Source organism: Macadamia integrifolia, chromosome 8 (assembly GCF_013358625.1).
Source record: "Macadamia integrifolia cultivar HAES 741 chromosome 8, SCU_Mint_v3, whole genome shotgun sequence".
Lineage (NCBI taxonomy): Eukaryota > Viridiplantae > Streptophyta > Magnoliopsida > Proteales > Proteaceae > Macadamia > Macadamia integrifolia.
In genome coordinates, this window is record NC_056564.1 from 28036897 (window position 1) to 28099632 (window position 62736).

General features: G+C 42.3%; 1 protein-coding gene across 1 annotated transcript; it reads left to right on the plus strand.

Moving 5' to 3' along the window:
* Nucleotides 1-8547: 8547 nt before the first annotated feature.
* On the plus strand, nucleotides 8548-58678 carry LOC122086860 (FK506-binding protein 3-like). The gene is made up of 4 exons (XM_042655796.1): nucleotides 8548-8719; nucleotides 13178-13333; nucleotides 58098-58321; nucleotides 58388-58678. The coding sequence occupies exons 1-4, from the start codon at nucleotides 8548-8550 to the stop codon at nucleotides 58676-58678; spliced, it is 843 nt and encodes a 280-aa protein (XP_042511730.1).
* Nucleotides 58679-62736: the final 4058 nt, after the last annotated feature.

The window sequence follows — 62736 nt, forward strand, 5'->3', positions numbered from 1 at the left end:
CCGTAACCTCAATTTTTGTCAAATTTTCATTATTATAAATCATTGTAAGCAAGATGTTTGATAAAATGCCTAAGTGTTAGTTGTAGTCTATTTGGAAGAAATTTGCATGTATGAGTACTTCACTATAGGGCATTGTTATAAGCCCAACTTTATTTTTAATTGGTGTTTAATGGGTGTTGGACACAGGGGCTATGTGTTCCTTGGTAGTTACTACTACCTTAACCTATTTACTGTGGGTGCGGCCTCTCAGATCATTCTGGGAAAACTAGGGTGAAGGCCTAGCCATTGTATGTCATTAGCAGAAACTGGGAATGTGTTCCCTTGCTATGGGTGCAGTCATAATTAGTATTGAGTAAATGCTGAGCCCGACAGTGGACATTACTCCCTGCATGTAGACAACTGGACGAAACATGTATTTCTTGTGATGTGGATGTGTATGCTCATATTTGTATAGTGGATTGGAGTGCTTGGCTGTAGAATGGGTGTGTACATCTGGTAGACCTGACCACTTGGTGGTGCAGTGTGGATGTGCATACGACTGTGTATGTATGTGACAATGATTACCGTGTGAGGTTTATGAGATAGCTCTGGGTAGCAATACAATTTATGTGAGTAAGTCCCATGCAATAGTAAGAATGGTCAGTAGTATAAATAGCAGTTCTGGGCAGCATCTGTAGACTGTGCATGTATCTATTAAAGTGTAAATAGTAATTACCCCATCAGGGGTACAACTATAAAATGAAAAAAGATTTGGCACACTGATTCACCCCCCACTCAGTGTCAACCAGGACCCAACAATTGTTATCAAAGCCAGGGCTCTAGAGGCAGCTTAAACCTCTTAAAGTGGTCCGGTTGGTTGACGATGACATCAGGTGTTTGGTTTAGTAAGTTTACTTCTATAGCTTCTATTTTTAATAGATCAGATTTTATCTTTTGGAGGAAGTTGATGAAGTCATATATTGGTTCATTGGAGTATGACCTATGGAGTTCAGTGGCTAATGGGAGTGTAGACTCTAATATTGACTCTAGGGTTAGAGAGATCATTTTAGAGAGATTAACAGACAGTGTGAGTGTCAAAGTTAGTTCATGCATATCAGCTAAGGTGGTGTGGGAGAGATTACACAAGTTATATGGAGATGAGTTAGCTATGTCAGAGTCCACATCAGAGGTTGATAGCAGATGTTCAGATGAGTGCTACACTAATGGATCTGAGTGTGTTGAGGCACATGTTTCTACAACTTAGGATGAGATCAGTGTTTATTTGAGAACACATCTGAAGGAGTGCAACTTTATTATTGCAGCGTTAGAAATATAAGTCATCAATAGAGATGAGAGATGTAGAATCCTTAAAGTGGCAATCACTATGTTGAGAGCACAACTATTAGAGCTTGATGCTTCTTGTATCTCACAGATGATGGAGTCCAGAAATGACCCTCAAGTTATAAAATCTCTTGAAAATCAACTGAGAAAGCAAAGTGAGGTGTGTACCAGGCTTAAGTCAGAGAACTTAGCCTTAAGAGAGAAAATAGATGTGCAATCTCGAGTGATTAGAAGAGGTAGTGAAATTTGAGATGATTTTAAGAAGTTAAACAAATAATTAGAAGCAGAGTTCATTTCACTACAAACATAGTTGGCTGAGCTATAGAGGAGACATTTAACCACTCCACTTGTGGTTGTAGAGATGGATAGACATTTAACTCAGTCTATAGAATATCAAAGACTACCCATCATTAGCTTTGGTTTTATAACTGAGCAGGGTGAGTCATTATGGAAAGCTACAGAGACAATTGAGATCAGACCATAGAGATAGACTACAAGAATGACACAAAAGAGAGCTCAGAGGAGACGAAGGAGTAGACAGCAGAGGCATGGTAGTGAGATGAGATCTCATACACATCAGACACAGTGTGGAGATAGTCCACAAGATATGGAGAGCAGAGGTAGAGGCCAATAAATAGGGAATAAAGACAGAGTGTAGGGTGGCAAAGTTGGTGTTATGGCAGTTTTGGCAGAACTTATCAAAAGAGACCTATTGAGCAAGGGAAGTTTAGCATGTTCAGTCATCAGAGGCCTATACAAATGATTCCAAGGTAGAGTCAGATGGCTCCCACCAACAGACATGATGCTTCACCCAACTTGCATAGGTAGTTACCAATGATGCAATCATATTTTTATGAGTATTGCCATAGGTGCAGTGGGTATGGGCATAGGAGAGCAAAGTGCTCATCTAGAGCAGTTCCCAGCTATGGAGGAAAGATTCCTATAGCACCACTGAGCAAACAACCAGTGGAGTGTCTTAGATGTCATCAACTTGGACATTGGGCCAAGCATTGCAAGGAAGTACTCTCCTCTCAGCAATTACAAGAGGAGATGGACTATCAAATCTCTAGAATCAAAAATTCAAGAAGAGATTCTAGAAAGAAAGTTAATGAGAGGCAGTTCAAGAAGCATCAACTACAGTCTAGTGACCAGTCTCAAGTGGCTTTGTGTAGTGTATGGAAAATAAAGAACACATAAAAGATATATGCATTAGTTAAACAGACCAAGCAAAAGGGTAAGGTAGCAGTGAACAGAATTTGGAAAGCAAAGGTAGATGTCAGTTCTACAGTTATGTAGGCAAGGTTTAGAAAGTGAAGATCATCTTTTAGGAAGGAAACAGAGAGGTCTATAATTTTTTTGGTTGAACAAAGACAGAGACTGAAAAAGATAATGACTAACAGAGAGGTAGACAAGGTGGGAGAGCTTCTAAGAAGAGGCACATGCAGAGGACCAAGGCAGTTGGTCAATTGAGATGGAGAGAGAGACACACAAAGGAGTATGCAGTTACACTTGCCACCCTCACATCACCTAGATAAGTTGTGGGAGTGGGCACACCTCCCAAGCACTAGGCGCACATGTGTACATAAGAAGAGAGGGAGCTCACTAAAGGATTATTAGTGCCCCTTGGAGGACTTAGATGATGGAAGCAGAGTTCATGTAGTAGTACTTAGATTAGAGACATCAGTTGATGCACAGTTCCTTTGAATGGTTTCATCTTGATAGAGTAGTCATTAGATGGGAAATTCAGTGTTGGTCTGAGGAGAAAGTAATTGAGGATATCAATGATGGTTAGAGAAATGCAACTATAAGTATGGTAAACAACAATCAGCTTTTGTATGCATCAGTATGAGTCAAAGATTCAGCTATATCAATCTCAGTGGTAGTTGTTAGAGTGCAGTTTTGTGTGATCATGGTGATTGTTTGACTTTACCATAGTTAAATATTTTAGCACTAGTGATAGAGAGAATGATATGTTATGTTGACTGGATGCAGAAATTTATGACAGAAAGCTAGTGAGTAGAGCAGTTATGTACTATAATTTGTTGTTGAGGATGTATATCCAGTCGAGGCAACACTTGTCTAATGAGCAGTGTTGAAGCGGATATGAGGTTAGTTGAGTAATTGAAATTTCAACTCATAAGATAGGGAAGATGCGTATGGGCACTCCTATGTAATTTGAACTCTCACATCGAGTAATTGAGATTTCAATTCTTATGTTACTCATAAGATAGGGAAGATGCGTATGGGCACTCCTATGGTAATTTGAACTCTCACATCTATAAGATTGGAAAGATGCGTATGGGCGATGCTTGTATCCCACACTGGGAGAGATTGCTTTAGAGAGAGATGTTATAGTTCTTTGATACTAAAGTCAAAGAGGGAGATGTTGAAGAGATTCACCATGGAGGATTGCAAGCCGATTAGCACACCTATAATGACTGGGTGTAAGTTAAGCAAAGAAGACGACTCTCCATCAGTTGACGACACCTCATACAGGTCAATGATTGATAACTTGTTATATTTGACAACTAGTAGGGTTGACATCTTAGAAGCTGTGTGCATGGTAGCTAGATTCCAAGTAGGACCAAAGGAGATACACATGGCAACAGTGAAGAGAATTTTCAGATATCTGAAGGGGACAAATGAATTTGGGTCAGATGCAGATTGTGCCAAATGTGTGGGTGACAGAAAGAGCACCAGCGATGGTGCATTCTATTTGGGGAGCATCTTGGTGGCATAGCACAGTAAAAAGCAAGAGTGAGTCTCTCTGCCAACTGCAGAGGCAAGTACATTGTAGCTACATCTTATTGTACACAAGTGTTTTGGATGAAGCAGATGTTGAAGGATTTGAGTGTGGAGGTTAAGCAGGCAGTGCCACTATATTGTGACAATACTAGTGCTATCAATATCTCTAAGAATCTGGTAATGCATTCTAGAACGAAGCACATTGCCATCCTGTATCATTTTTTGAGAGACAAGGTGATGGAAGGTGAAGTAAGGATGGAGTTTGTTCCCATAGCAGAGCTGGTCTAAACCGCTTCCCAAGCATCAGTTTGAGTTCCTTAAACAGAAACTAGTAGTGGTGGTTCTTCCAAAGCACTAGGGGCATTGGGAGAGGGGGAGCAAGTTGTTGGATGTTACTACCCCCATATTAGACTTAGGGGGAGTCCATTGGTTCCACTCTTTGTACTTTTTGTCAAAGGGGAGAGAGTTACTTATCAGAGCTTTGAAGTGTATTGGTGATGAGGTGGTTGCCAATAACGCCAAAGGGGGAGATTGTTATTGTATGGCTATCCTTGTTGGTAACCCAACCACGTGGCAATGCTAACGTGGCTAGTTTGGGTGACATGGCCAAAAGTGATGACATGATAGCATTGAGTGTCATCGATGAGATAACATAGCCACATTGTGTTAATGGAGTGGTTTGATTCATCAATGGTAGGTGGTGCAGGTTTCTAGATCAAAACTGGTAAAATTGGCCTATTTACGCTTGGGGACATTTTTGGTAACGAAAATGACAGTTTTGGAAGACCGTTTCTTAATGAAAAAGATATATTGTAATTTATCTAGTCCAGTGCATCTGATTTTGTCGCATTTCGATACCGTATAAAGAAGTTATGGTATTTATGGCAATCAGGGATAATTTCAGCATTGATGATGAATTTTTTAAAAGAAGTTTTCTCTATGTAATGATACGACCAAAATCTGATCTTTCCAACGGTTCGGATTTCATCATGTTCTGATTCCGCATGAGAAAGATGCATCATTGAAAAGGACTAGGGACAATTTGGTCTTTTATATGGCTAAGTTAGATGATCGAGTCTTCTGAAAAGTTGTAGAGTGTTCAGTCATGGGTTTAACGCACTTCATTTCGTATTGATCGGAAATCATATGAAAAAGTTACATGTGTTTCCGTGAAGCCGATTCGAAAATCCGATCCAAAATGGCGAAATACCTCTCAGCTAGTTCATGTGGTTCTTGGATATATAACTTTGAGCTAAGGGGGCATTGTACAACTTTCACAAGGTCAGGGCCTTGGATGTTACTAGAAAAAGGTGGGTCAACTTTGGTACTTTGTACACGCATCATACCGTCTTCAAAGATTCTATTTTAAGAGATCTCATCAATGTAGATTTGATCCAAAGATCAAGACACGAATCAGACGGTTTGCATCTATCTCACCTTTTTCTGAGTGGGAGACAGGCTCCCTTAAAATCCAGAAGAAAAAGCCAATGGAAAAGCGACAACAAAAACTAGCCTGACAGCTTACGTCAGCATGACATCAACAGTCAACTCTACTTTAATCAATTGATTCTGATATAATGACTAAGATTCAAGATCCGTTATATGGATCCAAGGGCCTATATTAAAGGCACATTTTTTATTAAATGAATGGCCCAGATCACGCCATTGCTTCCTACTTAGCCAGCATACACCAAGCCATCCTTCGAAGATTCTATTTCTAGCTTTCTATTTAACCCAACTTCAAAGGGCCATATCTCCCTCATCCCAACTCCGATTTGGGTGATTCAAGTTGGAGATTCTTCACCATTCCGAGATCTACACATTAGAAGGAAGAGATCAGGTAGAGGAGTTATATAGGTGGTTGAAAAAATGAGTTGAAGCTCATGGAAGGCTTAGGGTTTGAAGGAAAGACTTCCATCCTCTTGCACTTGATCCATAGCCCCCATTAGAGGCTTAGAAAGCTGTTAGAAGCCAAGACAGCAAGCTCTATTAGTTGTTTCCAAGAGAAAGAAAAAGAAAACAGAAAGAGAAGAGACAAAAGGAAAATAGAGAAGAAGTTTTCCCCTCTCTTTGTGTGTGTCTTGAATGCCTCTCAAGAAAGATTTTTTCAAGCCAAATTAATGGAGTTTGATGGTTCTCATTGAGAATAGTATTTCTCCATTAAAGCTTTATTTACAAGGAAGACTAAAAGAGGAGAAGTAGATAGAGAGAGAGAGAAGGAGTGTGTGTGAGTGTGAATGCTATTGTTGCTCCATTGAAAGTAAAGACAAGGAGAAAAGAAAGAAGAAGAAGAAGAACTAAGAATTGGTTCTTGTGAGTTGCTTCAAGAAACCCAAGTGCCAACTAGGGTTGAAGCATTGGCGGCACCGAGACAATGTGGTTGTGATCCGCATCAAGTGGAGATCGATATTATTGCATCTCCAGCGGTTATTCCTTGTCAGGGTGACCTCACTTTTGTCAAATTTTTATTATTATAAATCATTGTAGGTAAGATGTATGATAAAATGCCTAAGTTATAGTTGTAGTCTATTTGGGAGAAATTTGCATGTATGAGTGCTTCACTACAGGGCATTGTTATAAGCCCAACTTTATTTTTAATTGGTGTTCAGTGGGTGCTAGACACAGGGGTTGTGTGTTCCTTAGTAGTTACTACTATCTAAACCTATTTGTCGTGGGTGCGGCCTCTCAGATCATTTTGAGAAAACTGGGGTGGAGACCTAGCCATTATATGTCATTGATAGAAACTGGGAATGTGTTCCCTTGGCTTGAAGACCTAGCCATATATACACAGAGTAAAGCTGGGGTGCAGTCATAATTAGTATTCAGTAAATGTTGAACCCGATAGTGGGCATTACTCTGTGTATATATGAAACTGGCCGAAGCTCATATTTTTTGTGTTGTGGATGTGTATGCTCATATTTGTATTGTGGATTGGAGTGCTTGGCTACAAAATGGGTGTGTACATCTAGTAGACCTGACCACTTGGTGGTGTAGTGTGTGTAGTGTGGGTGTGCATACGATTGTATATGTATGTGATAGTGATTGTATATGTATGAGGTTTATGAGACAGTTCTGGGCAACAATATAGGTTTATGTGAGTAAGTTCTGTGCAATAGTAAGAATGATCAGTAGTTTACATAGTAGCTCTGGGCAACATCTGTAGACTGTGCATGTATCTATTGAAGTGCAAATAGTTATTGCCACATCAGGGTTATAGCTAAAAGATGAAAAAAGATTTGGCACACTGATTCACCCCCACTCTCAGTCTCAGTTGGGTTAAGTATGCTTGTCAAAAGGAGTGCGACTCCTTCTGAAGGGCTATTCACATGTATCAGTTCGATAAGCACTTTTGTCGTCCCATATTCTATGATCATGTGAACAACCTTGACGAAGAGGCAACAGAGAGTGATCCCACTCAGTTGATCACACCCTGAACCCCAAAGAATCACATGAATGCTTGCACTTGCAGGAAGGCCATGAGTCAAAGGGCAAAGGCTATGAAGACTCCCAAAAGAGAAGAATCCTCAAAAGAAGAACTAGAAGATTAGATATCTACTATCCCTTCTTCATCATCAACCAGAGGATCTACAGTACCATATCTTCAACCTCTGCCATACTACCAATTTGTACCACACCATCAACATTTGCCATACCACCAACCTCCTCTATATCACCAACCTCCATCATATCATCAAGGAGAAGGAACCTCCTCATCTTATCACCCCCTGTCTTCATCACAATACCCTATCTCTAATATCACATCACCTATCACCCCGCCTCATATCCCTCATCACCCTCATACCAATCCCATTCTCAAGGTTCAGTGGATAATCTGAGAGAAGAATGGATAGGCAGATACAACTGGAAGGACATGCTTGCGTTACCTGACTCTCTAAAAATAACCTCATCAACAGGTTTAGTGAATATCTTAGGAGAAAATCGAGATGTTGATCCCACTTGTCTAATTCATACAACCTTACCTTAGGATGACAACCCAGAGAACATTGAAGAGATTACAGATGATCTTCTCAGAGCAGTAATAGCATTGGCAATAGGGGAGCAAATCAAAGAGCATACCTCCCTAATCCACATAGGGAGGGATACAGCAGATAATGAGTCCGGTATGATCCAACTTCGAGCCAAAGAGGTCAAATCTGGCCCTATGGAAATCTTTTGATCCATAAGCTCTAAATACTATGAGTGTCTGGATGCAGGGGAGTTCGATGTTCGGGAGGAATCTGATGAAGAACCAAGTGAGGGAGACATCAGTGAAGAAGAGGATGATGACAATGATGATGAGAATAAAAGTGAGGATGGGGATGATGATAATGACTCTAATTCTCGAAGTGATGATGAGTACCAAGACTAGGATGATGTGACTATCAGGGACCTTGGGATAATGACGAAGATAATGAGTATGGATATTATGCACTAAGAGATCCAGGAGGATATTTAGTATTTGCTTTTGGGGGAGATGACCCCATGATTGACCCAATAGATGCTACCCAATCAGCACTTACAATCCAAATGGAGGAAGATGGGTCTACCTCAGAACCTGAACATAGTGAGGACTTCGGGGATCACAAAAATGTCTTTGAATGTCACGTGAATTCTGTGACGGATCTTGAAGAGCAGTTGTGTGATATTTATGGACGTCTAGATGTCATAAAACTCCGAGTGGAAGAGATTTATTAAATGTTGAGAGAAATGACAATCAATGAGCGTTACTATGCCGAACAATTGAAAAATCGTGAAAAAATAGGGGGAGAAGATACCTTTGCAGAAGCGGTGGATGTAGGTGTAGACACCCAATTTTTTCACCCTCCTCTACCTATGATTGGACCTGACTTCCGACTTTCAACCAATAGAGATGATGATTGACTAAGAAAACTTAAAAACATCCCCTACCTAAAAACCCTAAAAACCCTATGCAGGAAAGAAGAGGGTCAAATTTTTACTTTTTATATACAAAGCAATCTGGTTAAGATGACCATACAGATGGATAGTACTCAAAAATATGATTCCAACCATATATGGCACATCAAAATTGGATTGTCGATATCTCCTGCAATCATCACTAGAAAATTTCATATTCACGTGTGCATTGGCCAGTAGGCCTACCCTCATGCATGCTGTGTGTGCTGGCCAGCAGGCCTTCACACATCTGGGCACACTAACCAGCAAGCCAACCCGCATGCATGCTGTACGCACTGGATTCCAACTAGCAGCCCCATGCACAGCCTTGTGCGTGCCCCCGCCTACTGCTGCATGCACCCCTGCTTGCTGCTACATATGCCCTTACCTACTATTGCATGCGCCCCTGCCCTGGTGCATTGAGCCTACCTAGCCTGTGCACCTTGCCTGCCCATCCTTGCACCATACTTGCCCACCCGTGCATCCATGCTAGTCATGCCCCGTGCACTTCAACCCAACCTTGTGCGCTACTGTCAATGGCCGAGATTTGTGTTCCACTGGCCTGGTGGGTGAAGAGATTTCCTCTTTACCCACTTTTGTGTATGCACTACTCTGCTAGCATATCCTATGCCGTAACCTCTTATTTGTAAAACCCCTCCCTCATGGAAGAGAAAGAGAGGAGGGAGGACAGAATCAATGCAAGCCTTCCCCCCCACCCCACAGGGGAGGAACGCATTACGCATCTTTTGGCCACTACCCTCACAATGGTGACTCTACTAGGGATAAATATCAAGCTTCTGACTCTAGATGCTACCATTGAATGCAAGAACATTTTCCACCACATTTGTTTGAAAACGTGTTTGGCTAACCCCATGTTTGTAATTATATTTTCTAACCACATCATGCATCGTGCTTGAAGTGAAATCATTTGGCGAGAGACTCCTTGTCATACCTGCACCTTTAGGGAGGACAGCGCATGTCATGGAGAGTACTCTGAGAGCAAATGATACCTGCTTCCTATACAAGGGTGAGAAGTATTATTAAATGACGAGGATGTTCGTAGTTGTGCCAACACCCTCAGGGAGGTTCGTGCACTTTATGACATTCTAAGATCGGATAATGGTATTCCTGCATTACACTTTTACACACAATCACTCATGGTTCCACCACCTCGTGGCCCGTTGCTTAACCAAGGAAGTCACCCCCTTGATCTCGTAATCAAAAGGATCACGTACCTTGAGTATATAGATCCTGTCAAGGAAACCTTGTCGGTCCTATTGCATCCATTGTATACTTAGCATCATGTAGAAAATAGATAAAAAAGCTTGGAGCACCACAAGCTAACTATAGAACTTGTTTGCAGTCTCGAAAAGGAATTTTCATACATTACATTCCCATCATAAAGAATTGCTTTCCTAAGTGGGTTTCGGATAAAAGGTGTCCCTCCTCCTTAGGAAAAATGTCCAAATACGTGACTCAAGGTTAATCTTGTTAGAGTCACGTGAAGTCCCGAGAAGTTCCGAGAAAATCAGGAGGAAGGACATCTAGTAGGAAAAAGAGCAAGAAAAGCATGACTTTGTTATATGGAATGTCTTATGGGAATATTCTCAACAAGCCATTTGTATGAATCTCAACAAGCCATTTGCATTACACTAGGGGCATCAACCCTTATCCACTTCCTATCATTAAGTGGACTAACTTTGGATTGATCATTAGTTGTTAATCTAGTGGATGTGTGAACAAGGGGTTGGGAATTCAAGAATTCTAAAATAAAACACTTTTGGTTCAGGCACAATTTCACACCTCGAGTATTCTCCGTGGTCCATTTGGACACATCAGGGTAATCGGTTGACTCGTCTAAGTCTAGTATCACCTTCGTCATCTCTCCAAGATTATCTACCACTAAGTGATTACAGCCCAATTAGCATGGATCCACACGACCCCAAATCATCCGAGCAAGCATGGGTCCATCCTGTAGAGACTTTACAGATAGAGATGGCCGAAGTCAAGATAGGAATAGCCCAGAGATATTACATGCACTTCAGAACTCTCCTAGGACTGAACCAACACAAGCTACTGGAGAGTTGGGTCAGAATAGACCTAATGGTCATCACGAGGACTATTCCTGAGTTGACTCAGGAGAACAAAGGCAAGTTAGGCCAACTGGTCAGAGAGGAGTCTCACCTACCAGTCCAAATGGTCAACGAGGAACCTATGCCAAGGTCCTTCCTCCCACTGTAGTGATTGAAGATGAGGAAGAGGAATATGCAGCACATGTCAGGATGGAACTTCCAGAAATAGAGAAAGAAAAATCAGAGAGTAGTTAGAAAAATTGGAAAATATGCTTCGAACTAGGAAGAGTTCAGAAAACCAAACAGTTAATTAAGATGAAATGAGTTTCTTTTCTGGGGCTAGGATCCCCGAGAAATTCAAGTTGTAGACTGATAGGTTTGATGGGTCAGGAGACCCCAAGGCTCACCTCAAAGTTTTTCTTAGCATCGTCAAGTCATGAAAACTCGTGGACAACTAGATGGGGCAAGCCTTCATGTTAACCCTATCAGGACTGGCATTAAGGTGGCTCACCCAGTTGGAGTCATCCCAAACTCAGAATTGGACAACAGTGGTGAAAACCTTCACCAAGCAGTACTCATATAATATCGAGGTGGATGTGAAACGTCGGGAGCTTGAGATGTTGAGACAGCAGCCTAGAGACGGATTCACTGCATTCTTGATGAGTTTTAGGGATAAAGCCGCCAAGATGGTAGATTGGCCTTTAGAAGCAGAGCAAGTGGAGATGTTGACAAAGAACTTGTCAAAGCCTTATTATGATGTCCTCTACTATCAACATTTACAAAATTTTGATGCCCCAATAGCCATCGGCACACATGTGGAAAACAGAATGCTAAGGGAAGCTCAAAATCAAGGATCCTCCAAAGATGCAAGGAAGAACACCAGAGTCAAATGTGGAAAGGGTCCAAAAACTAATGTGGTAGGTACAGTTTAGCATTCAGTCTCACTAGCCACTACTTCACAACCATTTGTAATACATAGATACCCTCCCAAAAGGCCCCTCATCCAAGAAGGCAGTTTTTTGATTTGGAATGTCTATGACCGTGGTGTATGAGAAGTTAAAGAAATAAGGATTGCTAAGGACAGTGACTCCAAAAGTTATCAGCAACCCTCCTCTAGCTTGATATAGGGACCACGAATATTGTGCTTACTACACCCAGAAGGGGCACAAAACTAAAAGATGCTTGAGTTTGCAACATGCAATTCAAGACTTAGTAGACAACGGAACCATTGAGGTCAACGTGAAGTAACCTCCCAATGTCAACACCAATCCACTTCCTGAACTTGTGAACAATCTAGATGAAGAAGCAACAGAGAGTGATCCCACTCAGCCCATTGTACCCAGAGCTCAGAAGAATCACATGAATGCCCATACTTAGAGGAAAATCATGAATAAAAGGGCCAGAACCATGAGGACCCCTAAAAGAAGAGAGACATCAAAAGAAGAATCAAAAGATCAGATTCCCACCATTCATCCTTCCTCATCAACAAAAGAATCCATCTTACTATATTACCAACCTCCACCATATCTCCCACCTTCACCATATTACCAACCTCTACCATATCATCAACCTTCACCCCACCATCAAGGAGGAGGAATTTCCTCATCCTATCACCCCCAATCTTCATATCCTACATCTCACATTACATCATCTTCATACCATCCTGCTTTATACCCCTCATCACCCCAATACCAATCCCATTCTCAAGGTTCGGTATATAACCCAAAAGAAGGATCGACGAACGGGTACGATTGGAAGGATATGCTTGCACTATTGGACTCCCCAAAAATAACTTCATCAATGGGGTCAGTGAATGCTTTAGGAGAAGACCAAGAGGGTGAACCCACTTCTCTAATCTAGCCCATTATATCTTCAGAGAATGACCCAGAGATGATTGTAGAGATTACAGATGATCTTCTCAGAGCAGTAACCACATTGGCCATAGGGGAATAGATTAAAGAGTACACCTTCCTAATCCACATAGGGAGTGACACAGAGGACGATGAATCAGATCTTATCCAAGTTCGAGCCAGTGATGTCAAGTCTAATGAAGGAGCTAGTGATCCACCTTCCTTTGGAAATCTTTCGGTCTATACGCTCTGAATACTACGAGCACTTGGATGTAGGAGAATTTGATGGTCAAGAGGAGTCTGATGAAGACCCAAGTGAGGGGGCAATCATTGAAGAAGAGGATGACGACGACAACGAGGAGGACGAGAATGAAGGTGATAATGATGGAGATGACTCTGATTCTCAAGAGGATGATAAGTATTCAGACTGGGGTGACTACCAAGGGCCTTGGTACAATAATAATGATGATGAGTCAGAATATTATTCACCAGTTCACTAGGCATGTTTCTCGATCTATGCTATCGGTGGTGATGACTGAATAGTTGATTCAACTGGTGGCATTCAGTCTTCCCCCTACATGGGAGGAGATGATTCTACATCAGAGTCAGAAAATGAGAAATTTGGAGACCCGACACAAGTTTATATGGACGAACGGGACTCCACATTAGAAATAGAAGAAAAGCTGTATGAAGTGTACTCAAACACATTGAGGATACAAGAAAGAGTAGAAGAAATTGACAACATGCTGGATGAAGTAAGTATCGGTGATCATTACTATCATGAGCAGCTAAATGATCTGGAGGAAATAGGGTCAGACGACAGATTCACAGAGGCAGTAGATGCCATATTCCAATAGCTTTCTAATTTAGTAAAAAAGTTACGAGCCAGAGCTATGGATATTTGTGGAGGACCTCGACTCCCCACCCCAAGCAGGGAGGGAGAATCAGAAGAAGAGGATGAACCCATGGTAGGGATAATAACCATAACAAATAGCGATGATGGAGATTGCTATCCCATAGAAATCATTGTGAAGAAACCTATCAATGTGATGGAGACCAGAAGTGGAAGAGACTACAAGGGCAAGGCCTTAGCAGTAGAACAGTCAAAGGCTAATGAGGTAGAAACTAGTAGCTTGAAGAAAGAACAAGAAAACCTAGTCTCGGCTCAACTTAAGAAGTCCCAAGCTAATATCTTGATTTGGAGACTACTGATGGCATCCCCCACACACCATGAGGTAGTCTTGAAGTCTCTTATCCACATCCAGGTGCTATTGAGATAAATCTGGCACATCTCACACACATAGTAGGGGTAACATATGCTGTACAATCCTTAATGTTCTCAAATTTAGAGCTCCCCAAAGAAGCCTAGCACAACAAAGCTCTCCACATCACAGTAAAATGTCTTGACAAGGTGGTTCTCTAGGTGCTTGATGACAATGGGTCCACTTTGAATGTTCTACCCTTTAGATCAGCAAAGAGTATTGAAATTAACCTTGAAGAAATGAGGCAACTTCCCAAACCATACGGGAATATGACAATACCAAGAGAAAAATCCTTGGCATCCTCACCCTTATCGTAAAGATTGGCCTGGTAAAGTTTGATATTGATTTCTAAGTCATTGATATACCAACATCTTTCAACATGCTCTTGGGAAGGCCTTGGTTGCATCATGTGAAGGCCTGGTGAAGTTCATTCATGAAGAAAAGGTAATTAAGGTAGTCGGAGATCCCGAGGTGGTTAATACCTTGGCCAATATTGGAAATGGGGAAGAACAAGACCAAGAAGTTCAACTAAGTGGTTTCGAATTAGAAACAACTTGTGCAGTCATTACCAAAGAAGTTCCAAAGGAGGAAATCCCGGCTAACTATGAGGCCATCTGGAGTCTGCCAGTGAATCAAATGATGAAGAATATGCAAAATTTTCCTAGCATGTGACTAGGAAAATATCATCAGGGAGTTCCAAAGCAGCCTAGTTTGACAGTAAACAAAGAAAAGAGTGGTCTCGGGTACACTGCACTGACCACCAAGGGGCACAAGGTATTGAGGATTTTCCTTTCCACAGAAATGTGGAGCCATGGTTCGATGAAACCACCGTAAAGATACAGCCAAGATTTAAAGTATTCTTCCAAGATGAGTTCGACTGGGTGACTCATAAGGTAGAACAATAGCAAATTCTAGTCAAAGAAATTGATCAAGATAGTTGTATCACCGAGATAGTAGAAATTGCACTGATTGAGAATGGGTCTTTATCTAGTAACCCTACAACATTGATCCAATCAAAGGAGGCACCAAGTCCTAGAATCCTCCTGAAAAGAGAATGGGAAAAGAAGATAAGGCTCACCTGGAGTTTACCGCTTTCCATTGATTTGAAAAGCTACATTTGCACCCACCTACAAGAGCTAAGAGCCCAAGAGCTACATGAGCTTAAGCCTTGTCCTTTTAGAGAAAGAAGTGCAAATGCAAAGAAAAGAAAAGCACAAAGAATGATGGCTTGCATGTACTATGCCCAAATCAACTGCAACAGGAAGTTCCATGAAGGTGGTCAAAGATGTGACCGAGGCACTAGGATGGCATCCCTCAATAGGCTTGAAAAGATGGACTTTATAGAAAGAGGATTGAGCAGTCTCCACCAATCCTCATCCCTTAAAAAGTTTAGTTTTTGAGAGCATAAGGTTGATCAGCTGGTATTTGTGAAGAAGCAGGCACCTATCCAGAAGAACCATTGCACCGTTGAAGAAATAGCAACAACTATTCCAGAAGGAGAAGAAGGCCCTTTGCCGCACCTCCTCATCCATCGAGCTGTCGAATCACTCCTAAACTGGACAAGCATTGGAGAAAACTTCAATTTTACTTATGTTATTGAGTCAACCAACTTGAATACCTCTGGCGAAAGCATCAAGCCAGTTGTCAAGTCTGTAGTTGAGTCTGTTGTTTATGATTTTGTGTCGGCCTCCCCTCTCAAGGAGAGTTTAGAGTCCTTGTATGTCGAGTCTGTTACTCCTTTCATAAATGAAATTTCTAATTCTGAGTATGACTTGCCCCCTTTTTTTGTTGATGATCTTAATAAATATCAAGAATCAATAAAACAATGCAAACCAAAGAAAGCCCAATCCATCCGTGAGGATACTCGGGTTGTTAATCTAGGAATCGACCGATGCCTTCGAGAGATAAAAATTGGCACTACCCTTGATGACGATGAAGTAGAACAAATGATTAGTCTTCTAAAGGAATTTGTCGAGGTCTTCACTTGGTCTTATGAGGATATGCCTGGTATCAACCTCAACATTGTGCAGCATCGATTTTTGGCTTACCCTGGGGTAAAATCGGTAAAGCAGAAGCTTCGAAGAATGCGGCCAGAATGGAGTGAGAAGATCAAAGAAGAAGTTGTCAAGCAGTGGAATGCAAGGTTTCTACAAGTAGTGAAATACCCCAAATTGTTGGCCAACGTAGTACCAGTACCAAAGAAAGATGGCAAGGTATGAATGTGAGTGGACTTTTACGATCTTAACAAAGTAAGCCCTAAAGATGACTTCCCATTATCTCACATTGATGTATTGGTGGATAACATGGTGGCCATGCTTTGTTATTATTTATGGATGGATTCTCAGGATACAACCAAATAAGCATGCACCCAGAGGATCGTGAGAAGACAACCTTCACCACTCTATGGAGAATCTATTGTAACTAGGTAATGCCTTTTGGACTAAGAATGCTGGGGAAACTTATCAGAGAGTAGCTACTGCCATATTGCATGACATGATGAAAAAAGATGTGGAAGTCTATGTGGACAACATGATAGTAAAGTTAAAAGATCGACAGGGGAATTCCCACGCTAAGGTGATCCTTAGAAAGAATCAAGAAGTATTAGCGAATTTTGAATTCTCAGAAGTGTGTATTCGGGGCAATAGCAGGAAAGTTGTTAGGTTTCTTGGTGAATGAAAGAGGTATTGAAGTCAACCCTATCAAAGTCAAGGCAATTTAGGAAATGCGCACACCTCGGATTGAGAAGTAAATATGAGGATTTTTGGGTCACATCCAGGATATTAGCGGATTCATAGCTTAGTTGACTACGATTCTCAAGCTACTGAAGAAGGATTAACCCACAGAATGGAATGACCAATGCCAACAAGCTTTTGATAGAATCAAAAGATACCTCATGAACCCACCAGTATTGACACCACCGGTGGAAGGTGAACCAATTCTCCTATACTTATCCATGGGAAATATATTCCATGGGCTATTTGCTAGCATAGAAAGAGACAAAAGAAGGGGTAGAGCATGCCATATACTACCTTAGTAAGAAGTTAAATATGACACATAGTACACATCTTTGGAAAGAACTTGTGCCGCATTGATTTGAGTAACGAAAAGGTTACGACACTACATGGTTTCCTATCCAGTGCACTTGATCTCAAGGATGGATCCCATCAAATACCTCTTCAAGAAGCCAGCCCTAATGGGAAGGATGGCCTGATGGTTTCTTTTGCTATCAGAGTTTGACATCACTTATGTAACTCAGAAATCTATCAAGGGGCAGGACATAGCCGATCATTTGGCTGCCCACCCCATAGAATATGAAGATCCTTGGATGATGCCTTTACCAATGAAGGAATCACAGTAATAGAGGAAGAAGACATAGCTAATGAATGGTAGTTATTCTTTGATGGAGCGGCCAATCAAAAGGGATGTGGTGCGGGTGTGAGGGTAGCGGCTGGAGATGATGAGATGTCTCTCTTTCCCCTGGGGGAAAGAGGACTGGCATCTCATCCTCTCTCCTCTCTTTATGTTTCATGAGGGAGGGATGTGTCATGTGTGCTTTGCTAGTGAGCCCCGCACCTTCGTATCGCCACTCGGAGATACGTGAAAGCCTATTTCATAAGAGTGTAAAGTTCATCATTTTGGACAGGGGTTTGATGATGATCTAATACGGGGATCGGGATCATACAAGAGGGTTTGGACTAGCCACCTAGGATTATAGGCCTAGGACCTTAGGGTGGGCCCAATTCTGGAGAAAAAGGCCCTAAAATTGGTCTGGTCCAAAGATTTAGGGTAAGTGTCAGGTTGTAGAATTGGGAAGGTGTTAGGCACCTAATCTACTCGGTTCAACTGGTCTTCCTATAAGATGCTTAAGAACAAACATTTTCCATAATTATTACTATTTCGCATGCATGGCTAAGCTATCACACATATATACATTGACTGAATTTAAATCACTATATACACTAAAACAAGGTCTATCTAAAGTCTACATGATGACAATTCGATTGAGAAACTGTACTTGAACTTAACCCCTATTTTGGGTCAAGAGGGGTGGGCCCCTGATTAGTACCGGCTTAAACTATCTTTTGGATTCTCCTGGCTTAGGAAAAGATGGTCTTGACCTCTAACTTCCTTTCTTGAGAGATTTCGATGGGGATGATATTTGGGCAGAGTTTCGGCTAGGAATGATAACTTTCGGATTTGGATTCGGACAGAGCTTTAGCTAGGGAAGGCTATTTCTGGATTTGGATTTGGATTTGGAAAAGGCTTCGGCTAGGGAAGGATATTTCTTGGCTTAGGATGAGGTGGCACTCTGGCAGAGCTTCTGCTGGGGATAGGCTATAGGAGGGATAGGCTAAGGTGGCACTCTTGTAGAGCTTCCGCTGGGAATCTACTAGGGATAGGCTATGGGAGGGATAGGCTAAGGTGGCACTCTGGTAGAGCTTTCGCTGGGAATGGCTAGGGAAGGGTTAGGTTGAGGTGGCACTCCTACAGAGCTCTTACTGGGAATGGCTATTTCTGAAAAGATTCCAAGGGCACCCGCTAGGAATTGCTATTTTTGGAAAGAAATGGATTGACCTAAAAATGGATTAAAGATCCCCAAAGCCCTGAAGAACACTTTGAAGATCCGAACAAAACTTACGATCTTGACAAAGATCTCTTTGTAGACCCGAAAAACCTCAAGGGGGAGGGATTTTTACTTTTGGTAAAGATCAAGAACACTCAAAGGGAGGATGCTAAGAACATACTATTTTCTAGTAAAAACTGGATTGGACTAAGAACTTGGATTGAAGATCTTCAAAGTCCCAATGAACACTTCGAAGATCCAAACAAGATTTCAGATCCTGACGAAGATTACTCTAAAGACTCGAAGAAACTCAAAGGGGGAGGGTAGGAGAGAGGGCAGAGCTTCACTTCCTAAAGGGGGAGTTGTGGGGTTGTTGTGTTGTGTAAAATCCAAAGGAGGGGGAATTTATAGGATTTCTGGGCCAATAGGGGGGAGAGAGAATTTTTAACCAATGAGAAAAAAGGAGATTTTTGGACTAAAGTGGGTAAAAAAGGTGGGCCAATAGGGGGGACAGAGAATTTTTAACCAATGGTTCTTAGACTAAAGTGGGTAAAAAAGGGTTTTAACCAATGGGCAAAAAAAGGTTTTGTAGACTAATGGGAGGAGAGAGTATTTAGCAAAAAGTGAGTTTTTGTCCTAAAGTGGGTGAAGAGAAATCTCATCACCCACCGGGCTAGTGAACACCAATCCCAGCCATTGATGGCGGCACACAAGGTTGGGTTAAAGTGCATGGGGCATGGCCATATGGGATGGCAGGCAATGTGCACAGGGTGTGTGGGTAGTGGTGCATAGCTGGGTACATCCTAGGCACAAGGGTGTGCGTGCAGTGGCATAGGTGTGCGGGGCAGTGGCATGGGTGTGTAGGGCAGCATGCGCATGATGTAGGCAAGGGTGCTGGCAGCACCCAGTGGGGGCCCTGACAGCACCCAACATGGGTACTGGCAGCAGCCAGCGAGCCCTGGCAGTAGCCAGTGGGGGTGAGTGCATGTGGGCTAGGCAGCAGATAGTTGGGGCGTGTGCATGCGGGCTAGGCAGTAGCCAGCGAGGGCGCATGCCTGCTGGCTAGCGCACAGCACAAGAGTGATCATAGAATTTTCTTATGATGATTGTGGGAAATTTGACGGTCTGATTTTGACATGCCATATATCGTTAGAATCGTATTTTTGAGCACTATCCATCTGTTTGGTAATCTTAATCCGATTCCTTCATATATAAAAAGTCAAATTTGGACCCTCTTCTCTCCTGCATGGGGGGTTTCTAGGGTTTTTAGGCAGGGGCTGAATTTAAGGCATTTGAGTAGATAAGGAATTTTTTTAGGTTTCCAGCAGGCTTGCCAGTGTGTGTGGCATACGCACAAGAAAATTTAATTTTCTGGGGATGATTGCGGGAGGTCTGATTGACCGATTTTGACTTGCCATATATTTTTGGAATTGTATTTCTAAGTAATACCCATCTGTATGGTCATCTTGCCCAGATTTCTTTGTATATAAAAAATCAAATTTAGACCCTCTTCTCTCCCACGTGGGGGATTCTAGGGTTTTCAGATAGGTGGGGAATGCTTTTAGGTTTTCCTAGTCAATCATCATCTCTGTTGATCAGAAGTCAGAAGTCGCATCTAAGATCTGCATTTCATCATAGCCGGAGAAGGGTGACAAAATTGGGTGTCTACAAAATGCTCCTCTTTGGCCAAGGCCTGTGCCAACAGCCGAAGGGTGAATAACCACATTTTGTCACCCGAAGCATGTACTGCCATCATTTTGCTCATTAATGACAGAGTTGAAAAATGCAATAGATAATATCCCTAAACTATTTTAGAGTTTTAGGACTTACCTGGGCTGTCGATTGTAGGAAATGAATTCATTGCTTTTTCAATCCTGCAAAAAATGTTAGTACTTTGATCTTTAAATTTGTCTTAGCTGGGCTCTACATGTGCCAATTCAGGGAATTTGGTCTCCAGGTTAGGTGAAACAATCTGGACTATCTGGGACCAATGGTTACAAGGGAGGAATTCGCTGCTCTTCCAATCTTGTAATAGGCAAAAACATTTGATTCTTTGATTTTCCTTAATTGGGCTTCGCATGTGCCAAGTCAGGGAATTTGATCTATGAGATCGCATCACTCGGAGCTAATACAAAGAGATTGGGCTGCCTGGGGCCGGGTGAATCCAATTGGGCCACCTGGGGCCTGGTAAATGCAATTAGGCCACCTGGGGTCAAGTAAATGTAATTGGGCCACCTGGGGCCTGGTCAATGAAATTGTTTCTTCTCTTGATTTTCCCTTGAGTTCTTGATTCATGGTTCTTTGACTTAGAATCTTTCTTTTTGCTTTTGATTTGGGACCTTATTTTGAACCTTGCTTTTACCATTGATCTTGCTTTTTTACTTTTAGCTTTGAATTTCCTTTTTTCATGTGATATAATTTTCACCCAATTTGAATTTTACACTCCTTTTGAATTTTTACCTTCCATTTCCATATAATTTCCACCTACCACATGGATGTGAGTTTTTTCTTCTTTTTGATTTTTACTTTCCATTCTTATGTGAATTTGAATTTTCAACTATCACATGAATTTTTACCTTCCCTTTGATTTTTACTTTCCATAATTTACTACAAAAATAATTTTGAACTTGGTATTTGATGGTAAGAATCTTTGATTTGCACCTTGAGATTGGAATTGAAAATATATATATTTTTTTTTGGGAAAATGAATTTTGTATCTATAAATGGTCCCCCCCTCCTTTGTTTATTCCTCATTCTAACTTTTCTGAGTGGAGAATGATTCGTGAGTGAGTGAGTTTAGGTTTTTGGAATCTTCTCGAAGATCCGAACCATTTTGCATTTTCTCGGGTTTCTTCAAATTTTTTTCGAAGATCTTTAAGTTTTCCTTGAAGTTCTTCATCTTTCTCTTGAAGATCTACATAGATCTTGAGGAAGGAGTCATTTGGAGAATTTGACATTCTTGTGGGATTTTGTGTAAATTGGGAAACTTCTTGGGTCTCTTTTATGATTTTGGAAAATATTGCTGAAAAAAGAAAGAGAAAGACTTGTGGAGAAATCCAGCTGAAGGGTTGCAGTAGTTCCTCCCAAAGGAATGAGGGCCTGGCCGATTGGCACTTTGGGTAGACTCTTCACAACAGTCAGAACCACATCTGCAACTCCATATGGGGTTCTTGGGTAAGTCTTTACATTTGCTCATTTATTTTTGTTCATCTTTTATTTTTGTTTTGTTCTTTTTTTTACTATCTTTTATTTTTATGTTTTTTTTTATATATATATTCTTTATTTCCATTAGCACGAAGGGAGGGAACCACCTACCTTGGCCCTGTATGGCCATCCGAACATGGTATAGTCATAACATAGTATACTTTCTCGTAGAGTGAGGGAGATGGTTGATTCATGCATGTCGTCATCATGCCTATGTCGGTTAGCTCTTATAGAGACCTAGAAATTCAATCCGACACTGGTAGGGGCCCCAATGGAGTGGTGGTGGCTGAGTACTCACTCATTTCATCTTCCTATTAGTGAGATCACCATCATGCCTTTGTGCTTTTACGCCTTGACGGGCGTTCCATTTGGGGGTAGACCCATGACCCTTCTCGAGACTCCGACAGCTAGGGAATTTGCGGACCTAACAGGTCTTACCATTCCGGCTGATCAGACACATATCCATCTTGGGGATATTAGTGCATGATGGTAGAGAACCGGCCTGTGGGTAAACCCCGGAAATATGGCATAGGTGACCCATTCGTTCTTGTTGTTTACTGTGGGTCAGTGTCTTTTTAGTGACCTTCGAGGGGGAGTAGACATTCGCCTAGTGTTCTTCTTTTGGGATCTTCAAAAGGTAGATTATTGGGACTGGGGCGGGGCCGCCTATGCATACCTCTTGCGGACCCTAGACCTATTGTCATATGGAGACCGAGGTCTCAAGGGAGCGGGCTACATCCTCCAGGAAACCTTCCTTCTTGTACCTATTTCCTTTCATTCATTTGGATTGCACTTCTTTACTTTGATCTTTTAACATAGCCTTGGTGCTTTGAGTATCTGGAGATCATAGCTCCCAGACTAAGGGATCCTAAGGCATTTTCTTTCGCCATAGCTACAAGGTGGGGAGACAGTTATGTGATCAGGGGTCGGCACCATCCTTTGGGGACTACAGCTCGTTTTCTTCTAAACGGTCTTACTGAGGTATGCCACATTTGACACTAAAATTCTTTCTGTCCTGTGCTGTACTTACTTTTCCTTGGATTTGTAGGTCACTTGGAGGCCGTTCTAGTCTCTCATATTTTCAGACTCTGACGAAGTTGTCTTGGCTAAATACTTATCTGAATCGAGTCCTGTTCCGAGGCATATGGGGTCATGTCGAGTACCTGGGTGGGAGAGTGGGAGAGTCATACCCTAGTGGTCTGATATCGAGTCATGTCTCTCTTTCTGTCTTCCTCAACCTACCATGCATTGCCTAGAGATCATCCCTGCGGACGAGATTGAGAGTTTGGTGGATGGAGTATGGGATGAATCATTTCTTGACCGGGATGAAGACTATAGAGCCTTCCTAGAGGTAGAGACAGTATGCACCCCTCTTGGTCCTGACGGTCCAGTGGTATGTTGCCCTCTCTTAGGTATTTCCTTCATGCTTCAACTTCTTTTCGTTTCAGTCTTAACTAAAGTTCTTTCAAAGGAGAACACGACGCGTAGGCCCTTCTACTGTTCAGTCACACTTTAGTGTTTAATCCTTCATAAGCTGGACCCTCTAATAGTGCTAGTGGGTCTCTCAGAGTAGCCAACATCCCCTTCATGGCTTTCCTGCTTGGTGCTATCCCAACGCGGCCAACCCTAGCCTCCCTCATCTTCTGGGGCAGAGCACAGATGTAGATGCTTCCCTTGGGCTGCCCATTCCTTATGACTATGTGAGTATCTAATCATCCTTTAATTAACTTTTGACTCCCTTTGGTTAATATGCTCTTTCTCAGGTGTCTCTGGAGGTCTATTATGAGATCAGGAGGGTGCATTATGGCTTATGTGAGGTGATATTTTCTACGTTTTCTCTTTTTTTTCTTTTTTTTTTTTATTTTTTATTTTTAATTTTTTTCCCTTCCTCTTTCATTATTCATCTTCTTGATACTCTCCCATTTTCCTTGGGATGGAAGGATTGTCACCTTGGAGAGCCAAGTCAGCTCTTACCAGCAGGAGATTGCCCAACAGGATGCATTGATTCAGGATATGACACAGAGGCTGGAGTAGATTGGACTAGCATTCGTGAGTTCCCCAGTACTCCATGGGGGTGATTCAGAGGATGAGTTTACTTCTTAGAGACCTGTTCCTCTAGTTCTTGTAATTGTAAACACATATATTTTTTCTTTTTCCTTTTCCCTTGCCCTTTTATGTTGGCCTCTTATGAATGAAAGTCCATCTTTGACACAAAGAGAAACTTTTTTTTTTTTTAATGGTTTGCAATGTTTTAGGCATAATCAATTCCACAACTCAAGTCAAAATTAGAATAATCAGGATAACACGAAAACCCAAATACTTCTTCATTCTATTACCAAGTGAATTACATGGAAAGGAGAACAATTTTCCTACCATAGATAGTATAGGTAAGTAACAAGGTGGGGAGACAACTCTTGAGGTGGGTGAAAGCTCACTAAATCTTCTGGGGCAATCACCTCGAGTCCATATTGTTGACTGATGTACATGGGCAAATAAAAGGATGTGTGAGTCAATCCCATCAACCTGGCATAATTGTAGCCAAGGGTCTTCACTAGAAAATCTTCTTGTGGCCTCCCTGGGCATCTCCATACAATATCTCGCACAGTCCTTTCCTGCATGTACTTCTCCCAGTCAATGATAAGGTTGAATTCCAGAACTTTCCTCTTATCATGGTAGCAAAGGGCTCTGAGTGGGCCTCCTTTTACTGACTTGGTTAACTTCAGTTTCTCAAGCAGCCAAATCTAAAAAATAGTAGGACTCCCCTAAAAATGATCTAGTCCAAATCTATGGCCATGGTTCATGTCATCGAATCCCTTGAATGTTTCTACAAGAACCATAGGGATGATGTCACCTCCTTTCTCCAACTGTTTTACCACCTCAATCAAGACGGGCAGTGCACCATGTCTGGGAGTTCGGAGAACGTAGCGAGCTATCATGCAATGTAAATAAACATCCTATGATCTCTGTTGATGGATTCCTCCCATTGGTAGATATTGGACAAAGATTTGGGCCACCTTCAGAATGTCAATCTTCCCATACCTAACGAATTGCTTCACTTCCTCTTCTTTCCATCCGAAGAAGTCCTGAATTTCCTCTTAATAATCTTCCTTCAAAGATGGTTGGAACAACCTACCTTTGAGTGGAGATAACATACAAACCCAAAATTCTTTAAGAGTTGGGAAGATTTCTACTAATCTAAACCGAAATACATGCAAGTTGGCATCCCAGTGTTGGGGCACCTGCCGGAGTAATTGGTGATGTAATTTCACACACACAATCTGATCGAGAAATGACACATTCATAGATTCTAGCAACCCTGGTGCCCTCATGTTCATGTCCAAGGTCCATTTCCTCAACGTCTCATCCAACGAGCTCATGAATTTTCCTAAAACCATCACAAACAAAAGAGAAATAATGATTTATCAAAGTATTACTCATTAGCTAATGTCTGAAACAAGCCTTTACCACTGTTGCATCAAGCTCTTTTTTTTTCAACTGATTAAGGATGGGGAATGAACTGGCCTTAATAAACTGGTGTCGGGTGACGATTTTCTTTAGGGGATGGAATCTGGGATAAGGGTTTGATGGACCATAGGTGAATGACAGATACCTAATGGCCTTATATGCCAAATGGTGATTCTTGGGGCAGAATCCTGGATAAGAATTGATGGACCAATAGGGGAATGACAGATACTTAACGGCCTTATATGCCAAATGGCGATTCTGAGGGGACACAAACTATGATGATCTTTTAAGATATTTTGATTATTAATCAAGGAACCAATTTATTGCCTTTAGATGGTTGAGAATGCACTTACACATGTCAAGTTGCCTACGTATCCCTCGAAAGGAATCAGGTCTGATGTAATTTTGGTTATTCACCCTTTCAAATATAATATTTCTTGAGTTAATCCATGTTGACTAGTCTGGGTATTTCTTGGTTGTTGTGGTCTATGAGTTTCATAGCTTTTCCTAGTAGAATATCCTTAATAGTGATGGACCATTCCAAATGGGCCTGAATTTCCCTCTTGGGTCATGAATTGGGGCTCTTTGTTCTCAAAGAACAAGTTCACCCACCTCTATGTGGCGGGGCTTTACATTTTTGTTGAAGGCCCTGGCCATTCTTAGTTGATTATCCATAGCTTTCATATTCCTTTCATCGAGAAAATTGAGCTCGTCATGTCTGGCCTTCACCCATTCTCCTTCAAGTAGTTGACTATCAAGAAGCACCCTTAAGGATGGTACCAAGATTTCCACAGGTAGAACTGCCTCAACCCCTGTGAGGGTAGCGGCCAAAAATGGACTCATGCATCGTCGATTCCATCCTCTCTCCTCGCCCTTTCATCTCTTTCATATGAGGGAGGGGGTGTGTTGTGTGTGCTTACCTTGTGGGCCCTGCACTAAAGTATCATCGCTCAAAGATATGTGGGGGCCTATTTCAAAAGAGTGAAATTTATCATTCGAGACGGGGGTTTGAAGATGGTCTAATACGGGGATCGAGATTCTACAAATGGGAGTTTGGAGTCACCACCAAGGGTTATGGGCCTAGGACCAATTCCTGAGAAAAGTTCCTAAAATTTGGTCTGGTCTAGAGATTTAGGGTAAGTGTCAGGTTATAGAACTGGGAAGGTGTTAGGCACCCAATCTACCCGGTTCGACCGGTCTTCTAACTAGATGCTTAAGAATGAACATTTTCCATAGTTATTACTATTCCAAATGCATGGCTAATATAAATTGATTGAATTTAAACTACTATATACACTAAAACAAGGTCTATATAAAGTCTATATGATAAGTTGGTTGAGAAACTATACCTAAAATTAACCCCTATTTCGGATCAAGAGGGGTGGGCCCCTGATTAGTACCGGCTCGGACTGTCTTTCTGATTCTCCTGGCTAAGGGGAAGATTGTCTTGACCTCCAACTTCATTTCTTGAGAGATGTTGATTGTGATGGTATGCGAACAGAGTTTCAGCTAGGAATGGTTACTTTTGGATTTGGATTTGGATTCTGATAGAGCTTCGGCTAGAAAAGGCTATTTCTGGATTTGGATTATGATAGAGCTTTGGCTAGGGAAGGCTATTTTTGGGCATAGGATGAGGTGGCACTCTGGCAGAGCTTCCACTAGAGATAAACTAGGGGAGGGCTAGGATGGGGTGGCACTCAGGTAGAGCTTCCGTTGGGGATAGGCTAGGGGAGGGTTAGGCTGAGGTGGCAATTTGGTAGAGCTTCCACTAGGGATGGCTATTTCTGAAAAGATTCCAGGGGCACTCGGATAGAGCTTCCGCTGGGAACTGTTATTTTTGGAAAGAAATAGATTGACCTAAAAATGGATTGAAGATCTCCAAAGCCCCGAAGAATACTTTGAAGATCCGAACAGAGTTTTGGATCTTAACAAAGATCTCTTCATAGACCCGAAGAACCTCAAGGGGTGTTTCAATTTCTAGTAAAAACCAAGAACACTCAAAGGAGGGAGGGAGTTGAAGAACACACTATTTGTGGAAAAAGCTGGATTGGACTAAGAACTTGGATTGAAGATCTTCAAAGTCCGATGAACACTTCAAAGATCCGAACAAGATTTCGGATCTTAACGAAGATCGCTCTGAAGTCCCAAAGAAAATCAAGAGGGGGGAGGAGAGAGGGTAGAGCTTCACTACTATGGAGTGAGGTGGGGTTGTTTGGTGTGTGAAATCCAAAGGAGGGGAAATATTTATAGGTTTTTCCGGCCAATGGGAAAGAGGGAACATCTTTATCCAATGGAGGAAAGAGGGTTTTTGGACTAAAGTGGGTGAAGAGGGATTTTATCCAATGGAAAAAAATGGGTTTTTTGGGAGAGAGAATCCTAAGCAAAAAAATGATTTTTTGGTCTTAAATGGTCAGTGGAAAACCAATCCCGACCATTGACGATGGCGCCCAAGATTGGGTTGAAGTGCATAGAGCATGGTCAGTATGGGAGGGTAGGCAATATGCACAAAGTGTGCATGCAATGTCATGGGTATGCGACGCATGGCACGTGGGCAGTGGCATGGGTGTGATGCACTATGGTATGGGTATGCGACACACAAGGCTGGTTAGGGCAGCAGGCAATGGCAGCAAGCATGGGCAGCAGCCATGTGCTGGCAGCAGCAAGCATAGGCACGGGCTACAGCATGCATAGGCGAGGGCTACAGCCAACAGGGGTGCAGGTCATAGCCAAAGGGGGCATGGGCTATGGCCAGAGGGGGCACAGGTTATGGTTAGCAGGGGTGTGGATCATGGCTAGAGGGGGCATAGGCTATGTAGCAAACATGGGCAACAGCTATGGGCTTCAGCCATGGGCAGTAGCCATGTGCTTCAATCATGGGCAGCAACAAGCATAGGTGCAGGCTACAACCAATAAGGGTGTGGGTCATGGCCAGAGGGGGCACGTGTCATGGCTAATGGGGGCATGGGTTATGGCCAGAGGGGGCAGGAGTTCGGGCTAGAGGGGGTGCAGGTCATAGCCAAAGGGGGTGCAAGTCATGGCCTGAGGGGGAACAGGTCATGGCCAGAGGGGGCACGGGTTGGGTAGCAAATATGGGCAACAGCCATGTGCAGCAGCCTTGGGCAGTAGCCATGAGCTTCATCCATGGGCAGCAACCACAGGCAGCAGCCACGGGCAGTAGCCATAGGCAGTATCCACAGGTAGCAGCGACGGGTAGCAGCCATGCACTATGCGTGAGGGCTGGCCTGCGTGCGATCATGGATTTTTTTGGTGATGATCACGGGAAATCTGATAGTCTAATTTTAACATATCATATATCGTCAGAATCGTATTTTTGAGCGCTATCCATCTGTACGGTCATCTTGACCAAATTCGTTCGCATATAGAAAGTAAAAATTGGACCTTCTTCTCTCCCATGTGGGGTTTCCAAGGTTTCCAGGTAGAAGAATGTTTCTGGGTTATCTGGGTAGGTAGGGGATGAATTTTAGGGTATTTGGGTAGGTAGGGGATTTTTCTAGGTTTCCCACAGGTTTGCCAGTGTGCACGGTATACTTATGGGAAAATGTAATTTTCCAGTGACGATCACAAGAGATCTGACGATCTGATTTTGAGGTGCCATATATCATTGAAATCATATTTTCGAGCACTATCCATATGTACGATCATCTTGACCAGATACTTTCGTATATCGAAAGACAAAATTGGACCCTCTTCTCTCTCACGCGGGGGTTCCAAGGGTTTCAAGTAGGGGAATATTTCCATCATCATCTCTATTGATCGGAAGTTGAAAGTTGCATCCAAGATCCATATTTCGTCATAGCCGGAAGAGGGTGACAAAATTGGGTATCTACAGAATGCTCCTCTTTGGCTGAGGCCTGTGGTAACGGTCGAAGGGCAAAGAAAAGAACGACCACATTTTGTCACCTGAAGCATGTACTGCTGTCATCTTGCTCATTTATGACGAAGTTGAAAAATGCAATAGATAATATCTCTCAACTTTTTTTGAGTTTTAGGACTTATCTAGGCTGCCGATTGTGGGAAAGGAATTTGCTTCTCTTCCAATCCTGTAAAAAATTTTAGTACTTTGATCTTTGACTTTTCCTTAGTTAGGCTTCACATGTTCCAGTTCAGGGAATGTTGTCTCCATGCTAGGTCTTTCGAACCAATCTGGACTATCTGGGACCGATGGTTACAAGAAAGAAATTCACTGCTCTTACAAACTTGCAATAAGTAAAAATATTTTATTCTTGAATTTTCCTTAGTTGGGCTTCACATGTGCCAGTTCAGGGAATTTGGTCTTCAGGCTGGGTTCTTTCAAACCAGGCTGGGCTATTTGGTCTTCCAGGTGGGTTCTTTCGAACTAGACTGGGCTATCTGATGTTTCAGGTGGGTCCTTTCGAACCGGGCTCGGCTATTTGGTCTTCTAGGCGGGTTCTTTCGAATCGGGTTGGGCTATCTGGTGTTGTCAGTTATAGGAAAGAAATTTGCTGCTCTTTCAACCCTATAAAAGACATTAATAATTGATTCTTGATTTTTTACCTTTGATTCTTTGATTCTTCTTTGGGTTTTTAATCTTTTGGACTTTTGAATTGGAATATTGAATTTTGACCTTTGAAATAGAATCATGAATTTGGACTTTTGAATTGAAATCTTGATTTGCTCTTGATTTGGATTTGATTTGAATTTTGTTTTTCAAATGAATTTTACTTGCCATTTGAATTTGATTTTCACCTTTCACATGAATGTGATGTAAATTTTACCTACCACATTAATTTGCTTTGAGTTTTACTTTCCACTTGAATTTGATTTTCACCTTTCACACAAATGTGATGTAAATTTCATGCTCCTCATGAAATTAGATTTGGGTATTGTATTTTGTGGTAATAATTTTTTAGCTATTCCTTGGAATTTGAATCTTTTTTGTTTTGTTTTGTTTTATTTTTTTTTTAATTCTGATCTTTGATTCTTGACTTGATTGTTTTTTTAATGATCTTAACCTCCTCTTGAGTTCTAAGTTACAAATGGGTTAGCCAAACATGTTTTTAAACAAATGTGGTGGAAAATATTCTTGCATTTAAAGGTAGCATCTAGTTCAAAAGCTTGACATTTGTCCCCTCTTTTTTTAATCTTTGATTCTTTGATTCTTTTTGTTTTTTTTTTGATTCTTGACCTTTGATTTTTGGTTTTTTGAATTTTGATTTGAACTTNTTTTTATTTTTTTTTTATTTTGTTTTTGAATTTTGGTTTTGATTTTGAACTTTAAAGTTTGATTTTGGATTTTTATTATTGATTAAAAAAAATTCTTTTGATTTTTTGAATTTTGATTTGATTTTTTTTTTGAATTTTATATTGAGGGTGGGGATTTTCACAAATTTTTTTTCTTTGATTTTCTTCTTGCTTTGACCATCTTTTGTGCCTCCCAAGATGGGTAGGTTGCTTCTCTGAGGGAATAGAATGCTGACCAGGCCACCCAGATTGAGGACCTCACAGCACAGCTATCGAGTTCGTGGTCAGCACATGATACTGTTATGTCTAGTAACTTCATGACTTCTGTAAGTGGGTCCGAGTATGGCACAGATGAGGATGGTGGTCCCTAGAGATCTGTTCCTGTTGTTCCTACAAAACACAAATGTTGCTTTTTTCTTTTTCTTTTTCCCTCCCCATGTTCATTTTTTTATACATATATGGCCAAACTTGGCTCTTTATTTTGGAATGAAAACTTATCTCTCTCCTTTTTTTTTTTTTTTCTGAGTCTAGTACTTTGAATTTTAAGGGACGATTAATTCCACAACTCAAGTCTTCATTAGAATAACCAGAATGACGCTAAAATCCAAACATAGGCAAGATAGGTAAGCAACAAAGAGGGGAGACAACTCTTGGGGCGGGTGGAAGTTCACTAACTCCTTTGGGTCTATTGCCCTGAGCCCATATTGTCGACTGATATATGCAGACAAATAAAAGGATGTGTGAGTCAATCTCATCAATCTGACATAGTTGTAGCCCGAGGTCTTCATCATAAAATCTTCTTATGGCTTTCTTGGACATTTCCACGCAATGTCTTATGTAATTCTTTCTTGTAGGTACTCTTTCCAAATCATCAGTGAGTTTGAATTCTGGAGCTTCCCTCCTTCCTTGGTAACCAAGAGCCCCAAGTTGACTTCCATTTGATGGCCTGTTCAGCTTCAGCTTATCTAGTAGCCATAGTTAGAAAATGGCGGGACTTCCACGATAATGATCAAGTTTGAATCTACAGCTATTGTTCATGTCATCAAGCCCTTTGAATGTTTCTGCAAGGATTGTGGGAATGATATCTCTTCCTTTCTTTAATTGCTTTATCACTTCTATCAAGACAGTTAGTGCACCACGTCCTAGAGTTTGGAGAATATAGTGAGCTATCATACATAGTAGATAAGCATCTTGTGACCTTTGCTAATGGATTCCTCCCAGTGGTAGGTATTGAATGAAGATCCTAGCCAACTTAAGAATATTAATCTTTCCATATCTGATGAATTGCTTCATTTTCTCTTTTTTCCATCCGAACAAGTCTTGAATCTCTTCTGAATGATCTTTCTTCAAAGATGGTTGAATCAACTTGCACTTAGGTGGGGATAACATGTAAACTCGGAATTCCTCGAGAGTTGGACAGATCTCAATCAACCCAAACTAAAATATATGTAGATCAACATCCCAATGCTGAGGGATCTATCGAAGCAGATTGTGATGTAGCTCTATGCACCCAATTTGACTAAGCACTGACATATTCATGGATTCTAGTAGTCCTGGTGCCATTAAACTTATGTCCAAGGTCCATTTCCTCAATGTCTCATCCAAGGAGCTCATGACTTATCCTGTAGTTATCACGAGCAAAGAGAAGATGTGGTGATTTATCAAAGCATTACTCATTAACTATTAACACTACCAAACCTTTACCACTATTGCAACAAGTTCTTTTTTTTTTGACTTGGTCAAGGATATGGAATGAACTGGCCTTGATAAACTGGTGCCGGGTGGTGACTTTTTGGGAGATAGAATCCTGAATAAGAATTTGAAGGTCCATAGGTGAATAATAAATACCTAATGGCCTTGCATGCCAAATGGCAATTCTTAGGGGATAGAGTTCTAGATAAGAATTGATGGACCAATAGGTGAATGATAGATATCTAATGGCCTTATATGCCAAATGGCGATTCTTAGGGGACACAAACTATAATGATCTTTTAAGATACCTTGATTATTAATTTAGGAACCAACTTATTGCCTTGAGATGCTTGAGACCACACTTGCACATGTCAAGTTGCCTACGTATCCCTTGAGAGGAATCAGGTCTGATGTAGTTCGGGGTATTCACCCAATAAGACATAATATTTCTTAAGTTGATCCATATTGACTAGTCCAGGTATTTCGTTGCCGTCGTGGTCTATAAGCTTCATAGTATTGCTTGGTAGAATCTTTTTGACAGTGAATGGGCCACTCCAGTTGGGCCTGAATTTTCCTCTTGGGTCATGAATTAGGGCTCTTTGTTCTTAAAGAACAAGTTCACCCTCTTCTATGTGATGGGGCTTCACATTCTTGTTGAAGGCCCTTTCCATTCTCTGTTGATATATTTTCAGATTATCCATGGTCTTCATACTCCTTTTATCCAGAAAAACTAAGCTTGTCATGCCGGGTCATTACCTATTCTCCTTCAAGTAACTAGCTATCCAAAAGTTCCTTGAAAGGTGCTACCCGAATCTCTTCTGGTAGTACTGCCTCAATCCCATATACCAATGAAAAAGGAGTTGCCCCCAGTCGAGGATCGTATAGAAGTCTGATATGCCCACAAAGCAAGTGGCAACTTGTCTGCATAATCCTTATGAGTCTCAGCCAATTTCTCTCTTGCCTTTTTTTTTTTTCTGAAGGGTGGCTTTGACATTCTTGTAGACTACTTCCACTGCCCCACTCGGTTAGTGGCCTATAGGTGATGGACCGATGCCTCTCGATGCTTTGCCCCAGAAATGGAATCCTTGATCCGAGATTGGTTCATGTAGCTGATAAGTTACCCCAGCATTCTTTAATCCATAAGGCATCACCTTGTAACAATAGGTTCCCTATGGAGTGTTGAAGGTTGTCTTCTCACGATCCTCTGGGTGCATGCTCACTTGGTTGTATCCCGAGAATCCATCCATAAATGATAGCAAGGCATGCCCCACTGTGTTGTCGACTAATAGATCAATGTGAGGTAATGGGAAGCCATCTTTAGGGCTTACCTTGTTAAGATCTTGGAAGCCTACACACATTTGTACATTGCCATCTTTCTTTGGCACTGGTACTATGTTAGGCAGCCATTGGAGGTACTTCACCAGTTGTAGAAACCCCACATTCCACTGTTTCACAACTTCTTCTCTGATCTTCACTCCATTCTGGCTACATTCTTCTGAGCTTCTGCTTTACAGGTTTTGCCCCAGGATAGGTTGGTAATCAGGGTTGCACGATATCAGGGTGTATACCAGGCATATTCTCATAAGATCAAGCAAAGACTTCGGAAAGCTCTTTCAAAAGACTAATCATCTGTTCTGATTCTTCGTCATCTAGGGTGGTACCAATTTTTACCTCTCGAAGGCATTGGTCAATTCCTAGGTTAATAGATCGAGTATCCTTACAGATGGGTTGGATTTCTTTGATTTGCATTATTTTATTAACTCTCAAAATTTATTAAGATCATCATAAAAAAAGGAGGCAAGTTATACTCGGAATCATAAATTTCATTTATGAAAGAAGGAGTAATAGACTCGACATACATGACTCTAGACTTGCCTCGAGAGGGAAGGCTTACACGAAATCATAAACAATAGACTCAATGACAGACTTGACAACTGACTTGATGCTTTTGTCAGTGGTATTCTAGGTTGGTTGACTCAATAGCATGAGTAAACTTGAAGTCTTCTCCAATGCTAGTCCAATTCAGGAGCAGTTTGATGGCTTGATGGATGAGGAGGTGTGGCAAAGGGCCTTTTTCTCCTTCTGAGAAAGTTGCTGCTATTTCTTCAATGGTGTTGATATCAGATACTTGTTTCTTCACAAAGATGAGTTGATCCAACTCATATTTGCTAAAGCTAAACTTTTTGAGGGGTGATGATTGGTGAAGGCTGCTTAATCTTCTTTTTATAAATCCAACTTTTCAAGCCTGTTGAGGGATGCCATCCCGGTGCCTCGATCACATCTTTGACCTCCATTACGAGTCTTCCTATTGCAGTTGATTCGGGCATAGTGCTTGCAGACCATCAGTCTTTGTGCTCTTCTTTGCTTTACATATATGCTTCTTCCTTTGAAAGGCCTGGGCTTGAGCTCATGTAGCTCCTGAGATCTTGGTTTTTGTGAATATGAACAAATGTGGTTCTTCAGATCGGTGGAAAGTTACAAACTCCAGATGAGTCTTATCTTCTTTTCCCATTCTCTCTTCAGGAGTACTCGGGAGCTTGGGGCCTCCTTTGACCGGATCATTGTTATGGGGTTGTTAGAGGAGAACTCATCTTTAATCAGTGCTACATCCACTATTCCTGTGATGTAACTGTCCTGTTCTCTTTCCTTTGGAACCTCCTCTTGAGGTGTGTTTGACTGAATAAAAAATGTAGGGTCATTCTCCTAACTTTCCCTCAAAACATTTACTGACTTTGCTGATGAAGTTATTTCTAGAGATTCTGGCAACATAAGTATATCCTTCCAGCTGTACCCTCCAATCCATCCTTCTTTTGGATTTGATGGATTGTCTAGCAACCCCTGGGAATGGGAATGATATAAGGGTGATGAAGGATATGAGGTGGGGTGATATGAAGGGGATGTGATGTAGGACATAGGGTATTCTGATGAAGATAGTGGATGATAGGATGATGGAGTTCCTGATCTCTGATGGTATGGTGAGAGGGAAGACAATGGCAAAGGTCGATGGTATGAGATGGTGGATTCCTCTTCTGGGGTAGGTAATGAATGAGGGAAGGCGGGCATCTGATCCTCATCTTCTGACTCTTCTCTTGATGGGTCTTCTTTCCCTGGGGTTTTTATCAAGGTGATTTCTTCAAGCCTGTGGCTTGATGAGTTGAGTGGGGTCACTTTCCGTTGATTCTCCTTCCAAGACATTGACTGTTGCATGATCAGGGAGTGGGTTGGTAATGACATTGGGAGACTGTTTGGCCTCGACTTCAATGGTCCCATTGTCTACCAAATCTTGAACTATATGCTGTAAAGTTATGCATCTTTCAGTAGTATGCCCATTCTAAGCATGGTAAGCACAAGACTCACAATCCTTGTGCCAAGTCGGGGGAGGATTACGGATCACCCTTAGAGCCGTAGTTCCCAAAAGTCCTTGCTTCTTCAACTTTTCATATATTGTGGCCAAAGGCATTCCCAATTCTATGAATTGTCTTCTTGGGTGAGGAATTTTTTAGGAAGGAGCATTTGATCGTATCACAAACGACTGTGAAGGTGACGTGGTTGCAAATGATGTTGATTGTTGGATTGCGCCTACCACATTAGTTTCAAGATTCTTTCCTAGCCCACCATTGGCATTCTTCCCCATGACTTGATATTGTGCATCCCTTAGGATCTTGTTCTCAACACGTGTCCTGGTGGCTATTAGGGCATCAAAAGTCTGCAGATGTTGATAGTAGAGAACATTATAATAAGGCTTTGATAAGTTCTCAAATTAACATTTCTACTTGCACTACTTCAGAAGGTCAATCTGCCATCTTGGCGGCCTTGTTCCTGAACCTTGTTAAGAAAGTGGTAAACCCTTCCCTAGGTTGTTGTCTCAAGGTTTCGAGCTCTCGACGTTCCTTATCTACTTCAGTGTTGTGGGGATACTGTTTAGTGAAGACTTTCATTACTACCGCCCAATTCTGTGTCCATGTGGATTCCAACTGCGTGAGCCACCTTAGTTCCGATTATGATAATGTTAACATGAATACCTGCCTTATTTGATTGTCAACAATTTGCCATTGAGGAATACCTCCAAACAAACCTTAGGATCCCTTAACCCATCAAATCTGTTGGTTTGACACTTAAACTTTTCAGGGATTCTTGCCTCCGAAAAGAAACTCATCTCATCAAAATCTACTATTTGACTCTCCTGACTTTTCCCTGCTCGGATCATACCCTCAAGCTTCTCCAATTGTTCTCTCATTTTCCTTTCCTTCTCTGTCTCTAGAGGTTCCTTTTGAACATATGCCACAAATTCCTCTTCTTCATCATTAATTACAGCCAGAGGGGGATCCTTGGACGAAGTCCCTTGATGATCTGTAGGCCTAGTTGGTTCTAGCACTACTGGAGGAGGAGTTGTGTCAGCCCCAAGATCGATCCTAGGTAGGCTCCGTAACAAGTTCAACACTTGAGCTAATCCATTCTTGACTTCAGCAACTTCAACTTATAATGTCTCTATTGGGTGGACCCACGCTTGTTCCGGTGTTTCCATGTTGGGCGGATCCATGAGAACTGGGTTGTAATCACTTGGTGGTAGAATATCTCGGAGAGATGACGGGGGTGACACTAGACTTAGATGAGTCAACCGATTAACTTGACGTGTCCAAATGGACCACGAAGAATACTTGAGGTGTGGAATTGTGCCTGAATCAAAAGTGGTTTATTTTAAGATTCTTGAATTCCCAACCCCTTGTTCGCACATTCACTAGATTAACAACCAATGATCCATCCAAATTTAATCCGCTTAATGATAGGAAGTGAATAGGGTTTGACGCCCTGAGTCCACTTGATGCCATAAGCAGGAGATTCATACAAATGGCTTGTCGAGAGTATTCCCATAAGACATTCTATGTAATAAAGTCAGGCTTTCCTTGCTCCTTTTCCCACTAGGTGTCCTTCCTCTAGATTTTCCTCGGGACTTCTTGGGTTTTTATGTGACTCTGATGGGATTGCCCCTAAGTCATGTATTTCTTAAGGAGGAGGGACACCTTCTATCCAAAACCCACTTAGGAAAGCAATTCTTTATGACTGGAATATAATGTAGGAACATTCCTTTTCAAGATTGCAAACAAGTTCTATAGTTAACTTGTGGCAGTCCTAGCTTCTTCATCTATTTTCTACATGATGCTGAGTATGCAGTGGATGCAATAGGGCCGACAAGGCTTCCTTGATAGGATCTATTTATGTAAGATACGTGATCCATTTGATATACCCATAGGTATGAGATCAAGGGGGTGACTTCCTTGCCCATTACTTGTGACTACACATGAGGTTAAGCAATTGGCCATAGGGTGGTGGAACCATGAGTGATTGTATGTAAAATGCAAGAATATCATTATTCGATCTCAAAATGTCATAAAGTACACGGAGCTCTCTGAGGGTGCCGGCACAATTATGAACATCCTCACCATATTTAATAATACCCCACACCCTTGTACAGGAAGTAGGTATCATTTGCTCTCAGAGTATTTTCCATGACATGCGTTGACCTCCCCGAGGGTGCGGGTATGATAAGGAGTCCCTCGCCAAATGATTTCACTTCGAGCATAATGCATGATGTGGTTAGCAAATACAATTATAAACGTGGGGTTAGCCAAACACGTTTTTAAACAAATGTGGTGGAAAATATTCTTGCATTTAAAGGTAGCATCTAGTGTCAAAAGCTTGACATTTGTCCCCAGTGGAGTCGCCACTATGAGGGTAACGGCCAAAAATGGACTCATATATCGTTGATTTCATCCTCTCTCCTCTTTCTTTCATCTCTTTTAAGTGAGGGAGGGGGTGTGTCATGTGTGCTTACCTTACGGGCCCCACACCATTGTATCACCGCTCAGAGATACATGGGGTCTTATTTTGTAAGAGTGTGAAATACGTGGGTTTGATGATGGTCTAATACGGGGATCGGGATCATACAAGTGAGGGTTTGGAGTGGCCACCTAGGGTTATGGGCCTATGACCCTAGGGTGGCACCAATTCCTGAGAAAAGGGCCCGAAATTTGATCTAGTCCAGAGATTTAGGGTAAGTGTCAGGTTATAGAATTGGGAAGGTGTTAGGCACCTGATCTACCCGTTTTGATCGGTATTCCTACTAGATGCTTAAGAAAGAACATTTTCCACGGTTATTACTATTCCACATGCATGGCTAAGTTATCACACATATATATACATTGATTGAATTTAAACTACTATATACAATAAAAAAAAGTCTATATAAAGTCTACATGATGACAAGTTGGTTGAGAAACTGTACCTGAACTTAACCACTGTTTCGTGTCAAAAGGGGAGGGCCCCTAATTAGTACCAGCTCGGATTGTCTTTCTGATTCTTCTGGCTCAGGGGAAGATGGTCTTAACCTCCAACTTCCTTTCTTGAGAGATGTTGACTGTGATGGTATGTGGACAGAGTTCCGGCTAGGAATGGTTACTTTTTGATTTGGATTCGGACAGAGCTTTGGCTAGGGAAGGCTATTTCTGGATTTGGATTCGGAAAGTGCTTCGGATAGGGAAGGCTATTTCTAGGCTTAGGATGAGGTGGCACTCCGGCAGAGCTTCCGCTAGGGATAGGCTTGGGGAGGGCTAGGATGGGGTGGCACTTTGGTAGAGCTTCTGCTGAGGATAGGCTAGGGGAGGGCTAGGCTAAGGTGGCACTTCGGCAGAGCTTCCACTGGGAATGATTATTTTTCAAAAGATTCTAGGGGCACTTGGATAGGGCTTCCGCTAGGAATTGCTATTTTTGGAAAGAAATGGATTGACTTAAAAATGGATTGAAGATCCCCAAAGCCTCGAAGAACAGTTTGAAGATCCGAACAGAGTTTCAGATCTTGATAAAGATCTCTTCGTAGACCTGAAGAACATCAAGGGGGGACTTCTATTTCTGGTAAAAACCAAAAACACTCAAAGGAGGGATTTTAAGAACACACTATTTTTGATAAAAGCTGGATTGGACTAAGAACTTGGATTGAAGATCTTCAAAGTGCCAAAGAACACTTTGAAGATTCGAACAAGATTTTGGATCTTGATGAAGATCGCTCCGAAGACCCGAAGAAAATCAAGAAGGGGGTAGGAGAGAGGGCAGAGCTTCACTACTATAGAGTGAGGTGGGGTTGTTTGGTGTGTGAAATTCAAAGGTGGGGGGTATTTATAGGTTTTTTCGGCCAATGGGAAAGAGGGAACATCTTTATCTAACGGACGAAAGAGGGTTTTTGGACTAAAGTGGGTGAAGAGGGGATCTCTTCACCCACTGAGTCAGCCAAAAACCAATCTTGGCCATTGACGGCGGTGCCAAAGATTAGGCCGAAGTACATGGGGCATGGTCAGTATGGGAGGGCAAGCAATGTGTACAAAGTGTGCAAGTAATGTCATGGGTGTGCGATGCATGGCATGCAGGCAGTGGCATAGGTGTGCGGGCAGTGGCATGGGTATGTGGGAGTGCCATGGGTGTGCAGCACACAAGGCTGGTTGGGGCAATAGGCATGGGCAGCAAGCATGGACAGTAGCCATGGGCTAGCGGTAGCAGGCATAGGAATAGGCTGTAGCATGCATAGGCATGGGCTACGGCCAGTAGGGGTGGGGGTCTTGGCCAGAGGGGGCATGGGTCATGGCCAGCGAGGGCATGGGCCATGACCAGAGGGGGCATAGGCTATAGCTAGAGGGGGTGCGGGTCATGACCAGTAGGGGTGCAGGTCATGGCCAGAGGGGATGAGGGTTATAGTCAGCAGGGGCACGGGTTATGGCCAGAGGGGGCACAGGCTTGGTAGCTAACATGGGTAATAGCCATGGGCAGAAGCCATGTGCTAGGTAGTAGCCAGCGCACAGCATGAGTGCGATTATGGATTTTTTTTATGATGATCAGGGGAGATTTGACGGTCTGATTTTGATGTACTATATATCATGAAAATCGTATTTCTGAGCACTATCCATCTGTATCGTCATCTTGACCAGATTCCTTCGTATATAGAAAGTCAAAATTGGACCCTCTTCTCTCCCGCGTGAGGTTTCCAGGGTTTCCAGGTAGGGGAATGTTTTTGGGTTATCTGGGTAAGTAGGGGATGAATTTTTTGGTATTTGGGTAGGTAAGAGATTTTTCAGGTTTCCCATAGGCTTGCCAGTGTGCGCGTACGTACAGGAAAATATAATTTTTTGGTGACGATCACGGGAGATCTGATGGTCCGATTTTGAGGTGCCATATATCGTCCGAATCGTATTTCTGAGCAACATCCATCTGTATGGCCATCCTTACCAGATTCCTTCATATATAGAAAGTCAAAGTTGAGCCCTCTTCCCTCCCGTGTGGGGGTTTCCAGGGTTTTAGGTAGGGAAATGTTTCCATCATCTCTATTGATTGGAAGCCGAAAGTCACATCCAAGATCTACATTTCATCATAGCAAGAGGAGGGTGACAAAATTGGGTGTCTACAACCCCGTATACCATAGAGAAAGGGGTTGCCCCCTGTCGAGGATCATCCAAAAGTTTGGCTTTTCCATATCTCAATTATTCAATTTTTATCACGGAGCAGATTAGATTATATTTCGAAGCAACGTATTTGTCCCAAGTGCATACCACACATCAATATACTATGAAGCTTCTCTCAAATATCTGACTCTTCTAAGATTGAGTACAACTCCTCTACATCAAAGACCTTAACCAGTAAGGCACAAAGATCGGGCTCCAGCTCGGTGCCACAAGACCAAGCCCTAGTTTGGTGACTCAAAGACCTTAACCAATAAGGCACAAAGATCGGGCTCCTGCTCGGTAGCATCTAAGACTAAGCTCCAGCTCGACACCACAAGACCAGACCCTAGTTTGGTGACTCAAATACCTTAACCAATAAGGCACAAAGATCGAGCTCCAGCTCGGTAGCATCTAAGACCGAGCTTCAGCTGGGCACCACAAGACCAGACCCAAGTTTGGCGACTCAAAGACCTTAGCCAATAAAGCACAAAGATCGGGCTCCTACTCGACAGCATCTAAGATCGAGCTCCAGCTCCACACCACAAGACCAGACCCTAGTTTGGCTACTCAAAGACCTTAGCCAATAAGGCACAAAGATCGGGCTCCAGCTTGGCAGCATCTAAGACCGAGTTCCAGGTTGGCGCCACAAGACTAGACCAGACCCTAGTTTGGTGAGTCAAAGACCTTAACCAATAAGGCACAAAGATCGGGCTCCAGCTAGGTAGCATCTAAGACCGAGCTCCAGCTCGGCACCACAAGACCAGACCCTAGTTTGGTGACTCAAAGACCTTAACCAATAAAGCACAAAGACCGGGCTCTAGCTCAGCAGCATCTAAGACCAACTTCAGCTCAGCACCACAAGACCAAACCCAAGTTTGGTGACTCAAAGGCCTTAGCCAATAAGGCACAAAGATCGGGCTCCAACTCGGTAGCATCTAAGACCAAGCTCCAGCTTGGCACCACAGGCACAGACCCTAGTTTGGTGACTCAAAGATCTTAACCACTAGGCATAAAGACCGAGCTCCAGCACGGCAGTAACTAAGATCTAGCTCAACTCGGCACCACAAGACCAGAACCTAGCTCACCACCTCAAGCCCTTACGCACTAAGGCATGAAAGCCCGAGCCCCCAGCTGGCAACTTAAGACCTTACGCACTATGGCACGCAAGTTGAGCATGGTTCGGCACCTAAAGCCTTTAAGAACTAAGGTATGCAAGCTCGAGCCCAGCTCGGCATGAACTAAGGAATGCAGACCGAGCATGACTTGACACCTCAAGCCCTTATGCACTAAGGCACGTAAGCCCAAGCATGGCTCAGCACCACAAAACCTTACGTAATAAAACATGCCAACCCTAGCCCCGACTTGGCACCACAAAAGACCTTGATGCAAGGCACATCTAAAGATCGAGCCCCAGCTCATCACCTCTATGGCTAGTCCAAGGCTTAGCACCTCAAGAGTTCATAAGCTCAAGATCAATTTTGAGCTCAGCTTGGAAACCAAGCCACACTCAGACAGTTGTACTTGTTCTTATTCTTCCAACAAGTTACTCATTTCGAGCCGTGCCCGAAGTACAAGAAAATAAAGAAAGAAGCACAAGAATACTGAGAGATGAAGACATCAAAATAAAATTTTCACTCACCAAAAATAGGGAAAAAGCCTCAAAGTACATCACTACCGAAGGAGACATCTACATAAATAAATATATATGTACAAGGGTAATCTCGGGGGGCTGATCCACGGGCCTAGCTCTTCACTTGGCTATCCTTCGAGTCGGACCACCTCTTCACTAACAGCGATAGAGCCGCAGAGCTGCACTAAAGTAGCAGGGACATGAACGCGCTACTCATACTCCGTCAGATTGTAGCCTGGCACCTTACTCAGGATGAACCAGATCGCATCGTCCGAGCCGACCTGAAACAAAGCAATGTCAACGTCATCCAACCACTTCTGATAGGCCTAGGGGTTTAGCCACCTCATTGGCCTCCAGCTCAGTGCAATGTTGCCTTTCCAATTCGCCAACCCTAGCTGCGAGCTCCTCCTCCTTACGAGCACCCTGAGTCTCGGACAACTCATCCTAGAGAGCATCATTCTCCTTTAAGTTACCGTTGGCATTGAGTTGCTTAGCAACCTCCTGTTCCAGCTCTCCAGTTATAAAAAAACACATTGGCATGGACCTCCTCGGATCGGGCCATTTTCTTCTCAACCTCCAGTTGGCCTGTGATCTTGTGCGGCTCCCTATGAAGGAGCTTTGCCTCCTTCACCTTTGAACAAGTGACAACCACGTCCTCGAACCGTTGAGCAGCCTCGACTGAGAAAGTGGAGCAGCATGTTTCGCATCGAATTAAATGCTCTAGCACTTCGATTCAAACTGCTAGAGCGGGGGGCTGGTGATGAGGTAAAATATATCCCCTTCCTCAGCACGATCGAAACGTGTATGTAAACCAGAACCGGACTGACCCATGACCTCGGCCTCCATCAGGCCTTGCTATCACCTCGGCCTCCATCATGCCATGCTGCCACCTCAACCCTCCGTCAGGCCGTGCTACTACCTCGGCCTCCCATCAGGCCATGCTTCCACCTCAGCCTCCATCAGGCTATGCTATCACCTCGACCTCCATCATGCCGTGCTGACCCCTCGTCCCTCTATCAGGCTGTGTTTCCACCTCAGGCCTCCCATCAAGCCGTACTATCACCTCAGCCTCCATCATACCGTGCTATCACCTCGGCCTCCATCACGCCGTGCTGACCCCTTGTCCCTCCATCAGGACGTGCTTCCACCTCAGCCTCCCATTAGGTCGTGTTGCCACCTCGGCCCTCCATCATGCCATGCTACCACTTCGATCGTCCATCAGGCCGTGCTATCAGTCACCTCGGCTCGACCAACCTGTCACCTCGGCTTGGCACACTCAAGTAAGGCAACCAGAAACATGCACGCATCCATTCCTACATTCAAGGGACATGATCCCTGATCACGGGGGCAGGACTCTATCCATTACACGTCATCAGAGGCATCCTCCCCTCTCACGACTTGCAACTCCGAGACCAATGGAGAATATTCCCAGAATATGCCCTAGAACCCGAAATATTCCCTAGACCTTGGATGTTAGTAGAAAAAGGTGGGTCAACTTTGGTACTTCGCACGCGCATCATCCCATCTTCAAAGATTCTATTTTAAGAGATCTCTAAATGTAGATTTGATCCAAAGATCAAGATACGAATCGGATGGTCTGCATCAATCTCACCTTTTTGTGAGTGGGAGACAAGCTCCCTTAAAATTTGAAAGAAAGAGCCAATGGAAAAGCGACAATAAAAAGTAACCTGATCGCTTACGTCAGTATGACATTAGCAGTCAACTCTACTTTAATCAGTTGATTCTGATCTGAAGGTTAAGATTCAAGATCCGTTATGGATCTCGAGGCCTATATTAAAGGTGCCTTTTTGATTAAATAAATGGCACAGATCGTGCCATTGCTTCCTACACCACCAGCGTATGCCAAGCCATCCTCTGAAGATTCTTTTTCTGGCTTTCTGGTTAGCCCAACTTCAAAGGGCCATATCTCCCTCATCCCAACTCTGATTTGGGTGATTCAAGTTGGAGATTCTTCATCATTCCAAGATATACCCACCAAAGGAAAGAGATCAGGCAGAGGGGTTACAGAGGTGGTTGAAAAAATGAGTTGAAGCTCGTTGAAGGCTTAGGGTTTGAAGGAAAGACTTCCATCCTCTTGCACTTGATCCATAGCCCCCATTAGAGGCTTAGGAAGCTGTTAGAAGCCAAGGCAACAATCTCTATTGGTTGTTACCAAGAGAAAGAAAAAGAAAAAGGAAAGAGAAGAGAAGAAGAGGGAAATAGAGAAGAAGTTTTTCCCTCTCTTTGTGTGTGTCTTGAATGCCTCTCAAGAAAGATTTTCTCAAGCCAAATTAATGGTGTTTGACGGTTCTCATTGAGAATATTATTTCTCCATTAAAGCTTTATTTACAAGGAAGACTAAAAGAGGAGAAGTAAAGAGAGAGAGGAGTGTGTGCGAGTGTGAATGCCATTGTTGCTCCATTGAAAGTAAAGACAAGGAGAAAAGAAAGAAGAAGAAGAAGAAGAAGAAGAACCAAGAGTTTGGTTCTTGTGTGTTGCTTCAAGATACCCAAGTGCCAACCAGGGTTGAAGCATTGGAGGCACCGAGACAACATGGTTGTGGTCCGCATCATGTGGAGATCGATATATTTGCATCTCCGGTAGTTACTTCCTACCACGGTAACCTCACTTTTTGTCAAATTTTCATTATTATAAATCATTGTAAGCAAGATGTTTGATAAAATGCCTAAGTGTTAGTTGTAGTCTATTTAGAAGAAATTTGCATGTATGAGTGCTTCACTATAGGCATTGTTATAAGCCCAACTTTATTTTTAATTGGTGTTTAATGGGTGTTGGACACAGGGGCTATGTGTTCCTTGGTAGTTACTACTACCTAAACCTATTTGCCGTGGGTGCGGCCTCTCAGATCATTCTGGGAAAACTAGGGTGAAGGCCTAGCCATTGTATGTCATTGGCAGAAACTGGGGATGTGTTCCCTTGGCTATGGGTGGAGTCATAATTAGTATTGAGTAAATGTTGAGCCCGACAGTGGACATTACTCCCTGCATGTAGACAACTGGATGAAGTACGTATTTCTTGTGTTGTGGATGTGTATGCTCGTATTTGTATAGTGGATTGGAGTGCTTGGCTATAGAATGGGTGTGTACATCTGGTAGAGCTGACCACTTGGTAGTGCAGTGTGGATTTGCATACGACTGTGTATGTATGTGACAGTGATTGTCATGTGAGGTTTATGAGATAGCTCTGGGTAGTAATACAATTTATGTGAATAAGTTCCATGCAATAGTAAGAATGGTCAGTAGTATAAATAGCAGCTCTGGGCAGCATCTGTAGACTGTGCATGTATCTATTGAAGTGTAAATAGTAATTACCACATCAGGGGTACAACTAGAAAATGAAAAAAGATTTGGCACACTGATTCACCCCCTCTTAGTGTCAACCGAGACCCAACAATTGTTATCAGAGCCAGGGCTCTAGAGGCAGCTTAAACCGCTTAAAGTGGTCCGGTTGGTTGACGATGACATCAGGTGTTTGGTTTAGTAAGTCTACTTCTATAGCTTCTATTTTTAATAGATCAGATTTTATCTTTTGGAGGAAGTTGATGAAGTCATATATTGGTTCATTGGAGTATGACCTATGGAGTTCAGTGGCTAATGGGAGTGTAGACTCTAGTATTGACTCTAGGGTTAGAGAGATCATTTTGGATAGATTAACAGACAGTGTGAGTGTCAAAGTTAGTTCATGTATATCAGCTAAGGTGGTGTGGGAGAGATTACACAAGTTATATGGAGATGAGTTAGCTATGTCAGAGTCCACATCAGAGGTTGATAGCAGATGTTCAAATGAGTGCTACACTAATGGATCTGAGTGTGTTGAGGCACATGTTGCTACAACTTAGGATGAGATCAGCGTTTATTTGCGAACACATCTGAAGGAGTGCAACTTCATTATTGCAGCGTTAGAAATATAAGTCATCAATAGAGATGAGAGATGTAGAATCCTTAAAGTGGCAATCACTATGTTGAGAGCACAACTATTAGAGCTTGATGCTTCTTGTATCTCACAGATGATGGAGTCCAGAAATGACCCTCAAGTTATAAAATCTCTTGAAAATCAACTGAGAAAGCAAAGTGAGGTGTGTACTAGGCTTAAGTCAGAGACCTTAGCCTTAAGAGAGAAAATAGATGTGCAATCTCGAGTGATTAGAAGAGGTAGTGAAATTTGAGATGATTTTAAGAAGTTAAACAAATAATTAGAAGCAGAGTTCATTTCACTACAAACATAGTTGGCTGAGCTATAGTGGAGACATTTAACCACTCCACTTGTGGTTGTAGAGATGGATAGATATTTAACTCAGTCTATAGAATATCAGAGACTACCCATCATTAGCTTTGGTTTTATAACTGAGCAGGGTGAGTCATTAGGGAAAGCTACAGAGACAATTGAGATCATACCATAGAGATAGACTACAAGAATGACACAAAAGAGAGCTCAGAGGAGACGAAGGAGTAGACAACAGAGGCATGGTAGTGAGATGAGATCTCATACACATCAGACACAGTGTGGAGATAGTCCACAAGATATGGAGAGCAGAGGTAGAGGCCAATAAATAGGGAATAAAGACAGAGTGTAGAGTGTCAAAGTTGGTGGTTATGGCAGTTTTGGCAGAGCTTATCAGAAGAGACCTATTGAGCAAGGGAAGTTTAGCATGTTCAGTCATCAGAGGCCTATACAAATGATTCCAAGGTAGGGTCAGATGGCTCCCACCAACAGACATGATGCTTCACCCAACTTGCATAGGCAGTTTACCAATGATGCAGTCATATTTTTATGGGTATTGCCATAGGTGCAGTGGGTATGGGCATAGGAGAGCAGAGTGCTCATCTAGAGCAGTTCCCAGCTATGGAGGAAAGATTCCTATAGCACCACTGAGCAAACAACCAGTGGAGTGTCTTAGATGTTATCAACTTGGACATTGGGCCAAGCATTGCAAGGAAGTACTCTCCCCTCAGCAATTACAAGAGGAGATGGACTATCAAATCTCTAGAATCAAAAATTCAAGAAGAGATTCTAGAAAGAAAGTTAATGAGAGGCAGTTCAAGAAGCATCAGCTATAGTCTAGTGACCAGTCTCAAGTGGCTTTGTGTAGTGTATGGAAAATAAAGAAAACATAGAAGATATATGCATTAGTTAAACAGACCAAGCAAAAGGGTAAGGTAGCAGTGAACAGAATTGATGTCAGTTCTACAGTTATGTAGGCAAGGTTTAGAAAGTGAAGATCATCTTTTGGGAAGGCAACAGAGAGGTCTGTAATTGTTTTGGCTGAACAAAGACAGAGACTGAAAAAGATAATGACTAAGCAGAGAGGTAGATAAGGTGTGAGAGCTTCTAAGAAGAGGCACATGCAGAGGACCAAGGCAGTTGGTCAGTTGAGATGGAGAGAGAGACACACAAAGGAGTATGCAGTTACACTTGCCACCCTCACATCACCTAGATAAGTTGTGGGAGTGGGCACACCTCCCAAGCACTAGGTGCACATGTGTACATAAGAAGAGAGGGAGCTCACTAAAGGATTACTAGTGCCCCCTGGAGGACTCAGATGATGGAAGTAGAGTTCATATAGTAGTACTTAGATTAGAGACATCAGTTGATGCACAGTTCCTTTGAATGGTTTCATCTTGATAGAGCAGTCATTAGATGGGAAATTCAGTGTTGGTCAGAGGAGAAAGTAATTGAGGATATCAATGATGGTCAGAGAAATGCAGCTATAAGTATGGTAGACAACAATCAGCTTTTGTATGCATCAGTATGAGTCAAAGATTCAGCTGGTATCAATCTCAATGGTAGTTGTTAGAGTGCAGTTTTGTGTGATCATGGTGATTGTTTGACTTTAGCATAGTTAAATATTTTAGCACTAGTGATAGAGAGAATGATATGTTATGTTGACTGGATGTAAAAATTTATGACAGAAAGCTGGTGAGTAGAGCAGTTATGTACTGTAATTTGTTGTTGAGGATGTATATCCAGTTGAGGCAACACTTGTCTAATGAGCAGTGTTGAAGCAGATATGAGGTTAGTTGAGTAATTGAAATTTCAACTCATAAGATAGGGAAGATGCGTATGGGCACTCCTATGTAATTTGAACTCTCACATCTATAAGATTGGAAAGATGCGTATGGGCACTCCTATAGATGCTTGTATCCCACACTGGGAGAGATTGCTTTAGAGAGAGATGTTATAGTTCTTTGATACTAAAGTCAAAGAGGGAGATGTTGAAGAGATTCAACATGGAGGATTGCAAGCCGATTAGCACACCTATAATGACTGGGTGTAAGTTGAGCAAAGAAGATGACTCTCCATCAGTTGACGACACCTTATACAGGTCAATGATTGATAGCTTGTTATATTTGACAACTAGTAGGGTTGACATCTTAGAAGCTGTGTGCATGGTAGCTAGATTCCAAGTAGGACCAAAGGAGATACACGTGGCAACAGTGAAGAGAATTTTCAGATATCTGAAGGGGACAAATGATATTGGGTCAGATGCAGATTGTGCCGAATATGTGGGTGACAGAAAGAGCACCAGTGATGGTGCATTCTATTTGGGGAGCATCTTGGTGGCATAGCACAGTAAAAAGCAAGAGTGAGTCTCTCTGCCAATTGCAGAGGCAGAGTACATTGTAGCTACATCTTGTTGTACACAAGTGTTCTGGATGAAGCAGATGTTGAAGGATTTGAGTGTGGAGGTTGAGCAGGCAGTGCCACTGTATTATGATAATACAAGCGCTATCAACATTTCTAAGAATCTGGTAATGCATTCTAGAACGAAGCACATTGCCATCCTATATCATTTTTTGAGAGACAGGGTGATGGAAGGTGAAGTAAGGATGGAGTTTGTTCCCATAGCAGAGCTGGTCGAAACCGCTTCCCAAACATCAGTTTGAGTTCCTCAAACAGAAACTGGTAGTGGTGGTTCTTTCAAAGCACTAGGGGCATTGGGAGAGGGGGAGCAAGTTGCTAGATGTTACTACCCCCATATTAGACTTAGGGGGAGTCCATTGGTTCCACTCTTTGTACTTTTTGTCAAAGGGGGAGAGAGTTACTTATCAGAGTTTTGAAGTGTATTGGTGATGAGGTGGTTGCCAATAACTCCAAAGGGGGAGATTGTTATTGTATGGTTATCCTTGTTGGTTACCCAACCACGTGGCAATGCTGACGTGGTCATTTTGGGTGATATGGCCAAAAGTGATGACATGATAGCGTTGCATGTCATCGATGAGATAACATAGCCACATTGTGTTAATGGAGTGGTTTGATTCATCAATGGTAGGTGGTGCAGGTTTATAGATCAAAACTGGTAAAATTGTCCTATTTACGCTTGGGGACATTTTTGGTAACGAAAATGACATTTTTGGAAGACTGTTTCTTAATGAAAAAGATAGATTGTAATTTATCTAGTCCAGTGCATCTGATTTTGTCGCATTTCGATATCGTATAAAGAAGTTATGGTATTTATGGCAATCAGGGATAATTTTCGTATTGATGATGAATTTTTTAAAAGAAGTTTTCTCTATGTAATGATACGACCAAAATCTAATCTTTCCAACGGTTCGGATTTCATCATGTTCTGATTCCGTATGAGGAAGATGCATCATTGAAATGGACTAGGGACAATTTGGTCTTTTATATGGCTAAGTCAGATGATCGAATCTTCTGAAAAGTTGTAGAGTGTCTAGTCATGGGTTTAACGCACTTCATTTTGTATTGATCGGAAATCATATGAAAAAGTTACATGTGTTTCCTTGAAGCCGATTCGAAAATCCGATCCAAAATGGCAAAATACCTCTCAGCTAGTTCATGTGGTTCTTGGATATATAACTTTGAGCTGAGGGGGCATTGTACAACTTTCACAAGGTCAAGGCCTTGGATGTTAGTAGAAAAAGGTGGGTCAACTTTGGTACTTCGTACGTGCATCATACCATCTTTAAAGATTCTATTTTAAGAGATCTCATCAATGTAGATTTAATCCAAAGATCAAGATACGAATGAGACGGTTTGCATCTATCTCACCTTTTTCTGAGTGGGAGACAAGCTCCCTTAAAATCCAGAAGAAAAAGCCAATGGAAAAGTGACAATAAAAAGTAGCCTGACCGCTTATGTCAGCATGACATCAGTAGTCAACTCTACTTTAATCAATTGATTCTGATATGATGATTAAGATTCAAGATCCGTTATATGGATCCAAGGGCCTATATTAAAGGCACATTTTTTATTAAATGAATGGCCCAGATCACGCCATTGCTTCCTACTTAGCCAGCATACACCAAGCCATCCTTCGAAGATTATATTTTTAGCTTTCTATTTAACCCAACTTCAAAGGGCCATATCTCCCTCATCCCAACTCCGATTTGGGTGATTCAAGTTGGAGATTCTTCACCATTCCAAGATATACACATTAGAAGGAAGAGATCAGGTAGAGGAGTTATATAGGTGGTTGAAAAAATGAGTTGAAGCTCATGGAAGGCTTAGGGTTTGAAGGAAATACTTCCATCCTCTTGCACTTGATCCATAGCCCCCTTAAGAGGCTTAGAAAGCTGTTAGAAGCCAAGGCAGCAAGTTCTATTAGTTGTTGCCAAGAGAAAAAAAAAAAGAAAACAGAAAGAGAAGAGACAAAAGGAAAATAGAGAAGAATTTTTTCCCTCTCTTTGTGTGTGTCTTGAATGCCTCTCAAGAAAGATTTTTTTAAGCGAAATTAATGGAGTTTGATGGTTCTCATTGAGAATATTATTTCTCCATTAAAGCTTTATTTACAAGGAAGACTAAAAGAGGAGAAGTAGATAGAGAGAGAGAAGGAGGGTGTGTGAGTGTGAATGCCATTGTTGCTCCATTGAAAGTAAAGACAAGGAGAAAAGAAAGAAGAAGAAGAAGATCCAAGAATTGGTTCTTGTGAGTTGCTTCAAGAAATCCAAGTGCCAACCAGGGTTGAAGCATTGGCGGCACCAAGACAACGTGGTTATGGTCCGCATCAAGTGAAGATCGACATTATTGCATCTCCGATGGTTATTCCTTGTCAGGGTGACCTCACTTTTGTCAACTTTTCATTATTATAGATCATTGTAGGTAAGATGTTTGATAAAATGCCTAAGTTATAGTTGTAGTCTATTTGGGAGAAATTTGCATATATGAGTGCTTCACTACAGGGCATTGTTATAAGCCCAACTTTATTTTTAATTGGTGTTCAATGGGTGCTAGACACAGGGGCTGTGTGTTCCTTAGTAGTTACTACTATCTAAACCTATTTGTCATGGGTGCGGCCTCTCAGATCATTCTGGGAAACCTGGGGTGAAGACCTAGCTATTGTATATCATTGGTAGAAACTGGGAATGTGTTCCCTTGGTTGTGGGTGTATTCATAATTAGTATTGAGTAAATGTTGAACCCGATAGTGGGCATTACTCTGTGTATATATGCAACTGGCCGAAGCTCATATTTCCTGTGTTGTGGATGTGTATGCTCATATTTGTATTATGGATTGGAGTGCTTGGCTACAAAATGGGTGTGTACGTCTAGTAGATCTGACCACTTGATGGTGTAGTGTGTGTAGTGTGGATGTGCATACGATTGTATATGTATGTGATAGTGATTGTATATGTATGTGATAGTGATTACCATGTGAGGTTTATGAGACAGTTCTGGGCAACAATACAGGTTTATGTGAGTAAGTTCTGTGCAACAGTAAGAATGGTCAGTAGTTTACATAGTAGCTCTGGGCAACATCTGTAGACTATACATTTATCTATTGAAGTGCAAATAGTGATTGTCACATCAGGGTTATAGCTGAAAAATGAAAAAAGATTTGGCACACTGATTCACCCCCACTCTCAGTCTCGGTTGGGTTAAGTATGCTTGTCAAAAGGAGTGCGACTCCTTCTGAAGGGCTATTCACATGTATCAGTCTGATAAGCACTTTTGTCGTCCCATATTCTATGATCATGTAAACAACCTAGACGAAGAGGCAACAGAGAGTGATCCCACTCAGTTGATCACACCCTGAGCCCTGAAGAATCACATGAATGCTTGTGCTTGCAAGAAGGCCATGAGTCAAGAGGCAAAGGCTATGAAGACTCCCAAAAGAGAAGAATCCTCAAAAGAAGAACTAGAAGATTAGATATCTACTATCCCTTCTTTATCATCAACAAGAGGATCTACAATACCATAGCTTCAACCTCTGCCATACTACCAATTTCTACCACACCATCAACATTTGCCATACCACCAACCTCCTCTATATCATCAAGGAGAAGGAACCTCCTCATCTTATCACCCCCTATCTTCATCACAATACCCAATCTCTAATATCACATCACCTATCACCCCGCCTCATATCCCTCATCACCCTTATACCAATCCTATTCTTAAGGTTCGATGGATAATCTGAGAGAAGAATGGATAGGCAGATACAACTGGAAGGACATGCTTGCGTTGCCTGACTCTCTAAGAATAACCTCATCAACAGGTTTAGTTAATATCTTAGGAGAAAATCGAGATGTTGATCCCACTTGTCTAATTCATACAACCTTACCTTAGGAGGACAACCTAGAGAACATTGAAGAGATTACAGATGATCTTCTCAGAGCAGTAACATTGGCAATAGGGGAGCAAATCAAAGAGCATACCTCCCTAATCCACATAGGGAGGGATACAGCAGATGATGAGTCTGGTATGATCCAACTTCGAGCCAAAGAGGTTAAATCTGGCCCTATGGAAATCTTTTGATCCATAAGCTCTAAATACTATGAGTGTCTGGATGCAAGGGAGTTCGATGTTCGGGAGGAATCTGATGAAGAACCAAGTGAGGGAGACATCAGTGAAGAAGAGGATGATGACAATGATGATGAGAATAAAAGTGAGGATGGGGATGATGATAATGACTCTAATTCTCGAAGTGATGATGAGTACCAAGACTAGGATGATGTGACTATCAGGGACCTTGGGATAATGACGAAGATAATGAGTATGGATATTATGCACTAAGAGATCCAGGAGGATATTTAGTATTTGCCATCGGGGGAGATGACCCCATGATTGACCCAATAGATGCTACCCAATCAGCATTTACAATCCAAATGGAGGAAGATGGGTCTACCTCAGAATCTGAACATAGTGAGGACTTCGGGGATCACAAAAATGTCTTTGAATGTCACGTGAATTCTGTGACGGATCTTGAAGAGCAGTTGTGTGATATTTATGGACGTCTAGATGTCATGAAACTCCGAGTGGAAGAGATTTATTAAATGTTGAGAGAAGTGACAATCAATGAGCGTTACTATGCCGAACAATTGAAAAATCGTGAAGAAATAGGGGGAGAAGATACCTTTGTAGAAGCAGTGGATGTAGGTGTAGACACCCAATTTTTTCACCCTCCTCTGGCTATGATTGGACCTGACTTTCCGACTTTCGATCAATAGAGATGATGATTGACTAAGAAAACCTAAAAACATCCCCTACCTAAAAACCCTGAAAACCCTGTGCAGGAAAGAAAAGGGTCAAATTTTGACTTTTTATATACAAAGCAATCTGGTTAAGATGATCATATAGATGGATAGTACTCAAAAATATGATTCCAACCATATATGGCACATCAAAATTGGACTATCGGATCTCCTGCAATCATCACTAGAAAATTTCATGTTCATGTGTGCACTGGTCAGTAGGCCTGCCCTCATGCATGCTGCTCGCGCTGGCCAGCAGGCCTTCACACATCTGGGCACGCTAACCAGCAAGCCAACCCGCATGCATGCTATATGCACTGGATTCCAACTAGCAGCCCCATGCACAGCCTTGTGCGTGCCCCCGCTTGTTGCTGCATGCACCCTTGCTTGCTGCTACATATGCCCCTACCTACTATTGCATGCGCCCCTGCCCTGGTGCATTGAGCATACCTAGCCTGTGCACCTTGCCTGCCCATCCTTGCACCATACTTGCCCACCTGTGTATTCATGCTAGTCATGCCCCATGCACTTCAACCCAACCTTGTGCGCTGCTATCAATGGCTGAGATTTGTTTTCCACTGGCCATGTGGGTGAAGAGATTTCCTCTTTACCCATTTTTGTGTATGCACTACTCTGCTAGCATATCCTATGCCGTAACCTCTTATTTGTAAAACCCCTCCCTCATGGAAGAGAAAGAGAGGAGGGAGGACAGAATCAATGCAAGCCTTCCCCCCCACAGGGGAGGAACGCATTACGCATCTTTTGGCCACTACCCTCACAATGGCGACTCTACTGGGGATAAATATCAAGCTTCTGACTCTAGATGCTACCATTGAATGCAAGAACATTTTCCACCACATTTGTTTGAAAACGTGTTTGGCTAACCCCATGTTTGTAATTATATTTTCTAACCACATCATGCATCGTGCTTGAAGTGAAATCATTTGGTGAGAGACTCCTTGTCATACCTGCACCCTCAGGGAGGACAGCGCATGTCATGGAGAGTACTCTGAGAGCAAATGATACCTGCTTCCTATACAAGGGTGAGAAGTATTATTAAATGACGAGGATGTTCGTAGTTGTGCTAGCACCCTCGGGGAGGTTCGTGCACTTTATGACATTTTAAGATCGGATAATGGTATTCCTGCATTACACTTTTACACACAATCATTCACGGTTCCACCACCCCGTGGCCCGTTGCTTAACCAAGGAAGTCACCCCCTTGATCTCGTACCTATGAGTTTATCAAAAGGATCACGTACCTTGTGTATATAGATCCTATCAAGGAAACCTTGTCGGTCCTATTGCATCCATTGTATACTCAGCATCATGTAGAAAATAGATAGAAAAAGCTAGGAGCACCACAAGCTAACTATAGAACTTGTTTGCAGTCTCGAAAAGGAATTTTCATACATTATATTCCCGTCATAAAGAATTGCTTTCCTAAGTGGGTTTCGGATAAAAGGTGTCCCTCCTCCAGAAAAATGTCCAAATACGTGACTTAAGGTTAATCTTGTTAGAGTCACGTGAAGTCCCGAGAAGTTCCGAGAAAATCAGGAGGAAGGACATCTAGTAGGAAAAAGAGCAAGGAAAGCATGACTTTATTACATGGAATGTCTTATGGGAATATTCTCAACAAGCCATTTGTATGAATCTCCCGCTTATGACATTGAGTGGATTAGGGGCATCAACCCTTATCCACTCCCTATCATTAAGTGGACTAACTTTGGATTGGTCATTAGTTGTTAATCTAGTGGATGTGTGAACAAGGGGTTGGGAATTCAAGAATTCTAAAATAAAACACTTTTGGTTCAGGCACAATTTCACACCTCAAGTATTCTCCGTGGTCCATTTGGACACATCAGGGTAATCGGTTGACTCGTCTAAGTCCAGTATCACCCTCGCCGTTTCTCCAAGATTATCTACCACCAAGTGATTATAGCCCAGTTAGCATGGATCCACACGACCCCAAATCATCCGAGCAAGCATGGGTCCATCCTGTAGAGACTTTGCAGATAGGGATGGCCGAAGTCAAGAGACGAATAGCCCAGATATTACATGCACTTCAGAACTCTCCTAGGGCTGAACCAACACAAGCTACTGGAGAGTTGGGTCAGAATAGACCTAATGGTCATCACGAGGACTATTCCTGAGTTGACTCAGGAGAACCAAGGCAAGTTAGGCCAACCGGTCAGAGAGGAGTCTCACCTACCAGTCCAAATGGTCAACGAGGAACCTGCGCCTAGGTCCTTCCTTCCACTGTAGTGATTGAAGATGAGGAAGAGGAATTTGTAGCACATGTCCGGATGGAACTTCCAGAAACAGAGAGAGAAAGAAAAATTAGAGAGTAGTTAGAAAAATTGGAAAATATGCTTCGAACAAGGAAGAGTTCAGAAAACCAAACAGTTAATTAAGATGAAATGAGTTTCTTTTTTGGGGCCAGGATCCCCGAGAAATTCAAGTGGTAGACTGATAGGTTTGATGGGTCAGGAGACCCCAAGGCTCAAAGTTTTTCTTAGCATCCTCAAGTCATGAAAACTCGTGGACAACTAGATGGGGCAAGCCTTCATGTTAACCCTATCAGGATTGGCATTAAGGTGGCTCACCCAGTTGGAGTCATCCCAAACTCAGAATTGGACAACAATGGTGAAAACCTTCACCAAGCAGTACTCATATAATATCGAGGTGGATGTGAAACGTCGGGAGCTTGAGACGTTGAGATAGCAGCCTAGAGACGGATTCACTACTTTCTTGATGAGGTTTAGGGATAAAGCCGCCAAGATGGTAGATTGGCCTTTAGAAGCAGAGCAAGTGGAGATGTTGACAGAGAACTTGTCAAAGCCTTATTATGATGTTCTCTACTATCAACATTTATAAACTTTTGATGCCCCAATAGCCATCGGCACACATGTGGAAAACAGAATCCTAAGGGAAGCTCAAAATCAAGGATCCTCCTAAGATGCAGGGAAGAACACCAGAGTTGGATGTGGAACGGGTCCAAAAACTAATGTGGTAGGTACAATTTAGTAGTCAATCTCACTAGCCACTACTTCACAACCATTTGTAATACATAGATACCCTCCCAAAAGGCCCCTCATCCAAGAAGGCAGTTTTTTGATTTGGAATGCCTATGACCGCGGTGTATGAGAAGTTAAAGAAATAAGGATTGCTAAGGACAGTGACTCCAAAAGTTATTAGCAACCCTCCTCTAGCTTGGTATAGGGACCACGAATATTGTGCTTACTACACCCAGAAGGGGCACAACACTGAAAGATGCTTGGGTTTGCAACATGCAATTCAGGACTTAGTAGACAACGGAACCATTGAGGTTAAGGTGAAGTAACCTCCCAATGTCAACACCAATCCACTTCCTGAACTTGTGAACAATCTAGATGAAGAAGCAACAGAGAGTGATCCCACACAGCCCATTGTACCCAAAGCTCAGAAGAATCACATGAATGCCCATGCTTACAGGAAAATCATGAATAAAAGGGCCAGAGCCATGAGGACCCCTAAACGAAGAGAGACGTCAAAAGAAGAATCAAAAGATCAGATTCCCACCATTCGTCCTTCCTCATCAACAAAAGAATCCATCTTACTATATTACCAACCTCCACCATATCTCCCACCTTCACCATATTACCAACCTCTACCATATCATCAACCTTCACCCCACCATCAAGGAGGAGGAATTTCCTCATCCTATCACCCCCAATCTTCATATCCTACATCTCACATTACATCATCTTCATACCATCCTGCTTTATACCCCTCATCACCCCAATACCAATCCCATTCTCAAGGTTCGGTATATAACCCAAAAGAAGGATCGACGGACGGGTACGATTGGAAGGATATGCTTGCACTATTGGACTCCCCAAAAATAACTTCATCAATAGGGTCAGTGAATGCTTTAGGAGAAGACCAGGAGGGTGAACCCACTTATCTAATCCAGCCCACTATATCTTCAAAGAATGACCCAGAGATGATTGAAGAGATTACAGATGATCTTCTCAGAGTAGTAACGGCATTGGCCATAGGGGAATAGAATAAAGAGTACACCTTCCTAATCCACATAGGGAGTGACACAGAGGACGATGAATCAGATCTTATCCAAGTTCGAGCCAGTGATGTCAAGTCTAATGAAGGAGCTAGTGATCCACCTTCCTTTGGAAATCTTTCGGTCTATACGCTCTGAATACTACGAGCGCTTGGATGTAGGAGAATTTGATGGTCAAGAGGAGTCTGATGAAGACCCAAGTGAGGGGGAAATCATTGAAGAAGAGGATGACGACGACGACGAGGAGGACGAGAATGAAGGTGATAATGATGGAGATGACTCTGATTCTCAAAAGGATGATAAGTATTCAGACTGGGGTGACTACCAAGGGCCTTGGTACAATAATAATGATTATGAGTCAGAATATTATTCACCAGTTCACCAGGCATGTTTCTCGATCTATGCTATCGGTGGTGATGAGTGAATAGTTGATTCAACTGGTGGCATTCAGTCTTCCCTCTACATGGGAGGAGATGATTCTACATCAGAGTCAGAAAATGAGAAATTTGGAGACCCGACACAAGTTCATATGGTTGAACGGGACTCCGCATTAGAAATAGAAGAAAAGTTGTATGAAGTGCACTCAAACACATTGAGGATGCAAGAAAGAGTAGAAGAAACTGACAACATGCTGGATGAAGTAACTATCGGTGATCATTACTACCATGAGGAGCTAAATGATCTGGAGGAAATAGGGTCAGACGACACATTCACAGAGGCAGTAGATGCCATATTTCAATAGCTTTCTAATTTAGTAAAAAAGTTACGAGCCAGAGTTGTGGATATTTGTGGAGGACCTCGACTCCCCACCCCAAGCAGGGAGGGAGAATTAGAACAAGAGGATGATCCCATGGTAGGGATAATAACCATAACAAATAGCGATGATGGAGATTGCTATCCCATAGAAATCATTGTGAAGAAACCTATCAATGTGATGGAGACCAGAAGTGGAAGAGACTACAAGGGCAAGGCCTTAGCAGTAGAACAGTCAAAGGCTAATGAGGTATGAACTAGCAGCTTGAAGAAAGAACAAGAAAACCTAGTCTCGGCTCAACTTAAGAAGTCCTAAGCTAATATCTCAATTTGGAGACTACTGATGGCATCCCCCACACACCATGAGGTAGTCTTGAAGTCTCTTACCCACATCCAGGTGCTAATTGAGATAAATCTGGCACATCTCACACACATAGTAGGGGCAACATATGCGGTACAATCCTTAATGTTCTCAAATTCAGAGCTCCCCAAAGGAGCCTAGCACAACAAAGCTCTCCACATCACAGTAAAATGTCTTGACAAGGTGGTGCTCTAGGTGCTTGATGAAAATGGGTCCACTTTGAATGTTCTACCCTTGAGATCAGCAAAGAGTGTTGAAATTAACCTTGAAGAAATGAGGCAACTTCCCAAACCATACGGGAATATGACAATACCAAGAGAAAAATCCTTGGCATCCTCACCCTTATCGTAAAGATTGGACTGGTAAAGTTTGATATTGATTTCTAAGTCATTAATATACCAACATCTTTCAACATGCTCTTGGGAAGGCCTTGGTTGCATCATGTGAAGGCCTAGTGAAGTTCATTCATGAAGAAAAGGTAATTAAGGTAGTCGGAGATCCCGAGGTGGTTAATACCTTGGCCAATATTGAAAATGGGGAAGAACAAGACCAAGAAGTTCAACTAAGTGGTTTCGAATTAGAAACAACTTGTGCAGTCATTACCAAAGAAGTTCCAAAGGAGGAAATCCCGGCTAACTATGAGGCCATCTGGAGTCCGCCAGTGAATCAGATGATGAAGAATATGCAATATTTTCCTAGCATGTGACTAGGAAAATATCATCAGGGAGTTCAAAAGCAGCCTAGTTTTGCAGTAAACAAAGAAAAGAGTGGTCTCGGGTACACTGCACTGACCACCAAGGGGCAGAAGGTATTGAGGATTTTCCTTTTCATAGAAATGTGGAGCCATGGTTCTATGAAACCACCGCAAAGATACAGCCAGGATTTGAAGTATTCTTCCAAGATGAGTTCGACTGGGTGACTCATAAGGTAGAACAATAGCAAATGCTAGTGAAAGAAATTAATCAAGATAGTTGTATCACCGGGATAGTAGAAATTGCACTGATTGAGAATGGGTCTTTATCTAGTAACCCTACAACATTGATCCAATCAAAGGAGGCACCAAGTCCTAGAATCCTCCTGAAAAGAGAATGGGAAAAGAAGATAAGGCTCACCTGGATTTTACCGCTTCCCATTGATTTGAAAAGCTACATTTGCACCCTCCTACAAGAGCTAAGAGCCCAAGAGCTACATGAGCTCAAGCCTCGTCCTTTTAGAGAAAGAAGTGCATATGCAAAGAAAAGAAAAGCACAAAGAATGATGGTTTGCATGTACTATGGCCAAATCAACTGCAACGGGAAGTTCCATGAAGGTGGTCAAAGATGTGACCGAGGCACTAGAATGGCATCCCTCAACAGGCTTGAAAAGATGGACTTTATAGAAAGAGGATTGAGCAGTCTCCACCAATCCTCATCCCTAAAAAAGTTCAGTTTTTGAGAGCATAAGGTTGATCAGCTGGTATTTGTGAAGAAGCAGACACCTATCCAGAAGAACCATTGTGCCGTTGAAGAAATAGCAGCAACTTTTCCAGAAGGAGAAGAAGGCCCTTTGCCGCACCTCCTCATCCATTGAGCTGTTGAATCACTCCTAAACTGGACAAGCATTGGAGTATACTTCAATTTTACTTATGTTATTGAGTCAACCAACTTGAATACCCCTGGCAAAAGCATCAAGCCAGTTATCAAGTCTGTAGTCGAGTCTGTTGTTTATGATTTCGTGTCGGCCTCCCCTCTCAATGAGAGTTCAGAGTCCTTGTATGTCAAGTCTGTTACTCCTTCTTTCATAAATGAAATTTCTAATTCTGAGTATGACTTGCCCCCTTTTTTTGTTGATGATCTTAATAAATATCAAGAATCAATAAAACAATGCAAACCAAAGAAAGCCCAACCTATCCGTGAGGATACTCGGATTGTTAATCTAGGAATCGACCAATGCCTTCGAGAGATAAAAATTGGCACTACCCTTGATGACGATGAAGTAGAACAAATGATTAGTCTTCTAAAGGAATTTGTCGAGGTCTTCACTTGGTCTTATGAGGATATGCCTGGTATCGACCTCAATATTGTGCAGCAACGATTTTTGACTTACCCTGGGGTAAAATCGGTAAAGCAGAAGCTTCGAAGAATACGGCCAGAATGGAGTGAGAAGATCAAAGAAGAAGTTGTCAAGCAGTGGAATGCAAGGTTTCTACAAGGGGTGAAATACCCCAAATTGTTGGCCAACATAGTACCAGTGCCAAAGAAAGATGGCAAGGTACGAATGTGAGTGGACTTTTGCGATCTTAACAAAGTAAGCCCTAAAGATGACTTCCCATTATCTCACATTGATATATTGGTGGATAACATGGTGGGACATGCTTTGTTATTATTTATGGATGGATTCTCAGGATACAACCAAATAAGCATGCACCCAGAGGATCGTGAGAAGACAACCTTCACCACACTATGGGGAACCTATTGTAACTAGGTAATGCCTTTTGGACTAAGAATGCTGGGGAAACTTATCAGAGAGTAGCTACTGCCATATTGCATGACATGATGAAAAAAGATGTGGAAGTCTATGTGGACAACATGATAGTAAAGTTAAAAGATCGACAGGGGCATTCCCACGCTAAGGTGATCCTTTGAAAGAATCAAGAAGTATTAGCGAATTTTGAATTCTCAGAAGTGTGTATTCGGGGCAATAGCAGAAAAGTTGTTAGGTTTCTTGGTGAATGAAAGAGGTATTGAAGTCAACCCTATCAAAGTCAAGGCAATTCAGGAAATACGCACACCTCGGATTAAGAAGTAAATATGAGGATTTTTGGGTCACATCCAGGATATTAGCGGATTCATAGCTCAGTTGACTATGATTCTCAAGCTACTGAAGAAGGATTAACCCATAGAATGGAATGACCAATGCCAACAAGCTTTTGATAGAATCAAAAGATACCTCATGAACCCACCAGTATTGACACCACCGGTGGAAGGTGAACCAATTCTCTTATACTTATCTGTGGGAAAATATTCCATGGGCTATTTGCTAGCATAGAAAGAGACAAAAGAAGGGGTAGAGCATGCCATATACTACTTTAGTTAGAAGTTAAATATGAGACACAGTACACATCTTTGGAAAGAACTTGTGCCGCATTGATTTGAGTAACGAAAAGGTTACGACACTACATGGTTTCCTATCCAGTGCACTTGATCTCAAAGATGGATCCCATCAAATACCTCTTCAAGAAGCCAGCCCTAATGGGAAGGATGGCCTGATGGTTTCTTTTGCTATCAGAGTTTGACATCACCTATGTAACTCAGAAATCTATCAAGGGGCAGGACATAGCCGATCATTTGGCTGCCCACCCCATAGAATATGAAGATCCTTGGATGATGCTTTTACCAATGAAGGAATCACAGTAATAGAGGAAGAAGACATAGCTAATGAATGGTAGTTATTCTTTGATGGAGCGGCCAATCAAAAGGGATGTGGTGTAGGTGTGAGGGTAGCGGCTGGAGATGATGAGATGTCTCTCTTTCCCCTGGGGGAAAGAGGACTGGCATCTCATCCTCTCTCCTCTCTTTATGTTTCATGAGGGAGGGATGTGTCATGTGTGCTTTGCTAGTGGGCCCCGCACCTTCGTATCGCCACTTGGAGATACGTGAAAGCCTATTTCGTAAGAGTGTAAAGTTCATCATTTTGGACAGGGGTTT

What these genes read in the sequence shown, in the direction of transcription:
- LOC122086860 (XM_042655796.1), top strand. Translation starts at nt 8,548, where the DNA reads ATGATTGACCCAATAGATGCTACCCAATCAGCACTTACAATCCAAATG. An exon ending in GTTGTGTGATATTTATGGAC is followed by an intron (nt 8,720 to 13,177) that starts GTCTAGATGTCA and finishes ACTTGGATGTAG; the next exon opens with GAGAATTTGATGGTCAAGAG. An exon ending in ATTATTCACCAGTTCACCAG is followed by an intron (nt 58,322 to 58,387) that starts GCATGTTTCTCG and finishes GGTGGCATTCAG; the next exon opens with TCTTCCCTCTACATGGGAGG.